The sequence below is a fragment of the Schistocerca piceifrons genome, chromosome 7 (genome assembly GCF_021461385.2).
Source record: "Schistocerca piceifrons isolate TAMUIC-IGC-003096 chromosome 7, iqSchPice1.1, whole genome shotgun sequence".
NCBI classification, from domain to species: domain Eukaryota; kingdom Metazoa; phylum Arthropoda; class Insecta; order Orthoptera; family Acrididae; genus Schistocerca; species Schistocerca piceifrons.
This window is the reverse complement of record NC_060144.1, coordinates 402,881,218-402,953,306: the sequence shown is the minus strand read 5'-3', so window position 1 is coordinate 402,953,306 and position 72,089 is coordinate 402,881,218. Positions and strand designations below refer to the sequence as shown.

The 72,089-nt window shown below is 41.4% G+C and overlaps 3 non-coding genes across 3 annotated transcripts; 2 read left to right on the top strand and 1 right to left on the bottom strand.

The window, feature by feature from the left end:
- Positions 1 to 39,271: 39,271 nt before the first annotated feature.
- Trnai-aau lies at positions 39,272 to 39,345 on the bottom strand. The gene has a single exon. It is a non-coding gene; the product is annotated as a tRNA-Ile (tRNA).
- Positions 39,346 to 39,789: 444 nt separating this feature from the next.
- Positions 39,790 to 39,864, top strand: Trnas-acu. The gene has a single exon. It is a non-coding gene; the product is annotated as a tRNA-Ser (tRNA).
- A 24,296-nt stretch (positions 39,865 to 64,160) lies between these two features.
- Positions 64,161 to 64,234, top strand: Trnai-aau. The gene has a single exon. It is a non-coding gene; the product is annotated as a tRNA-Ile (tRNA).
- Positions 64,235 to 72,089: the final 7,855 nt, after the last annotated feature.

Genomic DNA, 72,089 nt, shown 5'->3' with positions numbered 1-72,089 from the left:
GGTTTAAGCCTTCTATTCGGCTCCAAACCAGAGGACCGCGATCGGTTCAGGAACGATACTACAAATAGTTAGCTCAGATTCCACCCCGCGAGCGAGGCTTTCCGCCTTCACCAATTCCGCCAACCGCCTGTACGAACCGAGGATGACCTCTGAACCCAGACGGCAGGAGTCATTGGTGCCGACATGAGCAACAATTTGCACTCGGGTGCACCCAGTGCTCTCTATCGCCGCCGGCAGGGCCTCCTCCACATCTCGGGTGAGACCCCCCGGCAAGCAGACAGTGAACACTGGCCTTCTTCCCCGACCTTTCCGCTATTTCCCTAAGGGGCTCCATCACCCGCCTAACGTTGTAGCTCCCAATAACTAATAAACCCCTCCCCCCGTCTGCCTGCTCGGACCTTGCTGAAGGAGCGGCCACATGTCCACTCACAGGCAGAGCGCGCGATGCAACACGGCCAGCTTCCACATTGACCCTCCGCCTCGTGCGCCGGAACGCCGCTGAACCTGCCACTCCCCTTGGGGAGAGGGTGGCCCAACCGCGCCCGGTACCCGCGAAGATATCTCGACAGCAGGGACAGTGGGTGAAGCATGTAACACCTGGGGTGTACCATGCGACGCACCAGACTCCCCACCGCCGCTACACTCCGAGGCAGCAGGCTGAAGACGGCTGACCGCGGCCATCAACACGTTCAGCTGTTCGCGAACAGTGGCCAGCTCCTCCTGCGTCCGTACACAGCAGTCACACATCCTATCCATCCTAAGGAATCAATTTACTGTAGAGATTTAATCAACTTTTAACTAGACTGCTAAATCACTAAAGGCGGCTGATAGTTGACTAAACTGTGGTTGCTAGACACTTCTTGTAGAAAACAATCAAAATAGCACTACCTGTCTCTAGACTGTATTGAAAACAAACACTGGCACTACTGGCGCTATGGTTGACTAAGGGGACTCTCTGACTGTATTCAAAACAAACACGAAATGTATGGAAAACTATTACTAGCACTCGACAATTAAAGCTCCCTAAAAGCAAAAACACACGGAAGAAGAAGTGCAAAGTAAGAAAAATACAGTTAGTACTTAAATTAACGCAGCTCACTGCACAGCAGACGTGAAGCAGACGGCTCTTAGAAACACCTAAGTATAGTGGAACTGGTGATTTTGATTTGATCATACAGAATGAAAGAAAGTGTCTTGAATAATTCAAACAATGTCGAAAGGAAAGAGAATTTTAATTTTAGGATACAAAACACAAAAGGAATTTCATTCTATTCTGTGGCCACCCTTCTTCCTGACATATGTTAATGACATTCCACTTACCACCAATCAATCAGAAGTGGCAGTGTTTGCAGACAATACTAGTGCTGCAATAAGATACCGCTGGAGAGAAAGCAAGAGGGGTGACTGTTAACGACATTTTTGAAACTGCTGTAAATGGTTCTTGCTATGTAGGCTCTCCCTTAATTTTGAGAAATCACACTGTATTAAGTCCTGTACAGTAGATAGTCATACCAACAACTGATGTAGCACATGAACAGGAGTTGGTAAACAGAGGAGAATGCTACAAATTTTTGGATGTAAATGCTGATGAAAACTTGAATTGGAAGAAGCTTGTTACTGGCCTGCTCAAACAATTAAGTTTGGCCACTTTTGCTCTTCATTTAATTGCTAGCGTTGGAAACAAATGAATGAACCTTCTGACATGTTTTGCATACTTCCACTGACTAATATCTTATGAAATAATTTTCCGGGGTAACTCATCACTTATGAAAAAAAGTACTGTTAGCAGAAACGCGAGCAGTAAAAATAATATGTGATGTTTGCCTGCAGTCATCTTGTTGGTACCTCTTCAAGGAGGTAGACATTTTAACGGTTTCTTCACAGTATATGTACATATTCGCTAATGAGCTACACCGGTCATCGCCAGTTATTTTAGTGCCCAAATACCAAAACTCATCCACTGCTTTAAGTCTCTAATTTCCTGTTCTTATTACCTGGCACTGCCTAATTTAATTCGACTAAATTCTATTACCTTCGTTTTAGCTTTGTTATTCGTCTTGCTATAACGCCTTTTCAAGACATTATCCTCTCGATTTTACAGCTCTTGAAAGTCCGTTGCCACCTCCGATAGAATTATGCTCTACGATGTCATCATCAGAACTCAAAGTTGTACAGAAACCAGATGGCAGTTATAAGAGTCGAGGGGCATGAAAGGGAAGCAGTGGTTGGGAAGGAAGTGAGACAGGGTTGCAGCCTCTCCCCGATGTTATTCAATCTGTATATTGAACAAGCAGTAAAGGAAACAAAAGAAAAATTCGGAGTAGGTATTAAAATCCATGGAGAAGAAATAAAAACTTTGAGGTTCGCCGATGACATTGTAATTCTGTCAAAGACAGCAAAGGACTTGGAAGAGCAGTTGAACGGAATGGACAGTGTCTTGAAAGGAGGGTATAAGATGAACAAAAGCAAAACGAGGATAATGGAATGTAGTCGAATTAAGTCGGGTGATGCTGAGGGAATAAGATTAGGAAATGAGACACTTAAAGTAGTAAAGAAGTTTTGCTATTTAGTGAGCAAAATAACTGAGGATAGTCGAAATAGAGAGGATATAAAATGTAGACTGGCAATGGCAAGGAAAGCGTTTCTGAAGAACAGAAATTTAACATCGAGTATAGATTTAAGTGTCAGGAAGTCGTTTCTGAAAGTTTTTGTATGGAGTGTAGCCATGTATGAAAGTGAAACATGGACGATAAATAATTTGGACAAGAAGAGAATAGAAGCTTTCGAAATGTGGTGCTACAGAAGAATGCTGAAGATTGATGGGTAGATCACATAACTAATGAGGTATTGAATAGAATTTGGGAGAAGAGGAGTTTGTGGCACAACTTGACAAGAAGGGACCGGTTGGTAGGACATGTTCTGAGGCATCAACGGATCACAAATTTAGCATTGGAGGGCAGCGTGGAGGGTAAAAATCGTAGAGGGAGACCAAGAGAGGAACACACTAAGCAGATTTAGAAGGATGTAGGTTGCAGTAAGTACTGGGAGGTGCAGAAGCTTGCACAGGATAGAGTGGCATGGAGTGCTGCATCAAACCAGTCTCAGGACTGAAGACAACAACAACAACAACAACAACAACAACACTGAACATTAACTTCCTTCCAAATTTCTCCTCGGTTTCCTTTAGAGTCTGTGCGATGTACACAGAAAATGAATTGTGTGAGCCCAATATATAAGGGAAGTATATCGATGTCGTATTTATAGTTGGTCTTAAATCGATACAAATCATCGATATTTTTCTCACATCGATGTACCACGATTACTTGCATTTGTGCGATTCAATGCGCATTTTGTGCGGTGTTCGAATTTGGCGGTGGCAATTCGTACGTGTATGCTTATGTGGCTGAGTAGGTGTGTGTGTGTGTGTGTGTGTGTGTGTGTGTGTGTGTGTAGAGAGAGAGAGAGAGAGAGAGTGAGTGAGTGAGTGGTGGGGGTTGGCGGTGGGGGCGGGGGGGGGGGGGGGGGCGGCGCTGAGAGGTGGACGTGAATAGCGGGCGGCAGCGGCAGCGGTTGCGCCTGTGGTCGGGGCCACGTCCTCGCGCGCCTCCGCGGTGAAGGCTGGCCGCTAGTTCCGGCGGCCGCCGCTCTGCACGCAGCGCCACTTCAGTCCGCGAAGCGCTATTAATAGCACTGGGACGCGACGGGACGGGACGGGACTCCCTTCCGAGGGTCGAGCACCGACGCGCGTGCTATCGATCCCGCGTTTCTCGAGAACTACGCAGGGGCGCTCCCACGCATTGTACGAAGGGTTGGAATCAAAAGATTCCTCGCAAGTGAGATGTGCGAGTCGAATGCACTATTGACAGTCGGCGAGAGAGACCATTTTTTATACGCCGTTTTAAGAGGGGCACACCAACCGCAGAGTGGGAGCTCCGTACCCCGAGAGTTGAAAGCACACCCACACCCACATGCACCAAAGCGTCTTCCATTGGAACCAGTGCTTATTCTGCAAACATGATACCGTGTCTGGGCACACAGGCTCACGAGGGTTGTGCCCGCCATGGCAGTGAGAAGGGTTCAAAGGAACATGATAGTTAGATCGGTAGGGGCTTACAGAACATCACCAGGGGGAGCACTACTGCTCGTAATGGGACTTTGTCCCCTGGGCATCAAAATCAGAGAGCAGGCTGCGTGGTTCTGGATTAAGAAGGGGAATGCAACAAAAATAGAGGAGATCTTAGGCATTGGGGCAAGGGACAAGGGTGAGATTCGGCAAAGGGGAGAACTATGGCAAGAACTGTGGAACACGGATGAAACAGGGCGTATGACATATGAACTGATTCCAAGCATCAGGGAACGACTAAAAATGAAATACTTTGAACCCAGCAGAGGATTAATCCATTTTCTCACTGAACATGGGCCTTACCCGACATACTTATGTCGGTTCGGGAAAAGGGCCACACCCGCGTGTGAATGTGGTGAACCGGAGGGCACTCCCGATCATGTGATTTACGAGTGCCCCCTCTTCAATGACGTTGCTTCCACACTACGTGACCAACTACCCGACCATGACGCGTACCACCTCATAAGACAACGAGACACCTTCCAAACATTAAATAAACTTGCTGACGAGGTATCACGAAAAGTGCTAAGAGAATACATGAGGGAACTGAACTAAATAGCAGAGATTACAATATACACGCGCCCTACTCCCATACCGCCTGCGCGTGGACAGGCCGACCTTACAGTCTGGAATCCGCCACGTGCGGGATTAGGGGGAGTGGGGAATAAGAACAAGGACTGGACAATGCACCGGAATTGACTTAGGTTAGAACTAGTTAGTAGAAATTAGATAGGAATCTAGAATTAGGAACCTGCAGCGATTAACATCCTGGCCTGCCCGGTGTCAGGGGCACGCCCATCGGGATTAGCTCGATGGGCAAGGCAATAGAGTATGTTTATATATTTTTCTGACACATCTGTGACGCTGCAGGAAGTAGAAGTAGGGATAGTTAAAATCTTAGAAGTTAAAGAACTAATAAGTATATAGCTGCCCATTGTAATTAGAGTATAGCTGTAGCTCACGACCTAATACATTGTAATTAGCTGCTAATTGTAACTAACAGTTAGAAAGTAAGACCCACTAATCACATTAGGAAGTGGGTTATGATGTATAATTATTATTGATGGTAAATAAAGATTTAAAAAAAATGATACCGTAAAACTCCCGAAGCGTCCTTCACACGTAAGATCCGCACACAAATGGAAATTAAAACCCCATCAGATGAATTACCTGTTTCTACAGCTTCAAATATGCGACACTAACGATTTCGAAAGAAATGACCTTTTTATTAGGAAGATCAGTTTGGATTCCGTAGAAACACTGGAACACGTGAGGCAATACTGACCCTACGACTTATCTTAGAAAATAGATTAAGGAAAGGCAAAGCTACGTTTCTAGCATTTGTAGACTTAGAGAAAGCTTTTGACATTGTTGACTGGAATACTCTCTTTCAAATTCTAAAGGTGGCAGGGGTAAAATACAGGGAGCGAAAGGCTATTTACAATTTGTACAGAAACCAGATGGCAGTTATAAGAGTCGAGGGGCATGAATGGGAAGCAGTGGTTGGGAAGGGAGTAAGACAGGGTTGTAGCCTCTCCCCGATGTTGTTCAATCTGTATATTGAGCAAGCAGTAAAGGAAACAAAAGAAAAATTCGGGGTAGGTATTAAAATTCATGGAGAAGAAATAAAAACTTTGAGGTTCGCCGATGACATTGTAATTCTGTCAGAGACAGCAAAGGACTTGTAAGAGCAGTTGAATGGAATCACCAATTTAGTATTGGAGGGCAGCGTGGAGGGTAAAAATCGTAGAGGGAGACCAAGAGATGAATATTCTAAGCAGATTCAGAAGGATGTAGGTTGCAGTAGGTACTGGGAGATGAAAAAGCTTGCACAGGATAGAGTAGCATGGAGAGCTGCATCAAACCAGTCTCAGGACTGAAGACCACAACAACAACAACATTAGGTGTCTTACCAGGCTTGCGAACTGAGCTGAGCACATACAGAAGTCAGCACATTATCCTAGACGTGAATCCTCAGGGAGACACAGGAGTAATTCCGATGCACCCCTGAGAAGATCGTGGACATCTTCAGTGCGTCGTGAATAATTCCCCATATTGGAACAAGGTTCGACAAGTGATACCGCGCAAAAGGGCGAGTATTTAATTCTATATAAGAAAGCTTCCAAAATAGTTTTATTGCCCAGATCGCAGTTGATACAGTTAATGATTACTAGTTTCAGCAAAGTTATATTGCTATCTTCAGATCGTCGGATACGTGCATTATATACACACGTACATGTAGGGGCTTTGTAATATTATGTGATGATGGCAATATAACTTTCCTGAAGCTAGTAATCGTGATATGTATCAACTGGACGACAAAACTTCTCTTTTGCAAGCTTTTTTACACTGATGTGAAGATCGCTGTCTTTCTCACACTGTCAGCTACTTACATTTAATTTTATGTTTAATATTCGTATCTTATTAACTTCTGAAACACTAAATGAACATGGCATTTATAAAGGAACTACGTTGCTTTTTATGCCATTTTGGATCCATTCAAGACTTAGCAAAGGCCTAGAAATGTTGGCTGGCCTTCCACTGTGTTCATATTTATTTCCTTCTTCTGCTGTGGCCTTGTTTCGTCGCTTCAGACCAAATAGCTAGTCGCATAGCTATGGTATCAGTGTTTCTGTGGGTGGCAGCCTGGTAACAGGCGAAAAAACTGAGGAAGGCCGAACGAAAGGGGAAGAGGATGGACGAAGTAGGAGGGAGTAGAAAAAAAAGGCGAAGAATTTGAAGACACTAAAAACAAAAATAGCGGAGCCATATGAAATACTCGCATTCGGGAGGACGACGGTTCAGTTCCACGCCCGGCCATCCTGATTTAGGGTTTCCGTGATTTCCCTAAATCGCTTCAGGCAAATGCCAGGATGGTTCCTTTGAAAGGGCACTGCTGATTTCCTTCCCCATCCTTCCCTAATCCAATGAGACCCATGACCTCGCAGTTTGGTCTCCTCCCCCAAATGAACCCAAACCATGTGAAATGAAATCATGAGACGATCTGGCTGTTCCATGCCATTATGCTGAGTGTGCCAACGCAGTGAAATTGCGAAGAATATGTTTTGTGTTTGTTTAGTTTCGTTTCTTGTGGGTTTGCATTTGCATTACTTAGTAATGAAACAATGAAGAAGGAATCAGTTGTTGGTGCAAACAATACGACTGTGTTTTTTGCACGTCTCGAATCGGTATCAGACAATAAACAAATACTGCAACGCGTGCTCTTTACTTCATTGTAAAATCCCAAACAGGCTATGCAGCTACGAGGATACACAAGAAGTAGGGAGATGCCAGTGCGAGGAAGGGGGACGGCACAAAATGGAAGACTGTCCTGTGTTCCAGTTAACCTAGTTACGCCACTGAAAGTAGCTCCGGTCGTCGTCTTCCAAGTTTTCTCCTACTTGGTGTTGCTAGAGCGAAAAGTATCAATGTGCTGGTATCTTTATTTGCCACTTTATCTGGTTCCATTCACTTGATATTGTTGCAAGATTCTGCTTTATCAATTAGAATCAAGACTTTAATAAAAATGGCAAAGGTAATGTTAATTAGAACACTGGGAGGAATTGTGGCCTAAATAACAATAGATTTATTCATTCTTAACATCACAAGACAAAAAATGGCTAAAGAAACGTCACACAAACATTTTTATTTGACAAACGCTTCCACTAACATGCGGTCTGTGGTGAACAAAGTGATCAGCTGGGGATCAACACACGACAATAACCACAACTAATTGCGTTACCTGACTTCATTCACGTGAATCCGTGGTATGGCCCAAAAACTACACTACTATCAGGCATCTATACTCCATGCCGGCCGCGGTGGTCTAGCGGTTCTAGGCGCTCAGTCCGGAGCCGCGCGACTGCTACGGTCGCAGGTTCGAATCCTGCCTCGGGCATGGATGTGTGTGATGTCCTTAGGTTAGTTACGTTTAAGTAGTTCTAAGTTCTAGGGGACTGATGACCATAGATGTTAAGTCCCGTAGTGCTCAGAGCCATTTGAACCATCTATACACCATTATGCCATACAGAAAAATATGGTTCCAAAGAACAGAGTGCTGAGAAGTTTATATTGGAGCCCTACGCCTTAGCAGAGAATACTTTACCCCTCTGCAGGTCAGAGCGGCACACCACGATGCACTGGGCAGCTGCAGTCATGGACAGCAACAATCTGTTATTGACGTTGCACGCCCAAAAAAAAAAAAAATAATGCAAGTACGCGGTTTCGCGTTCGGCTGATTCAGAACGCAGATGCTTCCCTATGAGCATCTGAAACCCTAGTGGATTCCATGTGCAGGTGGACCTGTTTGTTCGGTCTGCCAAACCAATTTGACTCCATGACGTGACTATACGTGACGGAATATATCAAACTTTTAGATGGCTGACTCAAAGCAAATAAGTACACCCACACATGACTCGTTGTGTGCGTGATTAAAGAGGCAGTACCTCCGACGGTTCAAATGGTGACTGGCACAGGCTCTAAAAGTGCCACACTAGTAAAGAACACAAGTGTCACAGTTTAGGTAAAGACCTGTAGTTCTTTACTAGTGAAGCGCCAGTACAGGAGTGTCCTCCTTCTCCTTCTCTCAGCTTTTCTCGCCAGCTCTGTAGCATAGTCGATTTACATTCCTCGACTACTCCCACTTTAGCACAAGCCAATCACGAGCTGGAGCATCGCATTCGAAGCTGGGTGACTACCCCTTGCTCGGCGTACACAGATTTGACTAACCAGCGACTTTAAAAATTAATTGGGGAGAAAAAGGAAAAAAGATTCAGCTTCATGGCCTCTTTCCCGCACGTTTACGCTGTGTATTTTCCTAAAAGCATGAGCTGGATGGAACCACAACCCTCCAAAAAAAAAATCGTTATCTCCCCTCTTGCGTCCATTTCGAACTTTCCAAAGAACGGCCGTAAACTTGCTAAAAACCTCGTGCATTCACAAATATGTTTTATAGCAGAGTCTGGACGCTTGGGCGCCACTGACCTGTTCCACGCAAAATTTGCAGAAACCCACAGTCGTCTCAATGGCTTCCAGCCAACAGGGGCCCATCTTCTGCTTTATTGCCAGTCATCAAAGCTCTTCGCATAGCTGCAGCGACTCCTCAGCGTCAGTCAGCCTACCTGGATGCGGCCACTGACCGACCAGCGCCACCCAACATGTCTGCACAATGAGACCGAGGGACTGGGCAGTCCGCAAACGTCTTCACCCAGTTTCCGCAGAAAAAAATGCTCCCCTCGGCCCTCAGCTACCGAACGCTTTTACTGCAGTCAAAAATGGTTCAAATGGCTCTGAGCACTATGGGACTCAACTGCTGAGATCATAAGTCCCCTAGAACTTAGAACTACTTAAACCTAACTAACCTAAGGACATCACACACATCCATGCCCGACGCAGGATTCGAACCTGCGACCGTAGCAGTCCCACGGTTCCGGACTGCAGCGCCTAGAACCGTACTGCCACCGCGGCCGGCTACTGCAGTCATTTAAATCGGCACCCTCTTCCTTTACCGCAGGTAAAACTTGCCACTATTCTTTCACTAGAGCACACAACCAAGAACGTTAAGTACTCCCAACCATTTCATTATATCATTGAAGTCAGATGGTATCCAGGTATTGCAACCAAGTAATAAAGACCATCTTCCCTAAGAACATTAAGTGGCATGACACCGTATCAGAAGTGAGACTGCCAAGCAATCTCTCGCAGCCTTCCTGTTCTTCTCAAATTTATTCTTAGAGAGTGCCACACTTTAAATGGTTAGTGTGACATGGAACAGAATAAATTGACACTTTAGTTGGGTTATTATCAAAGAAATAAACATGAGTCAATCTTTGTTCACCATAAACCCCAGCACAGTTATACCCTGTCTTTACCACATTCAACCAGGGGTCATCCATACACTCTCTGCTGCATGCCTACAAAATTAAAGTGAGAAATAAAAATGTGATGGGTGTACCATCGGATCATATTCTTGTAAACTAATTACTAAAAGGTTACAGGGTCATGCAGACATTCATCTACTCTTTCATCCTCAAATTGGTTTCAGAGAAGGTTATTTCCCTAACCAGAGTATGATATTGTTGTCTTGAGGATTCTCTGCCCCTTGGAAAATTACTACCGCTGCTCACTTATACTCATGGCTGCATTCATTCCTTGACAGAACACCAATCACAAATATTCTCACATTCACCCAATGTAAAAGCTTCCTGTGTTCATCTCTCATGTGTCATCTGTTCAGTTTATTCCTTAAACATGTCGATCTGTTCCTTTAGTACAAAGATGTGTCAACAGGAAAAAACAACATATAAGTGACATAAAACAACAGAATATTTAAACAAGACAAAAAATAATACACGAGTTCATTAAGAAAAAATAAAACTTTGAAAGAAAACATAGAAAATAGATGTAATCTTGTAAAAACAAATTAAATCAGCAAGGCACATACAAAACAAATTAACTGAAAATAAGTACCTCCTACAGCTTTACAGCTTCCTTCTCAAAGGTCTTTAGGGAGTCCGATTTTTAAATATACAATTGTCACATGAATAAACACAGCATTACCCGTGTTATGTAACAGGTTAGATGTGGCAGCTATGCGCAATGAGTCTGCCGAGATGGGTTACCACGTTTACTCGACATACAGGGTGGTCCATTGATAGTGACCGGGCCAAATATCTCACGAAATAAGCATCAAACGAAAAAAACTACAAAGAACGAAACTCGTCTAGCTTGAAGGGGGAAACCAGATGGCGCTATGGTTGGCCCGCTAGATGGCGCTGCCATGGGTCAAAACTACATCAACTGCGTTTTTTAAAATAGGAACCCCCATTTTTATAACATATTCGTCTAGTACGTAAAAAAACATGAATGTTTTAGTTGGACCACTTTTTTCGATTTTTGATAATGGCACCATAATAGTCACAAACGTATAAGTACGTGATATCAAGTAACATTCCGCCAGTGCGGACGGTATTTGTTTCGTGATACATTACCCGTGTTAAAATGAACCGTTTACTAGTTGCGGAAAAGGTCGATATCGTGTTGAAGTATGGCTATTGTGATCAAAATGCCCAATGGGCGTGTGCTATGTATGCTACTCGGTATCCTGGACGACATCATCCAAGTGACCGGACCGTTCGCCGGATAGTTACGTTATTTAAGGAAACAGGAAGTGTTCAGCCACGTGTGAAACGTGAATAACGACGTGCATAAATGATGATGCCCAAGTAGGTGTTTTAACTGCTGTCGCGGCTACTCCGCACATCAGTAGCAGACAAATTGTGCGAGAATCGGGAATTTCAAAAACTTCGGTGTTGAGAATGCTACATCAACATCGATTGCACCCGTACCATATTTCTATGCATCAGGAATTGTATGGCGACGACTCTGAACGTCGTGTACAGTTCTGCCACTGGGAAGAAGAGAAATTACGGGACGATGACAGATTTTTTGCACGCGTTCTATTTAGCGACGAAGCGTCATTCACCAACAGCGCTAACGTAAACCGGCATAATATGCACTATTGGGCAACGGAAAATCCACGATGGCTGCGACAAGTGGAACATCAGCGACCTTGGCGGGTTAATGAATGGTGCGGCATTTTATAGATGGCAATCTAAATGGTGCAATGTATGCTGATTTCCTACGTAATGTTCTACCGATGTTACTACTAGATGTTTCACTGCATGACAGAATGGCGATGTACTTCCAACATAGAGGATGTCCGGCACATAGCTCCCGTGCGGCTGAAGCGGTATAGAATAGCATATTTCATGGCAGGTGGATTAGTCGTCGAAGCGCCATACCATGGCCCGCACGTTCACCGGATCTGACGTCCCCGGATTTGTTCCTGTGGGGAAAGTTGAAGGATATTTGCTATCGTGATCCGCCGACAACGCCTGAAAACATGCGTCATCGCATTGTCAATGCATGTGCGAACATTACGGATGGCGAACTACTCACTGTTGAGAGGAATGTCATTACACGTACTGCCAAATGCATTGAGGTTGACGGACATCATTTTGAGCATTTATTGCATTAATGTGGTATTTACAGGTAATCACGCTGTAACAGCATGCGTTCTCATAAATGATAAGTTCACAAAGGTACATGTATCACATTGGAACAACCGAAATAAAATGTTCAAACGTACCTACGGTCTGTGTTTTAATTAAAAAAAAAAACTACCTGTTACCAACTGTTCGTCTAAAATTGTGAGCCATATGTTTGTGATTATTACAGCGCCATCTATCACAAAGTGGAAAAAGTGGTGCAACTAAAACATTCATATTTCCTTACGTACTACACGAATATGTAATAAAAAATGGGGGTTCCTATTTTTTAAAAAACGCAGTTGATATCCGTTTGACCTACGGCAGCCCCATCTAGCGAGCCAACCATAGCGACATGTGGTTTCCCCCTTCAAGCTAGACAAGTTTCGTTTTCTGTAGTTTTTTCGTTTGATGCTTGTTTCGTGAGATATTTGGCCTGGTCTCGATCGATGGACCACCCTGTATACAGTATAGGCGGAACCCTTGGTGTGGCCGGACGTTGTCTGTGGCCAGCAATCAGTGGCGTCTCGATTACTGACCATCTTGGATGACGTGCTAGTCGGCAATACACTGCCGCTGTCGAAAACGTTAATGGGATGACCCAGCCATCATATGGACACAGGTTTGAGGTGAATCGCACCCCGCGATCGCTGTCTGCGTCGACGCATGTCTTCAGACACGTGAGTACCTCCATTCAGTGCTCCGCAGTCTCATCCTGGTGGTGCGCACTTGCCCTTTCATTCAGCGGTAGGTCCCTCCGGACCTCGGCAGCTGGAAGCAGCGGCGAAAGTGGTCGCGCGCCGCCAGGGCACCAGCTCTTTGTTGAAAGCTCGTGTCGTGAAGAGGCTCGTCTGCACCTGCCTCCATCCATGTAGCCCGATGAAGTCATGTTGACCAGCTGCCCTGCTGTCGCTATGTGGGTCACCGCCACCTGCTGCGGTTTTTATTCCTATTATTTCCTGTAGTAAACATAGAAATCCAAGAAAGATTCAGAAATTTTGTCTCCCTCAGTTTCAAGATACATAGAATCAAAATAATATATGAGATTGGTTACTTTTCTCGAAAAATAAGTCGTTAAATACTACAAAAAACTATCAGCAGTAACGCAATCGTTAAATAAATATGAAAATCCCGCAGCGTGGCGGTCTTGTTGCGGGAAAATTGTTACTGAAATTTACTTCTGTCTCGCGGGTACTTTCAATGTAGTACGGGAAGTGGGACAAATAGAGTTTAAAGTTTTATATACATATAAACCAATTACGATTCTTGTACTTGGGACGACATGTAGTGCCGACTATGATCTTCAAACTGTTAGAAGCTGAATTGCAGGAAAGATTCGAAATCCACATAATAAAAGAATAAAACGGTACAGGTTGTAAATAAACAAAATTTTGAGACAGAAGATAATAAGAAAAGTGTAGTTTTAATAGTCGTGAAGTTGCAGGTTCAGTGACTTCATTGGACGCTTCTCGTAGTGGTGTAGTTGTTTGCTTTGGTGGATACTAACAGGGACAGTTTTTTCTCGGCAGGGTGAACACATCAAGCGGCGTACGTCCCATCCAGATTCACAGAATGGCACGTGGCACACATCAACATGGCTGCAAACGAGACACTCCCTAGGTAAAAGTTCATCTTCAATCAGTCTAATTTCCATTAATGACTGTCATATTCAGTGACATCATATGTGTAGATATTGAATTATGCAATGCGATTAAACTGTTTCTAGTCTTTAGGCGTTCTGGTTTCCTTTTCACATTGGCTTGGATTTCAATTTCCACTATTAGGTTTCAGAATTTCTTCGATTTTTAACAGAATGTTTGCTATTGAGAATACATTCCCCAAAAACGTCTTAAGTTGAATTTATTATAGATTAAGGAATAACAACGGACAGTTTGCCAGCCGCTGTGCCATCAACTTTATGTTCACAGCAGCAGCATTTTATTCAACACGACAACTGTCACGATAGCACAATATAGTGATGTCTCGTTTATCTGATCCGTGTGTTCAATCGGAAACTCCCCAGTGAGTAACGAAAATGCTGCCCGGTATTCTGTTATGCCGTTAAGACATCCGAGTGGTGAATGTGGGCTTGCATTTCCAGGGACCAAACCAGACGCTAGTAATCGTGATGGACTCGCGGCCTTTGATGACACACCTCGGGCGCAGTGTTGCAAAACCGGCGGAACGGCAGCGGCGACGGCGGGGTATCCGGGCGGCGGCTCGGATTCCTGGGCGGTCGCTTACCGTTAGGCAACGTTAGGTTGGGTTAGGTTAAGCCAGAGCGCCCGCCGTGCGTGGGCGGCCGGGCTTGAGCCGAGAGTGAACGGCAAGCTGAAGCGAGACCGCGCCGGACCTCTCGTTAAGGCCTGCGGTGGCCCGCTGGTAACGGACTGGCAATGTGTGTCTGCAAGTATGTAGTCCAAGGGAGAAAACGAGAAGCGTTGAAATGCTACGTGAATATTAAAAGTTGGATGGACAGACAAAAGTAAAGTTCTCGAAAAGTTATACATCACCTGCGTATCTTCAAAAATGTGAGGACTGAAATGTAAAGGGACTAGGGAAGTATTAAACTGTAAGCTTACGTGTAAAAACTGCAGAAAAAGTAAGTATATGTATGCACTTCATATCACTCACGATGCCTTCAATAAATTGAGGCGGAACCTTTTTAATCTGACAAAGCAAACTTTAACTTCATTCAGTTCCATAAATCTTCCTAATATAACACTTGTTGTTGTTGTGGTCTTCAGTCCTGACACTGTTCTGATGTAGCTCTCCATGCTACTCTATCCTGTCCGAGCTTCATGTCCCAGTACCTACTGCAACCTACATCCTTCTGAATCTGCTTAGCGTATTCATCTCTTGGTCCCCCTCTGCAATTTTTCCCTCCACGCTGCCCTCCAATACTAAATTGGTGATCCCTTGATGCCTCAGAACATATCCTACCAACTGATCCCTTCTTCTAGTCAAGTTGTGCCACAAACACCTCCTCTCCCCAATTCTATTCAATACCTCCTCATTAGTTATGTGACCTGCCCATCTAATCTTCAGCATTCTTCTTAGCACCACATTTCGAAATCTTCTATTCTCTTCTTATCCAAACGATTTATCGTCCATGTTTCACTTCCATACATGGCTACAATCCATACAAATACTTTCAGAAACGACTTCCTGACACTTAAATCTATACTCGATGTTAACAGATTTCTCTTCTTCAAAAACTCTTTCCTTGCCATTGCTGGTCTACATTTATATCCTCTCTACTTCGACCATCATCAGTAATTTTTCTCCCCAAATAACAAAACTCCTTTACTACTTTAAGTGTCTCATTTCCTAATCTAATTCCTTCAGCATCATCCGACTTAATTCGACTACATTCCATTATCTTCGTTTCGCTATTGTTGATGTAAATCTTATATCCTCCTATCAAGACACTGTCCATTCCGTTCGGCTGCTCTTCCAGATTCTTTGCTGTCTCTGACAGAATTAAAAGTCATCGGCGAACCTCAAAGTTTTTACTTCTTCTCCATGGATTTTAATACCTACTCCGAACTTTTCTTTTGTTTCCTTTACTGCTTGTTCAATATACAGATGGAATAACGACGGAGAGAGGCTACAACCTGTCTCACTCCCTTCCCAACCACTGCTTCACTTTCATGCCCCTCGACTCTTATAACTGCCATCTGATTTCTGTAGAAATTGTAAATAGCCTTTCGCTCCCTGTATTTTACCCCACCTTCAGAATTTGAATGAGAGTATTCCAGTCAACATTGTCAAAAGCTTTCTCTAAGTCTACAAATGCTAGAAACGTAGGTTTGCCTTTCCTTAATCTACTTTCTAAGATAAGTCGTAGGGTCAATATAACACTATCGGCTCTTAATCCTCCTGCTACGCATAAAGACAAGTGTAACACTTCCACTTAATACTGCAAGAGCGAGTTGCCGATAATGTTACTACCGCGAAAGTAATTTAAGTTTACCGTGGTCGTGCGCAATGAAAAAGGTATCGAACTGTGCTACGTTAACCGAAGGTAAAGTTTTGACGGGGAGCAATAATTGAGCTAGTGGGAATCGAACCAGCTTTCTGGTAGTTCCAAAGTACGCTCTAGTTAAAGGAAAGAAAGACCGTCGCCAGCCTTATTAGGCAAAGCGGTGCCAACAGACTATACTCTTCATTAAGAAAGGTAATTATTGTGTATGACTTTGCTTGGTACTAAATTCTATTTTAGAAATATGACACGAAACAGCAGCAGAATCTAGCAATTCTTAGAACAGCAATTTGTCTTGCGCTACATAGTTGTAGACTCTGAACTTTTTTGCAGCAAAATGACTCTCCCTAGCACTTGCTGTCGATATTCAAAATAAGAAAGCTACTGTACATCACATAAAATGAATTACTGGAGGATGAGCAAAGCAAACAGGAACATCAGGAGCTTCAGCTGATTAAATATTGGAACATACTGACAGAGAAACGATCTGTAAGCTGTTACACTCACTGATCCCACTACTATATGTTTCCACAGGGAACATTCGCTTCTTTGCATTAAATAGAAATAAAATAAAATGCGGGGACCCTGAATCTGTTACGCTCTGAACAGCTATATCCAGTTAATCTTTAAATAACATAAAAGCAATTAAAATAATTGTTGAATTTCGCAAGGACTTTTACTCTAATAATGACTATAATACTGGCTCAATATTTAGCATGGGGACCCAGAAACTGTTATATTAATTCACTGAGATAAGAACTGAACATTTCCAGCAAGACACAATGTGGTGACACTTTTAAAGACAAGTAAATGAATAACAGTCCTTTTACAAACCTGTGGAGCTGGTATTCGTTATGCTGCCCTTGAACTCCAATAGCCACTTTTTATGATACACTTTTTGTTTAGCAGCTCTTAAAACTGAACTAAGTTTTTGTCAAGAATGAAATGCAAGCAAAGTAATTTCTTTTCTCTGTATTCAACCTGTTGCAAAACTTAATTACCTATGCAAGTTTACATGGAGTATTTCAGAAATAAAACTGCACTAAAGAGATTTACTTCTTCACAAAAGATAATGCCACTATAAAAGCAACAGATGTTCTGCAGTTCAATAAAATATGAAACTTTAATTACTGCATCACTACGATAAAAATCCTATCTAGGCAGACTAACTAAGGAGAAACCCAAGGTTTTCAACACCAAGTTTAACTAAAAACCATTATTTGCAGATCAGAACAAATGACTGGTCTATGCAAGTAAATATAATTCTAAACTGTTACTTGAGATGCTGGTGGAAGTAGTGACGATATTCTGCGGCTACTAAAGGCGGCAAACATGCTCATGGCTCTGGAAGTATAAAAGTTCTGAAATTATCTTCTTGGTGCCGGATTTTTGTGGTTCATAGCCAACCAATAAATACCATGAATAATTAGCCGATTATCTTTCACATCCGAGGCACTATTAAATCAGTCTTGCTATTTGCTAGGCTAAGTCAGCGCACAAGGTGAGAACAGTTTGGATGTGGTCCACCGACTGACTGTGCTACAAAGACTCCTTGCGGTTCTACGGCCAAATCTACCTGTTCTATTCCCTCCATTCGAGTTTCGTAGCGACGGACTTCCCTCCAGATTTTACATAAGCACAAACCTATGTGCCCTGAGCATGAATCAGTTCTAAAAATACTATTTTAACATAACAGAATTTAAAGACAAGGCAGATCTGGAAACTGCTTACTCAGGTTAATTACAGTGAGTTAAACTGACAAGAAATGTGAATAAAAGCTTACATAGATGCTTAACCAAAGAACATAGTGACACAAATGTTACATTAAGCGTAAGAAGACAAAGAAATTACCTTATATGGGCATAGCTGATACTGCACAAAAGTGTTACACTAATCTAAAAATCATTAGTATAATAAAAATTGTTTTATTATGAAATAAAAACAAGACTGAGATCAAAGAAAGGAAGATAGTAATAATTCTAGGATCCAAATTCCATATCAAAAAGCTGTTCCACATCAGAAATGAAATCCTTTACTAAGTCACTGAAAAAAGCCTCAGACACAATGAGGACGAGAAGAACTGATCTTCGTGGACACATCATTAGAATGAACCCAACAGACTAACCGAACCAAATTTTTCAATGCTTCCGTAACAAAGGAGTCAAACCTAAATGGTTTTCAGAAACGGCGGACGGCTTAAAAGAGATCCGATTCACAGAACACGTGCTTACAGGGAAAAAAGCATAAGGAGTGGTGGAGGCTGGTCTCATGTCAAAATCAGGGCCAAGGGAATGATCTGTTGAGAAAAAATAAAAGCAGGATCAGAAAGAATAAAACAATTTTTTTTATTCATCAGCCTTGTGATTGATTTGATGCGACCCGCCACGAATTCGTCTCCTGTGCCAGCGTCTTCATCTCAGAGTAGCATTTGCAGCCAACGTCCTCTATTACTTGCTGGATATATTCCAATCTCTGTTTTCCTCTACAGTTCTTGCCCTCTCCAACTTCCTCTAGTACCACAAAAGTCATTTACTCATTTCTTAACAAATGTCCTATCATCCTTCCCCCTCTCCTTGCCAGTGTTTTCCATGTATTGCTTTCCTGTCCTATTTTGCGCACAACATCCTCATTCGTTACCTTATCAGTCCACCTAATTTTCAACATTCGCCTGTAGCGTGACATCTCAAAGTTCAAGAGTAGAATTAAAATTCAAGGTGAAAGAACATCAATGATATGACGTTCCGTCCTGAGTGAAAGTGACGAAGAATTACATGAGGCGCTGAATGTGTAAAAAATATGGATTGAGAGTAAGTCGAAAAAAGACAAAAGTAATGAGAAGTAGCAGAAATGAGATCATCGAGAACCTTAGTATCAGGATTGATGGTCACGCAGTGGATGAAGTTAGGGAATTCTACTGCCTAGGCAGCAAAATAACCAATGACGGACGGAGCAAGTAGGACATCAAAAGCAAACTAGCAATGGCAAAAGGGTCATTCCTGACCGTGAGATATTTACTAGTACCAAACATAGGCCTTAATTTGAGGAAGAAATTTCTGTGAATGTACTTTTGGAGCACAGCATTGATGGTAGTGAAACATGGACTGTGGGAAAACAATACTGTGCTAAAAGAAAGACAGAACATTAAAGAGTCGGAAAAACGAAAAAAAGAAGAAGCAGAAGGAGGAGGAGAAGAAGAAGAAGAAGAAGAAGAAGAAGAAGAAGAAGAAGAAGGGGGGAGGAGGAGGAGAAAGTAATATCCAAAATAAGTAGAACTTGTTCAAAAGCGCACATCTTTCACCTCCGTAAAATGGAAATCTCCAGGTGGGAAGCATTCAGTACAATGTTGCCCCATCCCATTCGCTGCGACATTCTTTGGTCCTCCTTGGCATACTGTACACAAGGTACTCGAGACGTAGCTGCGCAGAATTGTTCCATTCTATTCAGCGACGCTCCTCGTGTCGTCCAGTGCGTGAGCAGGGTTCCTGCTTCAAGGCACTGCAACTTTGAAGTGTTTAAAGGCTCCAAGAAAATGGATAGGATAAAAATTGTAAACTTACCGAGAGATTTGAATATTTTCGAAATGTAATACAGAATCAAGGAAAATAAAGATAGGTCTAACACCTGGACCAAATGTAAAAAGGAGGAATCCCAAAACAGAGAGCAAGTAGTAAAAGAGACGCTGGGAGATCAGAAAACGTCGATAACAATTTCCTCATCGACTGGAAAGGCGAATTACGGGCGAAGGAGGATGAACGAAAGTATGGAAACACTGCTAACACATTACCATGCCTAGCTCCTTGGATTTCCGAACAGCTTCCAGTCGTCTCGGAATGGATTTGGATAAATACATGTCATGCATGTTTTTCAAGGGACTCTTATACGATTCTTCCTGCAAAATAGTGGCAGTTCAGGTAACGATGATGGCGAATAGCGATCACGCACCATTCTCTCATTTTGCGTCACAATCCTCCTCAGTGACCGTCTTTCACGACACTTAACTGACACCTTTCGTCCGCGTTGTGACTTAGCGGATGATGTTTCTCGAGTTTCCGTGTATGCGGTGTAAATCTTCAACACGGTGACTCTTGAAATATCAAACGCTTCGGCTTTCCACCATACGAAATGGTTCAAATGGCTATGAGCACTATGGGACTTAACATCGGAGGTCATCAGTCTCCTAGAACTTAGAACTACTTAAACCTAACTAACCTAAGGACATCACACACATCCATGTCCGAGCAGGATTCGAACCTGCGACCGTAGCAGTCGCGCGGTTCCGGACTGAAGCGCTTAGAACCGCTCGGCCACCGCGGCCGGCCCGCTATACGACTACCAAATATTTGTCCACGTTCACATACACGTAGCTCTGGCAGAATGTACTCACGTCTACACAGAACGCTGTGCCGTTCGTCGTCAAAATAGCGCAATCTGCAGTCTTGGCTAGTATCTGCATTTATGTTCAATGGGGCGTTTCTCGCGGTGTTTCCATATTTTTGTTCTACACCTGCGCCTACTCCATGGAAGGAAAAACGACAAGAGGAGGAGGAGGAGGAGGAGGAGGAGGAGGAGGAGGTGAAGGAGGGGGAGAAGGAGGAGGGTAGGGGGAGGAGGGGGAGGGGTAGGGGGAGAAAAGAGGATAATCAGGATCTGAACCGGCGGGATGGGCAGAGACCCTTCACATCTGCATGCATTACCGATTACAGAAACAGAGAAGTAGTTTCATGTTTCAATATACCGTTAATAACATCATTTAGTGAAGCACAAGCTTGCTGGTACAAAGCTGAGGAAGGAAACAGGACGCGACCTTTTCAAAGCAACCATCCAGACATCAGCGTAACCGATTTAGGTTACCCATGGAAGACCAAAATCTGGATATCAGGGCGGGATTTGAACCATAACGTCCTAGAAAGTGAGTTAACAGCTTTGAACCTCGCGACATTCGCTCGGCGATACTTGGTTGGGAGGACACGAAGTCAACAATTCAGAAAGGGTGAAGGTTGGTTCTCCTAGTCCCTGTGCCCGAACGCCACAAGTTGCCCTTTAGGCAGAAAATCGCGTACCTGGGCAGGCAAATCCTTCGCACTTTGGAGAACAAATGCCTCTTGAGACTTGTCATTCTTGTTTTAACTCTGTTTGATTCGACTCACCGTAATGCATACATTTTTTAATAAAAGCACATACATTAAGACTCAGCGAAAAGTGTCGGCTCTGGTTCCATACCACAAGCTGACAAAATATAGGAAAGACAAGTATTCATTAACAAGAAAACTGTTCAATGCCAAAATTATCACATAGCACTTATTCAAGTCCGTACAAATCTAAAATGTCATCGTTGGTTTACAAATATCTTCTGAATAACAGTACTTAGAATTGAAGCTTATTACTATGTATTTTCTATTACTGAACACCTTTCTCGTCATTCATTGTCAGGTACTGCACTGAAATAATTATTTCTCTCTTTCAGATTTGCTAATAAAAACGTAATGGTACACTTTGGCTTAATATTTGAAGAAATAATAGAGGGGTTGATGATGAGATCAACCTTCTGTACGATCAGAGCTATATACGACAAAAAGTATATATCTGCAGACACAGAGGTCAGACACCGGGAGAGAGGACAAGTTACTGTCTCACACACTCTCACCAATTTTTCGCATACGTAAAATTACTAAAGATTTCATGTCGTGTGGGAGGGAGATTTAGCGCCTCTAGAGCCCTGTGATTGGCTCAAGACGGGGTGAGGTGCGAAGCACTCGGGTGGTGGACTTCGGTCTGGTAAGCCCTTCTGGTCGAAGCTCTGGCATGTGTGGTTGGTACTTGGGACCTGTCCTGAGACTGACATCACTTGCGAGCAGTTTAGACTGGGGAGCCTGTGGCGAAGTTCTTACTGTACGTGACGTCAAGCGTCTCGGACTACTCGTTTGCCGAGGGCACACTTATTCGTTTTTGGTTTACCAGTCTTGACCGTTTGGTATCCTTGTGCGCTCTGACGTATAAGTGAGCCAAATTAGCTCTTGGTACGACCAGCGAACGGGTGTGCCACACACTGAAATCTATTGGGATTTCAGGGCTCTGGTAGAGAGTAAATTGCGATCCATCTGTCTGATCGCCAGACCGTGAGATTTTTGCATTTCTTTCGTGGCCGCAGTCGATTCACAGGTGCCGCCTGCACATCTCACTTCCACTGCAAACATCTCGCCAGCTGCAAGTTACATCACCGCACGAGTCAACAGGGTAGCGTACTGCCGCTCTGGCATTATCAGGGCGTCCACATCTCAATCGCCACTTGCCTCTCAACTGCACCTTTGTAGAGAAAATTCAGTAGATTTCATCAATCAAAGTCTGCTCAGCGTCAGATCAATTCAGCTTGCGTTATCCACATTTTTAGGGCCAGAGTACTTGACTCTGACACCCATGATCGTTTTCCTGTGTAGTCGTAAAGCACCTGTTAGTTGTTTACGGTATTCAATCAATAACTTGTTTAGCATAATTTATGTCTATTTTTGGGAAAATAAATGTTCTTAGTACATTAATTTTGCCTACATTCTCAATCCATTTAAAATAGTCCCACTAGGGTTGCCTTTCAACCACAAGGTAACTTTGAGAAATGCGGTACTATACGTGGCTGAGATGATAACACTACGAAAAAAATGGTGCAGAATAACTAGAAAATGAAGAGAGAAAATTATGAGCCAAATACAAAAAGGTGATGAGAAATGGATATGAAGAACTGGGGATTAACTGGACCAGAGTATGAGGACAATATCAGGATAAATCAGGCTGAAAAGGGGAGATTTGCGCCACCTGTGATCAGGACGAATATAGATAGAATAACTACAGCTGTGTGAGACACAACATGAAGACAAAAGAAAGTCAGAAACAAAGTGTTTGTATGTTCATCCTTTTGGCAGGAGGTCGTTGGCACGGCGGCCGTGTACTTCAAATTGCTCTGAGCACTATGGGACCTTACCATCTGAAGTCATCAGTCTCCTAGAACTTAGAAACTACTTAAACCTAATTAACCTAAGGACATCACACATATCCATGCCCGAGGCAGGATTCGCGTTTTATTTTCGCACAATAGAAACCAAGTGGGCTTTTGGTCACGGAATGGATCGGCGGGAACTGGAGATAAAGATGGAAGGGAAGGAAAGTCGAAGAAGCAAGTTCGCCCCGACCAACACCTTGAAATACGTACATATTTGAGTGGTGCCTGTCCTGTTGGACTCTACTCAAATATAAACACTTCTGTAAGTGCGTGACAGCTCCTTCGTGTTGGTTTCAGTGCAGATGCACTGATATCTTCCAAACTTCTCCGGGAATGAAGAATTTGCGAGTAGGGGGTTGATGGTCACTGCCTTGCAGCGTGCGGTAAGTTGGAAATTTCAGTCGGCCGGGGATCGTGTCCGAGAGGCCGAAGCAAAATGAGATAGAGAAAAGCGGTTAAGGCGACTGCTTATGAGAAGCGGTAGATCCAGGTTCGAGTCCCGGTCTGGCACAAATTTTCGGCATTTGACATTGCATTACCACAGTGCCGTGTGGGCCTGGAAGCCACGACTCCCACCCATCCCTTCTCTTCTTTCGGCCTTCCCCTGTTCTGTATAAACGCTTGAGGCAGTCGACGGAGAAGGGAAATAGAAAAAGAGAGGAGAATCATCAATGGACCTGACAAAAGAGGATCTCGGAAGAAGAACAGAAGACAAGAAGAGAGAGAATGAAGAGGTTCTGAGAGGAGGAGAAGAAAATGCAACCCATGAAGGGGCTATCTGCGTTCCTGTAGAGGCAGTAATGGAAGGCGAAGAAGAATAAGAAGGTGGTGCACTGCTGCAATAAGTTTTACTGTCTTCTTACAGGGAATGAGCAAGCCGTAATCACATGCCGGCAACTAGTTGTGGATTTCAGGTACTGGTTGGAAAAAAATAAACGGCTGTCCCCCTCCCACCCCCCCCCCCCCCCAAAAAAAAACAGAATCCATTCCACGTACGCAGTCTTTCATCGGCTTTGGTGTGCATGAATGATACATTCCAGCTGATTCTGTTGCGGTTGGAAGATTTTACGAGTAATCTAAGATACTTAAAACAGTACCACAAACATGGAACTACGTTTTTTGTGCGACACTTGAGTCAGAAGGTAAAGTGGTTACAAAAGACCCCTCTTATTATACTCCCGCTTTTATTTTTACTCGTCGGTAACCAGGTTACGTCAGCGCCTCGCGCAACATTGTTTCGGTTAGAAGGCTTCACGCTTCATCGGTAGACTGCGACGTTTGTCTCTTGCGGTGTCAAGTCGCTTGTTCGTGGCGGAGGTACTGGAATAATCTAGGAATAGCTACGATCCACGTCCTTGGCAACTTCTATCAAGCATACACAGTGATTTAAGTAAATGTCCTGTAATTAGGGCCTCCCGTCGGGTAGACAGTTCGTTGGGTGCAAGTCTTTCGATTTGATGCCACTTCGGCGACTTGGGCGTCGATGGGGATGAAATGATGATGATTAGGACAACACCCAGTCCCTGAGCGGAGGAAATATCCGACCCGGCTGGGAATCGAACCCGGGCTGTTAGGATTGCCATTCTGTCGCGCTGACCACTCAGCTACCGGGGGCTGACTGAGATTTAAGTGACGTTTATGAAATACCTATATTACACATATCTGACATCTCTTACTCTTTAACCTCCTCTACTGTTGTTATAAGCACCTCCTCCTTCCTTATTATATGTCCTATCCAGATTATTCTGCTTCTTTTTATTACACTCAGCAGTAGTCTCTGCTCTCCCACTTTTCTCAGTACCTCTTCATTCCCACTCCATCCATTCAACTCATTCTTCGCATCTTCTGCTCCATCCACGTATCAAAACTCTCCAGCTTTGCTCTGTCGTTACTTTTCATTATCCACGCTTCAGCACCATACAGGAGGGAACCCCATATAGAGCACTTCATCAGCTTTTTCCTCAAAACTTTGTCCATATTGTTGCACAAAACTCTCTACTTTTCTTACCAACTGCCTGTTTCGCCATGTCTACCGCCTTTTTAATTTCTGTACTGTATCTGCGTTAGCTTTCTATTCTGGTTACTGGGTATTTAAAGCTTTGCACGGGTTCTAACGTATCTTCACTCGGCATTATCTTTACCTTTTTTAATTCCGCTAAGAGCCGTTACGATCGTTTTCTTTGTACTGCTTTTCATTACGTAACTTCTTGCTTTAGCTTCAATGACCTCCACTATTTCCTCCAATTCTTTTTCATCCGTTGCTAGAGAGACCATTTCCTCTACAAACCTCAAAGACCACATGCTGCTTCTCTAAGTCCATCTTTGTACAAGATAGTTGAGGGACGTCCGCTGTTCAGTATGAACTGTAAAGTAAAATTCACCTCCGGCAGTCTATATTTTGAATGTAATTTATTTATGCGACCAGTTTCGGCCTTTCACTCCTCACTTTCAGGCCCCTGTGTGAAGACGACGACTACAATGACAGTGTAAACTACATAACGGGTACCGTAAAATTTTAGAAATCAGTTGTATATTTTGGTAATATGCAGTAAACATTTAAGAAAAACTTAACTGTGTAAAGTGCGACATCGAAGTCAGTGATAAATTAAGGAATATAACGAGAACACTAATAAAACCGACAAACTGCAGGGACGGATTCCTGACTGGAAATGGAGAAAAAGTCCTATGAACCTGTGTCGTGAGTGTATCGTTCCCACGGTAGACGGCACTGGCGAATGAAAGTTCATCTGACCACGTGTCGTGTGTTCGTTGTGTGTAGCAGGCTATGAGATGGACACAGCGTATTGTAAGCAGGAGAATGGTCCGTTATTCACGTCGGGAACAAGCCGAGATGGTGTTTGTGTACGACCAAGCACATGGAAACGGTCGACAGGCATCACGACTGTACCAAAACAATTACCATCACAGATACCAACAAAATCATACAACATTTCAAGCCCTTTTCGGGCGTTTGTGAGATAATGAGTTCTCTCACGCAGATGAACGTGCAGGGAGGAGGCGGATTCTGTGTGCACCAGGTCTGGAGTACCAGTATTTTGAGATGAATGTTAGTACAAGCTCCAGCCAAGTGGCCTGCGAACACAGTGTAAGCCAATGTGCAATTATTTGTATCCTGCATGAAAGCCGCTGCGATCCGAGTCACCTGCAACGAGTGCAAGGATTATAAGCAGTGGATTTCCCTCTACGGGAAAGATGTTGCCGATGCATTTTGCACCAGACCATCACAATTACGGGACTTCAGTCATCAGTCCTCCTTACCGAGGAACCAAGCTTTACCAGAACTGACATCAAAAATGCATAATCGTCATTTGTGGACATCAGACATGGCACGTGGTTAGAGGAAGTGTCAATTGTCAGCACCATCTACTTTACAACGATGCATTTCCGTACAAATGTTCATAGGACCTTTCTTCCTACGTTTACAGTCAGGAATCCGTCCCAGCGGTTTGTCGGTTTTATCGATGTTCACCATGTATGTTTGCTGTATAATAGTTACGTCAACCTACTAATCGAAGGTCAAAAATGTGGCGTCATAGTTATCTATGAATGACGTATAATTTTTGACCTCCGATTAGTAGGTTATCTAGTTATATTCATACAGTGTGGAACTGTTTCCTCGTTTTATTCCTTAATTTATCATTGACTTTGATGTACAGTTTGGTTTTGTCAAATGTTTACTACGTATTACAATTGTATATACTCATATCTTAAAATTTACACTGTCCATAATTATGTATTTTACAGCCATTATTGTCGTCTTTACACGGGGGCCTGAAGATAACGAAGAGTATCGCCAAAACTGCTCGCATAAATATCGTTCATAATATAGTTGGCTGAAGGTGTTTCTAATTTTACATTTTACGTTATTCTTTCTCTTGCATTCATCCCCATGTGAGCATTGTTCGATCATATTCTTCGAGTACATATCAAAACAGTGAGAGACGGACGACAGGCTTGACTTAACCCCATTCCCCAATTCAGTGTAGTTTTCCCATTTCATTCTTACTTGTGCTTTACGATCTAAATCTAATGCTTTTAGTAGCCACCTGATTTTACAGACCGCTTTTATTCATATTATTGTATTTGCCTGACATTCTATTAGATTTCGTCCTTCACAAATAAGTTTCACAATCATGTCGATTGAACAAAATGATAAACTGAGATTTCAATTTGAATCATAATATTTCCATAGTTTCCTCACTAACACTGCTCAGTATTATCAGCCTAACTCTAACACAGCTTAACTTCAACTGCACTCTCTACCAAAGATAAACATTGTCTACTCCCACAGTGCCCTCGCGCAGCTCAAAGATGTTAGCTTAACTTCTGTGATACAGATTACAACATCGCAGCTCGCTCACAATCGATTCGGATACCAAAATTGTACATGACACCTGTCAGGTGTAATACTTATCGAAAAAAGAAAAAGTTAAAGTAACATGAGTCCTGAAAGTTGAACATCCTATAATATGAACACTTCGTCATTCGAGGGTTAAAAGACGTCCGGCTGCAGATACTGGCATGGACGTTTTAATTGGGACTCCGTCAAAAATTTGGTTTGAGGTTATTTTGTATCACAAAACCTTCAGTAATCTTTTACGCCTGTCTTCCTAGCGTGCCCATCTCTATGGGACCAAGCCGTATCAGCACCTTAACAGCGTGATTTTTATGCAGAAACAACCGACTCAGGAACTTACTCTTAACACGACTCCCTTCTAAGAAAAGGGGAGGAATATAATTAGGTAGCCTAGAGCCTCGAACGATACTGTTCATCAGAAACGTAAGTTTATTTTTATAATTTGGCGCAGGTGAACCACAGCATCAAGGTGTCAAAGTAAAAGACTACCGGAAGAATTACATTAAATGGGGTCTTAGATTAGCGTATGACCGTAGATCCGACGGCGCTGACAGAACTATTGAATCAAGAATGGCAATCATTTGATTGTCGCAGCTTCAAGCAGCGATTTATAAACCAGAAAGTACACAAAATTACTGGAAATAAAGTGAGCATAATTTTATATCAGTTTCCTCTGTAAAATAAACAGTTGACCACTGAATTGAAAACATAATACATTCATGAAATATTATTACAGTCACTGTACCCTATAGAATTAACTTTACAAACAGTTTGAGCAATAATCAGTCCTAAATGTGACAGCCCTGGTCTGTCGCAGCCATAAACACGGCAGACTAGAATGGATACAATTGCCGACCGGGGTGGCCGAGCGGTTCTAGGCGCTACAGTCTGGAACCGCGCGACCGCTACGGTCGCAGGTTCGAATCCTGCCTAGGGCACGGATGTGTGTGATGTCTTTAGGTTAGTTAGGTTTAAATAGTTCTAAGTTCTAGGGGACTGATGACCTCAGAAGTTAAGTCCCATAGCGCTCAGAGCCATTTGAACCTTTTTTTATACAATTCAGAGACTGACAATTCCATTGCCATTAGTCTTAGTTCTTAAGAATATAAGGACACGTTGGGGATGCAGTCGTTTGTTTGTAAACCTTTACTCTCCGCCTCGGCCACGTCCGATATTCCAATTCCCCAGAATGTGATTCTGAGTGGTGACTAGGATGTTATGGCAGTGGTAGCATATAGCAGATTTATACAGGCATAGTAATAAAACAAGTTTTTTCAATGTGTCGCCCTTCTCCCCTCATTCAGTAACTGTTTAATATTCATTACATTCACTTTGGCAGAGTAAATCGACATTTTAAGGTGAAATAAAAAACTGTTTATGACTTGACGGTTACATCTTACATTATGATTCATTAAATCAAACTCTAAATTCGATTTAAGACTGAATTAGCGACATACAAAACAGCAATTGAATTAAAGTTACGTCCTCATTACCATGTGAAACTGGTCTGACGCTCCAAGAACGACGTAGCAAGGTTGGTTAAAAGGATAGGAGTCAATCACACGCTGAAAAATATGCAGCTTACATGTGAAGTGAGGAGGAGTCGTTGTGCTTATGTGAGACTGATATTAACTCGTAGATAACACTGATATCAGTGATATTTAATTTCGATAACTATGTCAGTGCTATAGTCTGCGTATGCTTGGACCACAGATACATATAGACAGAGCACGACCCTATCTCCGCCGGTTTGTAGTTTGAAACCAACTTAAGCGAAGTGGAGCCGATATTCACTGTTTTTGTCATTTAAACCTGATATCAAGCACCGATTTTTACAAGTGAACTACTTATTACGTTTCTATTACACATGTAGTAATACATTTCACTTAATTAAACCGAAATTCCCTATATTAATGCAGTGCTTATTATTTATACATTTGGCCAGGTCAAAGGGTAACAAACAGCTGTAACACTGTATTGACAGCTCTGTCTTTTGACAGAGAACAGAATTACATTTAATCAGTGAATTCCTGTGTTTGTTGCACTGTGAGTCATCTAGTTCACTGACTTCCACGTGAGAAGACAAATTTCAGTTTGGTAAGAAGCATTTAGATTCCTGGCCATTTCTCAAAAAAACGTGTGAAATGTTTTATTACGCTTTTATAAGTAATTAGCTTAGCGCCCGTCGCTCACTGTATGGTCAGCATAGGTTTTTTCTTTAACCGAATTACGTTCTTCACAAACTGCAACACCATTTAAACTTTTCGCGCTAATTAAGGCCATAAAAGCATGGTTCTTTTCCAATTTATTCCTGACCAAAAAGAGGTTCTGGTAGTTGGAGTCCAATGTTTTTGATAGTCGTGCCGTTTGCGTTCTTATGTAAACACCCTATGTGATAAAAAGTATCCGGACACCCACAAAAACCTACGTTTTTCATATTAGGCGCATTGTGCTGCCACCTACTGCCAGGTACTCCATACCCACCACCTCAGTAGTCATTAGACATCGTGCGAGTGCAGAACGGGGCGCTCCGCAGAACTCACTGACTTTGAATCTGGTCATGTGATTGTGTGTCACTTATCATACGTCTGCACGTGAGACTTCCACACTCCTAAATATCCCTAGATCCACTGTTTCCGATGTGATAGTGAAGTAGAAACGTGATGCGACACATACATCACAAAATTGTACAGGCCGACCTCGTCTGTTGACTGACAAGAGACCGCTGACAGTTGAAGAGGGTCGTAATGTGTGATAGGCAGACATCTATCCAGACCATCACGCAGGAATTCCAAACTGCAACAGGATGCACTGCAACTACTATGACATTTACTCAGGAGGTGAGGAAACTTGGATTTCATGGTCGAGCAGCTGCTCGTAAGCCACACATCACGCCGGTAAATGACAAACGACGCCTCACTTGGTGCAAGGAGCGTAAACATTGGACGACTGAACAGTGGGAAAACGTTGTGTGGAGTGACGAATCACGGTACACAATGTGGCGATGCAATGGCAGGTAGTGGGTATGGCGAATGCCCCGTGAACGTCATCTGCCAGCGTGTGTAGCGCCAACAGTAAAATTCGGAGCAGTGGTGTTATGTTGTGGTCGCGTTTTTCATGGAAGGGGCTTGCACTCCTTGTTGTTTTGCATGGCACTATCACAGCACAGGCCTACAGTGATGTCTGGAGCACCTTCTTGCTTCCCACTGTTGAAGAGCAATTCAGGGATGGCGATTGCATCTTTCAACACGATCGAGCACCTGTTCGTAAAGCACGGCCGGTGGCGAAGCGGTTACACGACAATAACATCCCTGTAATGGACTGGCCTGCTCAGAGCCCTGACCTGAATTCTTTAGAACTTTTCGGATGTTTGGAAGGCGGACTTCGTGCCAGGTCACACCGACCGACATCAATACCTGCCCTCAGTGCAGCACAGCGTGAAGGATGGGCTGCCATACCCCAAGAAACCTTCCAGCGCCTGATTTAACGTATGCCTGTGAGAGTGGAAGCTGTCATCAAGGTTACGGGTGGGCGAACACCATATTGAATTCCAGCATTATCGATGGAGGGCGCCACGAGCTTGATAGTAATTTTCAGCCACGTGTCCAGATACTTTTGTTCACATAGTGTATTTCCATAGAAACTTTCATCCTTTCACACACATTTCTTTATATCTAACCGAGAACTGAAATACTAGTTTTAATAGATTTACATTTAAAATTTTGTAACGAAATATTTTCATAAAATTAGGGGTTGAATTTCCAAAAATTATTTTTTAATTTCTAGTTGAGAATTCAAATACCAGTTTTCATAAATACAGCTTTAAAAATGGTTTAGTAGTTCTTTAATTATAATTTATTTTCAAAAAGCTTTCATCTGCTATTTTATCTACTTAGTAGTTGAACTTCCAAAAATGCTAAACACGTATTTTTTTAATTTCTGGCTGAGAAACCAAGTATCAGATTATCTTAGTGCTAGCTTCAGAACTCCCTTAATAGCGACATACTTTCAAAAAGACTTTCATTCCGTATTTCATCCCCCTAATAGAGGAATTTCGAACAATCCTTCCTTAAACTATGCCCACAATATAAGGTCCAAACCCTCTTAAAATTTCAAGTTTCTATCCTTAGTGATTTTAAGTGGGCGATAATAAGCCAGTGAATCAGTCTGGCCCTGTTTCACTTCCTTAGAGACTGAATTTCCAAAAAAAAAAAAAAAAAAAAAAAAAAAAAAAAAAAGTGAAACACGTATTCCTTCATTTCTAACCGAGAAGCCGAACACAAGTTTTCATAAATTTAGCTTTAAAAATTTTTTCGTAATGAATTTTTTCATAAAACGTTTCATCCGCTATTTCCCCTCCTTATTGCTTGAATTTCCTAAAAGAATGACATGCATACTTTTTATTTCGAACAGAGGAGTCAAATGCACCCTTTTTTCACCCCTGTAGTGGTTGAATTTTTAAAAACACTGAAAAAGGTTTTTTCTTTTACCAATACCAATGTTGAAAGATGTAGCTTTAAAAATAATTTAGTAGTGCTTTAATAACGATATGTTTTCAGAGAAAAACTTCCACCCACTACTTCATCCCCTGTAGGGGCTAAATTTCCAAAAATTCTGAAATACGTGTTTCTTTATTTCTGACCGAGAAACTAAACACTTACTTTTATAGGCCTAGTTACAAAATTGCTTTAATAGCGACATGTTTCTGAAGACGGTGATGAGTCTGAGTGAGTGAGCGAGTGAGTGAGGCCGTTGGGACTTTGCCTTTATATGCAGAGATTACACCCGTTTCTATCCATAGTGTCCGGCTTTTAGACAAAATAAACGTTTGTGTTTCATGATTTTGTCTTAATCCATTACAGATACCGAAAGATTATCAAGATAAGAAGCATAATACATTAGAAAACATTAATTATGAACAGGATCCGCCCGGATGGCCGTGTGGGCTAAACCACCGCCTCCGGGATGGAGAGGTGCGCCAGGATCGAATCTTCCCCGGCGAATTAAGCCTGGGGTCACTGTGCCAACCAGCCAGAATGTGGTTTTTAGGCAGTTTCCCACATCCCACATGGCGAACACCGGGCTGGTAGCGAAGTCCAGCCTCGGTTACACGATTCGCAAAAATTTAGGAACCTTTCGACTACTGCCACTTGAATGACAGTTGGGGTGCACACATTCCGTTCTAGGGGGCAGGGGTGATGATAGGAAAGCACCAGGCCACCCCTTAGATTAAAATGCCAACCTTCTTACTAATAATGCCGATATTAGACGTGGGACAAAGGCACAAGAGGAAAAATAACTTGATTATGAAGAAAACTCTTGTAATGAGTTAGATATTAACACTCTGCCGTATCATTATTCATAGAGTTGTGGATCTGAGGACCAACATATTGTTAAGACAGATGTATAATGACACTTGTCACTCAGTTCGTAATTTGTAGACACTAATAAATACTGTCAAATAGAAGACCATCCTCATCTGCTCGGTAACGATATCACATCTTAGCTTCAGCCTGTAAATTCAATGACTTACTCTCGAAAAATGTGTACGCAGATTTTATAAAGCCTTTACTTATGGAACGAAATATCACCTTTTGATTAATCCAAATGCTGCTGTCGTCATGTGCGGTCTACATCGTCTACGGTCTAATTGTTTATTCATGGAAATATATGAAATTTACAGACGTATTACCCAATGCTTTTCATTTCATGTATTCATTGACATAATGAGAATGAAGCAACATCAAAAGCTGAAGGGAATTCTAGGACCTAATCTTGCGAGGGGACAACGAGCTTAAAGATTTAAAGAAAAGAAAAGATTTTTCCGTGAAATTCGTCTATTGTCGATCTACGCATTTCCATTATGAGAGCTCAAAGTTCTTGCCAGTTAACTCTAGAAAGAACGAAGGGGCAGGCAAATTTAATTCCTCCCTCTCTTTTTGGTTGGCAGCACTGGCGTAGATCACACATGCTTGAATATCAAGCTCGTGAAGGTAAGTGTTTAATTCTATAAAAACTGTCATAACGACGTTAGACTGTGTTTTATATTACCTATTGAAAGTTTCACTCGTTTCAAAGTATTTGTCGAAGAAGAAGAAAAAAAAAACCTCACAGCCAGTTTCCGCGTACTTTAGATGTACGTTTACATACAAATGTAAGAGATTTATTTAAGCATTAAGTGAACAATTTAGGTCGTTTTCATTACACATATATTTATTAGTGCCGTATCTACTCGGGGAATTAAAGGTCTTAAGTTCTATCTTTTATTTCCTTTCAAAACGCGTAAAGTACGTATCGCGCATACGCGGTCTTAGGCTTAATTTTTCGGGTATACAAGTTTTGATTTTTAACGTTAGTTTAACTGTATTACGTTACTATATTAATAGTACACACTTATATTAGTGTTCCACATAATTTAGTGACTCTCGTGATCTGTAATCGATGGAATATTACTGTTATTGCTTAGAATAATATTTTGTAAAAATATTGTAAACAACCACAAGCGAGAAGTGTTTGAGCTACCGTAGGAAAGTCGTTTCTGGAGTTCTGTGCAGCTGTTGTGGCAGATGGTTACAGTGGGGTTTATGTAGTGGCATGGGAAACGGGGACATAAATGGGTCTCTTCCATGGTATTAGAGATTATTTTCAAGGGATAGGAAAACAGCGGAACAGGAAAGGAAGATAAGAGCCCTTCAGGCTGAACTGGATAGTGATAGGGAGGAACTGATGAGGTTAAGGGGGGAGAAGGGTGAAGACAGGTGGAAAGTGGTAGCAAGGAACAGGGGCCACAGAAATAGAACAGTGTCTGACAGTTGCATCATTGCCACAAACAACAGAATAGCCTTGCTACCTCATTCAACTAAGGAAGAGGCTCAAGTAGATGTAGGTGTAGTCAGCATTCAACAGACTTTCGCTAGGAAACCAACTATTGCAAAAAAATAGAAAGTAGGGGAAAAGTTCTGTTGTTATGTAGTGGCTATGGAAGAGGCGTGGGCCAGATCTTGCAGGCAAAATTAGGTGACAGGTAGCAGATCACAAGTATTTTCAAGCCCAGTGCATGTCTTAGCCAAGTGATAGAGGTTGTAGGATCATTGTGCAAGTGTTTTACAAAGCGGGATCATTGTGGTAGTGGGTGGAGAGGAAAACAGTGTTGCTAGGGATCAGGGCTACAATATTGAGTGTGACCTGGTAAAAATAGCATCTGCAACGAACCATATAAATGTTGGCTTGCTTCCTGCTTGCGTGCAGTATGATCAACCCCAATTGAACAGTTCTGTCAGGAGAGACAACATGGAGGTGCTTCAGTTGGCTACTTTGTCAGGCATAGGTTTGGCTCCTGTTGATGGTATTGGTTGGTGGCACTTCACAAGACATGTCCTGCGTATCAATAGGAAAGGGTAGGGTAAACTGGCCGGGATGAGGGAGGGGCACTGAAACTCATGGGAGTACTTTTTAGGCTAAGATCAGTGTCCAATCACCCTAGATTGATTGGAATTAAGCTTAATGAGAAGTTCAGGCAGGCAGGTCCTATAGAAGTTTAAATATCACAAGATTCTCATAACAATACAGTGAAAAATGTTAGTATGTCACAAGACTCACATACAAGCACAGTGAAAAATGTTAGTATATTGCTTCAGACTATAACAGGATTAAAAAACAAAGTAGATGACTTCTTGTTTGTTTAGAAGATTTAGAAACTGAGGGTGAAATACATGTATTGTGCCTGTCTGTATATCGTATAGTCACAGGATGGAAATGGTAAATGTGGGTGGATATAAGCTTTCATCACAAACAAGTAGAGACACTACGGAGAGAGGAGGCGTTGCCATATATGTTAAAATCTGTCATAGCGTGAAAAATTTTGAAACTAAAAATTTTGCATAGAGCAACATATAGAAACATGTGCGTGTAAGCTTAAACTAAATAATGGCACTTTTATAATTACAGCCATGTATAGGTCCCAATTGGGAAATATTGAACTATTTTTGAAAAACTTCGATTCTTTGTTGTGCTATCTGTCAGACAGAGGAAAGCAAATTATTGTTGGTGTGGATTTCAATGTCGATTTTCTGTAAGAGTCCGATAGGAAGCTTGACCTTGAACTATTACTTGGTTCTTTCAATTTGATGTTAGTTATTGATTTTCCTACGTGGATGGTACAGGAAAGCAGCACACTGATAGATAATGTTTTCATAGCTCAAGATAAATGTGATCAAATAAAAACTTTTCCTGTTAAGAATGGTCTTTCTGATCATGATGCACAACTAGTCACAGTATATGATATAGCTCCATACAGTAATGCAAAACAGTCTTCCAAAGTACTGCATTCAATTAATGATTTAACAATTCAAAGTTTTACGGAAAATTTGCAACAGTTAGACTGGGACGAGGTGTACGGGGGAAATGATGCTAATTCAAAATTTGACCTATTTCATGATACCTTTGTGAGTTTATTTGAAAACAGTTTCCCTAAGAAAACAGTGAAATATAATTTTAAGAAACCATGTAAAAGGCCATGGCTCACTAAAGGGATAAAAATATCTTGTAAACGGAAAAGGGAAAATTTATCCTATAGCTATGAGGAGTAATGATCCCGAAGCAACGAAACATTATAAAAACTACTGCACTGTATTAAGAAAAGTTATTAAAAAGTCCAGAAGTATGTGCATTATCTCTGAGATTAGCACATCTGATAGTAAAATTAAAACAATTTGTAATATTGGGGAAAGGGAAACAGGGCAAGCGAGAGCACAGGAAGACTGTATTTCTATCAAAAGTTTGTTAACAAGAAGTCAGAAGTAGAAAACAAAGTTTGGACAGGAAGAGAATAGAAGCTTTCGAAATGTGGTGCTACAGAAGAATGCTGAAGATTAGATGGGTAGATCACATAACTAATGAGGAGGTATTGAATAGAATTGGGGAGAAGAGGAGTTTGTGGCACAACTTGACGAGAAGAAGGGATAGGTTGGTAGGACATGTTCTGAGGCATCAAGGGATCACCGATTTAGTATTGGAGGGCAGCGTGGAAGGTAATAATCGTAGAGGGAGACCTAGAGATGAATACACCAAGCAGATTCAGAAGGATGTAGGTTGCAGTAGGTACTGGGAGATGAAGAAACTTGCACAGGATAGGGTAGCATGGAGAGCTGCATAAAACCAGTCTCAGGACTGAAGACCACAACAACAACATATGGAAGAGGCAGTACTATACGATTTGAGAAAATTGAAATTCAACCCAACTCTCCTACTGAAACTAGGAAAATAATAAATTCACTCAAAAGTAAAAGCTCACATGCAACTGATGGCATTTCCAACAGAGTACTAAAAGCTTGTTCCCAAAAAATAAATAGAATTCTCAGCCACATGTGTAGTAGCTCACTGAAACAGGGCAGTTTTCTAGATAGACTGAAATACGCTATTGTTAAAGCATTGCCTAAAAAAGTGTTCGTTGCTGACCACTACCGCCCAATCTCACTTCTGACAGCTTTCTCCAAAATTCTTGAAAAAAAGTAATGTATTCAAGAGTGGCGTCATATATTTGTAAAAATGAAGTACTAACAAAATGTCGGTTTGGTTTTCAGAAAGGCTTTTCAGCAGAAAATGCTATATATGCTTCCACTGATCAAATATTAAATGCAATAAATAACTGAACATCGCCCATCACCTCTCAAAGGCTTCTGATTGTGTGAATTATGAAATTCTGCTAGATAAGCTTAAGGATTGCATGGAGAGCTGCATCAAACCAGTCTCAGGACTGAAGACCACAACAACAACAAGCTTAAGGATTGTGGTATGAGTGGGACAGTGCACAAATGGTTTAATTCATACTTAAGTGGAAGATTGCAGAAGGTTGAAATTAACAGTACAGATAGTCTGCAAAAATCAGCAGAGTCCTTGACCTGGGGAAGCATCAAGAATGGTGTCCCACAGGCTTCATCTTGGGTCCCTTATTCTTCTTCATATATATTAAAGATTTGGCACTCTACATTCATGAAGATGCAAAGCTAGTTCTTTTTGCCGATGATACAAGTATAGTAATCACACCCAACAAGCAAGAATCAGCTAAGGAAATTGTAAATAATGTTTTTCAAAAAATTATTAAGTGGTTCTCTGCAAATGGACTCTCATTAAATTTTGAGAAAACACAGTTTATACCATTCTGTACAGTAAATGGCATAACACCATTGTTAAATATAGACTATGAACAGAAGCCTGTTGCTAAGGCAGAATACTCAAAATTTCTGGATGTGTGCATTGATGAGAAATTGAATTGGAAGATACACATTGATGATCTGCTGAAAGGGTTAGCTTCAGGTACTTATGCTGTTAGGGTTATTGCAAATTTTGATGATAAACATATTAGTAAATTAGCCTATTATGCCTATTTTCATTCACTGTTTTCATATGGCGGCATATTTTGGGGCAATTTGTCATTAATAGAGAAAGTATTCATTGCACAAAAGGGTGTAATCAGAATAATAGCTGGAGCCCACGCAAGATCATCTTACAGACATTTGTTTAAGGAACTTGGGATATTCACAGTACCTTCGCAATACACACATTCTCTTACGAAATTTGTGATTAATAACCCATCCCAATTCAAAAATAACAGCGAAGTGCATAGCTACAACACTGTAAGAAAGGATGATCTTAACTACTCTGGATCAAATCTCACTTTGGCACAGAAAGGGGTGAATTATGCTGCCACAAAAATCTTCAGTCATTTGCCAAATAGTATTAAAAGTCTGACAGATAGCCAAAAACATTTAAAAGCAAATTAAAAGAAGTTTGTGAATGACAGCTCCTTCTACTGAATAGATGAATTCTTAGATATGAAGTAGTAACTGTACAAAAAATAATTAAGTAATTAATTTTTGTAAAGAAAACGTACGTTAAAGTGACACGTTCTACATCCTTACGAAATGTCGTATTCATGATCTATGGAACAAGAATTAACGTATGTATGTATGTGTATGTATGTATGTATGTATGTATCTCTTACTGCATGTTCGCTTCAATTTTTGAAATTTAATTCAGCTGAGTTTCGAGGGTGACCAAGGTAAAGCACAGCCTGTAAAGATTAGCCGCAGATCCTCAATTCGCACTGCTGCTGAGGTTAAGTGCTGCTTGCCCAATCTGAGGAACTGTAGTGGCCCATCGCCATCTTCATGTTTCAAACCACCGACGTCTTTGCATCGCCACCAGCTTGGGTAGCCACCCATAGCACCATATCAACCAGCCTAATTGAACCAATCTCTTTTATTTATTGAGTTGTACCTCTTCCATCAGTGATATTGACTTAGTTTGGAACATTCAGGACCATAAACTACGCATCACTTCGGTTGCCTTCTCTTAAATTTCACTCCACTCATTTAAACACATTTTGGTCCAAACTATGTATGCGACCTACTTAATTTTTAGATGTGATACGTCAGGAAGTTTTGACACTCTTAACACATATATATTGTTTGTTAACATCGTTATTTTCATCATCTGTCGTAGATCAATATAAAGAGATAACTTCACTTCCACAGAATACTTGCGTATCGTCAGGCAGTTGACTTTTTTGATCCGTATTTTACTATCGAGTTGCCCTCAAGGAATCCCATCAGAGTTCATATTATCAGCTCCTGTTTCTGTTCTTTCATCACGCTGTTTAGCGCCCGTAAACCTCAAACACACACACCTGTTCTTTCATATCTCTGTTCGTTTTGCCTAGTTAGACAGGAATACTCTAGGCAAAAATAACTGGCCCGTGGGGGGATCGAACCCACGACCTTCGCGTTATTAGCACGACGCTCTAACCAACTGAGCTAACGGGCCTCGCGGCTGGTTGGTAATCCAACAAGGTATATTAACATCCTGTAAAATTATAACACATCGTTGCGTCTGATAACGAAATACACGTCGGTCGAATGATTTGCTTTGTAGATTCCAAAGTTAGATACGGTAACTAGTCTTCTAAAAATATAGTCTAATAATTTTGTAATTACAAGAGCAAAAGAAAAACAGGAATCATAAAGCAACACTCAGCTTCAGCGCAATCATTTCTTCCGATAAGATGGACTACAGTCCAGCGCGGTGCATCAGGTAGAAGTAGGTCAAGATATAAAGAAGCGCTAGATGGGGTTGCATACCATTTAGGGGTCTACAAGTACGCGCGAAACTAAAATTAATCCGCTTCTCATTTGGCTGTCGTCATTTCGTCCTTTAGTTAGGAATTTAGCGACGGTGAAAATTTTTTCGTAACTCTGTAACTTTCGCATCGGCCCGTTAGCTCAGTTGGTTAGAGCGTCGTGCTACTAACGCGAAGGTCGTGGGTTCGATCTCCCCCACGGGCCAATGTTTTTTCCTTACTGGTATTTTCAGCACCTAGGAATGCGTAACCGTTCTTTGGTATGGAATTTCAGTAACAGCTGCAACTGTCATCTAGATTACACCAACTAGTTGCATTATAAAATTGGTGACATGCTCTTGAAGCTGCTAAATACTGTGCACATCAAAGTGAAACATTTTGCCAAAGATAAATCTGTATCACTTTTTCTGAAAACAAAACGCACATGTTTCCTTGCGATATGTGGACGCTAATCCCAAGATTTCTTGAGTTTCGACTGACAAAATTGTAACGGAGGCTAGTTACTGCCAAATAACCCTTGGTCGACTCCAGCGACGTGAAGCAATGTGTCCTTTCTGACTCGTCCTCAGTTCAAGTAGATCTGTCTCCCGCCTCGTCAAGTACCTATTCTTCTGACGCACAGAAAGCCCATATCTAAGACGAAAAGCTTACATGACTGAGTAGTTCAGCAAATGTTCTTGAATGTCTCAGCAGATGTACAAACGAAAGGGTCGACGACATTAGCTGGGAACAGAGTGTGCACGTACTGAATCGATAAGAACCATTACACATGTACTGCAACTTCAGTAAATACTTAACCGTTCTTTGGCATGGAATTTCTGTAACCGTTAGGTCATTGGAAAAATTTCAAAGAACAATTAGACAGCCCTTAAAACGCGCATCATTTGTTTGTATCGCCTCAACTTATTATCGATCTATATGTGGTAGAAGAATGAAATTAAGTTGCTTATATACTTTTGTTATATTTTTGTGTTAAAATATTGTAGATATGTGACATCTGATGGTCGAGAAAAGCTGTGTCCTGTCAAGTCTGCTGAATTGCGGCGTGTGGCAAAGATAACTACTACTATGCGTCTGGCCACTACGAACGCTTGCCGGCGACTGCAAAGAAGAAGCACTTATTGTTAAAGAGAGAATTAGCATGATATGTTTGTTCGCAGCGAATGGTTCTCGGCTTGTCCCTTTAGAATATCAGTAGTAGTATCGGAGTATTGTTAGAGTAGCGCCTCGAGAGAGATTATCTCGAGTGTGATAAGATCGGCTCTCACGTACGATACGTGAATTAGTCTACAATGGGGATAGAACTCAAATGTTTAAAGCAGTTCTAAGTTGTTTAGAAAGTTATTTTTAAAAGATGATCGGCCTGTGTAGAAAACGATCACGTCGCCGATTTTGGTAGAGTGTAGACTCTCCTGGTATAGGCAAAGCTCCGATTTATTTAAATGTGAGATGAATTTCTCCTAGTTGTGATTAATAATGCATTGTGCTGCTTCATAGCCACGCGATGGTGGGTGAACCGTATTTCACTATTTTTGTGAGGTTTTCCTTTGGATGGTATATGTGAAGAGACGTGTTCACGCGATGTCGTTTAGTTATTTTGTGGTTGGGGATTAAAGCACGTACTGGGGAATAGTAGCATTACATTGTATTATTGTGGTTGTATAGGTGTATGCAAGCATTAAGGAGTAGTGAGTTACTGACATTTGGTTAGGATTTATCGTGTGGCTTCGGCGTGATCGCCGCAATGTAGTAAATTCCGGAAATATGATTGGATGCACTGAATGTGTAGTCTCTATTAAAAAGAGTGGTCGTCCTACGTAATACGTAGTTATTTGTTGAGAAACAATCGGAAGTTTATCGAGAATGTGATAGCTTTTCCCTTTGGCCCTAAACGACAAATCAAGAACCATTTAAAAGAGAACACGCTAATGCTGTCTGAAAGAGATCGTCGAGTGCTGTGTTTCTGATTTTAAAAATTAGTTGATCGCGGAAGTCAAACGCCTGAAGTGGTTGGACTTTGATTATTTGAAGACCATATAGCTGGAAAAGAGCTGTGATAGGTTTTTATTTTGTTATTTTGAATATATAACCAGCACTCGTAAAACAAAACACTGGCTTATACTTGTAGTTGATTTAACTGCAAGAAATAGAGAAAACGGTTTTAAACTGAAAGTCAGTGCCGACTTGCCCTTTACCCCCAAACTATTACAAAAAAATAATCAAAGGCTTATTTCAAAGCAGACTAATATCTTGAATACATCTTTTCGGAATAAAGTAAATAAAAGAATGGAATACTGGCAAAAGCAAAGTTCAAAGAAATTAAAGAGAAGGAATAATATTTTTCGGTGAACGACTTGCAACGAAAAGAAAGGTAATTAATCTTTCGACAGGGAAAGAAACTGGCGTGTTATTGAAAAGTGATTAATTACAAATGAAAAGTTATTCCATTTAATTCCGAAAGGTTGAGATTAACGAAATAGTTTATTGTGATAGAATTTCAAACGAGTCAAGCATATTGTTGCACCAAAGCGCCACTTACAGAGGTTATCGTTGATTGACAAGGAGACATAGAGGGTATAAAATTATAACTGACTTGTGAACGTATTCTCCGATTTACATAAAAATTTGTAACGTTCACAGTGAGTGAGTGTATATACGATTATTCGTTGTAGCTTTAAAAGAGGAGCAAGTATTAGAGGCACATGACAAGGAAATATGACGTATCCATCAGTTATATACGAAATCTATCGTTTCTGGTACCTAGGTCGTTCAGAAAGTTTAGTTGTGTTGTGTCCGCAGCTCGTGGTCGTGCTGTAGCGTTCTCGCTTCCCGCGCCCGGGTTCCCGGGTTCGATTCCCGGCGGGGTCAGGGATTTTCTCTGCCTCGTGATGACTGGGTGTCGTGTGCTGTCCTTAGGTTAGTTAGGTTTAAGTAGTTCTAAGGTCTAGGGGACTGATGACCATAGCTGTTAAGTCCCATAGTGCTCAGACCCATCTAGTTGTGTTGTCAGGATACACAGAGCAAGCTTCACTGTAGTTGGCTGTTATTAGTGAAGTAAATACATCATTCCTATTCCACGTAGACTCTCACATTTAGAATTTTTCTAGTGATTGATATTAACTTTGGTGGTAGTTTAATTTTCGAACCTAGTGAACCTGATAGTCAGATGCGTTGATGTAATTGATTGGCGACTCCATGGAGTAATTAATATCCATATAGTTATCACAGACCCCTTTACATCACGAAAAGTGGTATTGTGTCCATCCTTTCGTACATAGTGGTGTCGTAGAGAGCTGTAGTGTGTTTTATAGCGAAAGCAGCAGAATATCAAATCTTCCGTGACGTCGTTGTTAGTACAGACGATTACTTCAAGTCACAGATTAAAATCCTTGAGTGTAGGTAAGATCTTGTCAGGACAAGTTATTGTAGTATTACAAGAGTGAGCTACGTTGGCCGACTTTGCTTTCCATCTACATATTGCCGTGCTGTTAGAGCCTGTTCATACAGTATATCTCCTACGAGTTAGTGGTATCTAAAGGGAAAGGCAGTACAAAGTTGGCGTTAGTGGTATCTAAAGTGTGGCGCAGTACAACAGCGTATGACTCAGCAAGGTAAATAGGCTTGCAGTGGCATTGTATTTAGAAGAAGTAACTCATCCATTAAATTTAAAAGAAATAAAGAACACAGAAAAGATGGTGGCTGTGGCTAAAGTCTGTAGCTGCCTTTTTATTTTATTCGTTATGAAATGCTTGTTGAAAGCCTACGACTGCAAAAACCACGGGTTTATTTCTTATTAAATGACATTTGTTGACAAAAGTAACGATTTTTTTCCACACAACGCGTTTCGGGAAATGATTCCAATTATCAAATGTGTTTTTCTTGTACTATTACATTTTTAGTGATAAAGTTGTGTGAGTAGCTGCATTATTTTGGTGCCTTTACAGTAATGTAAATGGGTGGAATCTTGTAATTGCTGGTGTATCTTTCTTGTTACATACTGCAGAAATTGGAAATAAAGTTTAGTTATTGATTAATTAGTGTACTTCTATGTGGAAACTCAAGTATATTGTCCATTAGTTCTACATCACACGTTAACAAACAGAAACATGCATAAAAAACAGTCACAAATACATGTTACATATTATTAACACATTTATTATGATACCGGCAGTCCGAATTTTATAATACTATTTTTTATTGCAGAGTTCATTTCGGTATATAACCTAAAACCGTTATTCATTTATATATTAATTACAAGGTACTCATATCTATCCATCGCTGTTTTATTTTTCTTATTTAAGAATGTCATTAAACCATCTGAACAATTTCACTGAGTCACTGTCTAGTTTCCCATAAGTTATCTTCATATTTTTTGTAGGATGTGAATGTATTTCCATTTCTTGCAACAGATGCATTTGATGACTTTTATTTAGTCGGTAGAGTAACAATTTCGTTCTAGGTTTCAAATGGGGTATCCTGTATTGTGTACGTGTGTGGTTTTTTGGTGCAGTTTGTCTATAGTGTATTTAGGCATTGTTGTGCTGTCTATACCTGACGTGGAAACATCTACTCTTTGTCCTAAGCTCAATACGGAGCTTTCCTTACATGTTTTTATGTATTGTAGTGGCCGAATGTTAGTTGTGATTAAACTTTGTTGCATTTGATGGTCTTGTAACTTTAAAGATGTGTACAACTTTTTGTGATGTGTTGTTGATGTTTGGGATGATAGATAGACATTTGTTTTAATCTTTTTGCTGTGTAGCACAGTTTGTATTCATTTCTTTCATTACGTTGCCCAGTACTGAACTACTATTGAAGCAGTAAAAATGTTTATAACTATGATTTGTTTCGCTATATTTATTTCATATTGCGTTGTTTCTTGGTTCAATGGTATTTTATTTAGGCTGCGAAGATTTACTTGTGCTGCTTTTTTATGAATTTTTGGATGATGTAGTTGCGAAGATTGTAGTGTTGGTCATTGTATCTTTCCTACAAATTTTGAATGTGTTTGTAGTGTTGCATCTTGAAATATGTGCATATGGGTAGTTGATATTTCTCCACTGTAATTGTAATTTCATGGTGTACACTATTAAATCAGTCTGGAAACTTTTTTATGTCTTTGTAATCCCATTTGAATATCAGTAATCTGTCATCTATATCTTTCCTACAAAATGCAATATTATTTATTCGACGGGTTTGGCTATAAAACGTTTTGGTTCCAAATTATTAGTGTACATGTCAGCTGTGGTACCAGGTATACATGATTCCATTGCTAGGACATCTGGCTGCTTATAATTGTTAAGATTAAACGTAAAATAGTTATAATCTTTGGTATGTGATGGTTTAGGTTAGGCTCTGAGTTGACTGTCCTTTTTGGGGTACTAGAGGAGTTCTATGAGTTTTTGCTGTGTGTAAGTTTCTTATTTTCTTCAATTTCTTCTGGCTGTTGCAACAGCTTCTTATGTAAGTATGTTCTAGTAACAGCTGGAAATATCTAGTGATAAAAACTGAGTACCTTGATGGACGAAGTGGCTTTTAGTTCTTCAGCAAATGCCATACTGTTTTTATGCAGTACATTGTATCATACCGATTTGTGCAATTTTTTACCAGTATTTTATTTAGTTTCTGGGACGCTTCGTACGCTAAGCTATTTATAGAGTTGACTACTGGTGGGGTTGGGTGTCCCACTTTTAATGTGAACAGTTTTGGTTTGGTGCTACTATGACTGTTACTGATATTAAATGAAACTACTAATTTACTGTTGCACAGTCACTGGAGACACACCTGAATTTATATTGGTCTACACAACCAAAGATCACAACATTGTTTTGAGACTTGCTCCGAAATCGTGTTTTGTGTAACTGTAAGCCCTTTGCACTTCTTATATTATAGGAAACATGTTTGTTCCTTCAGGGTTTCCAAATTGTGTTGGTGTATGTGATGTAACACGATTGGAAAAGGATCCTGAGAGCACTGGAGACTTTTACAATTTTGTTTCACTTTAGCATTTGTATTTTCGTGCATCCTTTCGGTCAAAGACCTCCACAAAACTATGAGCCATGTACTGAAATATTGTTTGATTTTCTCTACTAAACACTATCACAGAGTACTCCAAAGTTGTAACACAACACATACACGCCATATTAATCCACATAAATCCACCAGACTGTGTAAATCCTCGAAATTCACTGTAAGAGTAAAATTGTTGCTTCATCCAAATGGATCTCCTACCTTGTGTAATGTTGGCTGTGCTCTTAAATATGGAGCTTTAGGTTAGCATATATGAATTACAGTCAACAAAAAATGAGTGTTTTTTAATAGCTCCTTAATTTTAAGTTGTAATTGTTTTGTTAAGTCTTAACATTAAAGAATTCAGGTGTTTTCTCTCTTTATTTCATTATAACTAGTTTGCTGTCTTTGTTTGCCTTTGACTATGGACTGATTGGGTTAAAATGGCTCTAAGCACTATGGGACTTAACTGCTGTGGTCATCAGTCCCCTAGAACTTAGAACTACTTAAACCTAACTAACCTAAGGATATCGCACACATCGATGCCCGAGGCAGGATTCGAACCTGCGACCGTAGCGGTCGCGCGGTTCCAGACTGTAGCGCCTAGAACCGCTCGGCCACTCCGGCCGGCGACTGATTGGGTTTCAGTTTATTATTTATAAGTTTACTGCATGTTTAGATGTAAAGTTTTCTTTCTGAATTGTTTTTCAAGAAGTATACTCACTTTCTGAACTAGTGTTGCATTTGTATTTACTGAATTTTGCAGCATCAGCTGCATTCTTTGTTGTAAATGTGATATGCTTTGGTATATGGCTGTTTCCCTTTAATTGAATTTTGTATCTGTATTGTTCACTGCTCTGCTATAAATTTTGTGTGCTTTTTTGTCAGTAATTGCAAGGTTAGAATTATTTTCATCTCTACATCTGCAGGCTCCTCTCATACGTATTTCATGTTCACGTGGTCCTTATCCAACATGTTTCGTTTTCTGAACTAAGCTGTGCAGCAAATAATTAAAGAAAAATCATGACTTGAACCAGCAAATGTTATTTAATAACAAACAAAACCATCTGTCATCTGTAATTTCCTCTTAAGCACTTGAAAATCTTTTCGAGTAAAAAGGCTCAGAGCAACAATTAGCTGTGTTTGCAGAATTATTCATTTATTTGTCTAAATCCAATGGAATAATCTACAACCCTACCTCCAGCACGTCTGATTTTAATTCACTCATATCATAACAGTGAAAGTGTAACATATGTGGAGAAACATATATCTGTATGTTATATTCATATGAGTCACATAAAGTGGACATTGATAAAGGCTCTTAAACAGATTGTAATTTTAGAAGCAGATTTTCCATAAACTATAGCACGGTAAATATCCCAAAATTATGATGTACGGTTAATGCGCTGAACTTTTCTATCAGTCGACTTGTAGTAAAGCAACTATTCTTGTCATGTTCTTACGTACTTTTCAGCTGAACTTGAGAACCCACGTAAAGAGGAATACATTGATATACAACCTAAAAGCTGCTCCAATTTATGTATGCAGTGGCATTTGTTTGGGAAGTGTGTTACAAATGAAGACCATGGCTACCTGTGAAAGAAGTCATTCCGCATATCTCTCTCTCTCTCTCTCTCTCTCTCTCTCTCTCTCTCTTTCTCTAGTGTGTGCTTGGCAGCTGAGATGAATCTGTGAAGTACTAGCAGCCTCTGTTTCACGTTTAATCTTATTTGCCCGCAAATTTCTTTATACTAAGAGATTCAAACTTCAACAGGTACTACCATTATATGACTCTATTTAAGAACTACCGAAATTAATTATGAGATACTCACTCAGTAATGAGACATCAAGAGTACACTGCTTTTAGGCAAGCAATAGCCTCAGCTATATGCTGTCAAAAAAATAATACTGTACGGGAATTTACGTGAAAGAATAATAAACCAAACATAATACACATCATGTAGTTCATCCGTGTGAATAAAATTGAAATTGTCCTGACCGAGGGGTTTTAGAGCAGTGTACGCATTGACTCATTAATGATCCTGGAGTATATGTTCACTATTTTACTGATATCAAAGATTATTTCTGTACAGATGACATTTCCCTAACTCAGTGCAGTAATTATATGTAGCTATCAAAATCACTTTCCTCGACTGTTAGCGTTAATTTCAACCAAAGTGGTTATTCAGAGATTCAATGATGAATCCAAGGAATTTTTTTTTAAAAAGGAGACTGATTTTACTTTGAGTAAAATTAATTATGTTGTAACAACTGTCTGAATGAAACTGTAATCTTGCCACTGAAAGATAATTAAACCTTAAGCCAATCTGTTGTTTGCCTGCCCACATTTCCCATCTCGAACATTGACACATTGCGAATTATATATATTCAGCTCCATCATTAAATTGGTTTTTAATGTAATAACATTGCCTCATCGAACTGGCGTGGGCCCCTACGAAATTCCACAATGAACTAAAATTTCTTAAATAACTCTTCAGATTATATTTAAAGCATGAAGTACACCACACTGTCATGTATTATCCCAGGAGAATGGCTTCATAGCTCTGATAAAGCATATTGCATTTTTTTTTACTTGCGGGAAAATCCTGTTAAGACTGTTTATCAGCAGACTTTGCTGAATTTTCTGCTTACTTACGTGTCGAGATAAGCAATACGCTTTACGTCAGCATTGCAGTCTTCTAATGAGCACCTTTTTTACTATTCGTTCCTCTGCCACTCCATCATTGTCACGCCATTTCAAAATTAAACGTCTTTGACAGATTATTACGCTAGTGATCATTACGTAAAATTTTCTTCTGATGTCGCAGGAACTATAAATGAGGAATTCAAGAAAAGGACGATAAACCTTCTCCGTTTACAGTGAGATAGTAGTGACATTAGCGCGGCGAATCAATGTCTCCGATCCCAAAGGAGAATGCCTTCAGTTCTACACAAAGATTATTATTATTATTATTATTATTATTATTATTCATTCTTCCTAATTACAGCCCATTATCGGGATAGCTAAAATAGATGATACTGCTTACTACATGCTAACAACGCAAAAATGTAAAAAAAAGGAAGATTGTAAACTACTTCAATGATGAAACTGGTATTGGCCTTTTAACCAAATAACCAGCCACTACTCTGCAACTATGATTACTACAAATTCACTTCTCTCATCTCTTCATTTATTAGGGTAACCATATTCTTGCATAACTACTACATCTAAACAACAACATGTTCTTTTCCTTAAAGCGGATTCGCCTTGACACTATCCCTGTCAACAGCCATACCAACCAGTAATTAAATCTAGGCAACATTAAAAATTCTAAGAAATCTGGACGACGACTCTTCGCAGACGACCATTGAAATTTCACCTAATCACAAATAAAATCTGAAATGTTTGTTTTGTTAATCCTCTTTGATCGAATGTATGCGCTATTCAAGCTTGTTATATTACATAGTAGCAGAATTTAAAGTTCTGAATTTCGAAAACTGCCCAAAGAAAGGCTTAAAGGAAGGAAGCTTATGATGTAACATGTCGTCGACAATGCGGTCATTAGCGATTACATGATATATATACTGCAATGACTACATACAAAAAAAGTTCATCTATTGAGTAGGAGGAGTTGTCATTCAGAAATTCTTATAAATTGTTTTTAAATGTCGACTGGGCAGAATCTCGGATTGTGTCAAGGGCCTCCAGAGGAACCATCCCGGCATTTACCTGGAGCGATTTAGGGAGATCACGGAAAACCTAAATCTGGATGGTCGGACGTGGACTTGAACCGTCGTTCTCCCGAATAAGAGTCCAGTGTACAAGCCATGGCACCAACTCGCTCGGTAAGTAAACGTCTCCGGAGAGGATAACGCCTCTGAGCAAACAAAGTGTACTAAATCATTTATCATACCTTGCCTAAAAGTACATATGGTATCTAAAATTATTATTGATAATTACTTAGAGATATAGGTTCTAAATGAAGAGCAACAACTGAATATAAACTGATATTTTAAAAACCTTTTTTTTTTTTGTTACTGGATTTGATTTGTACGTTACCAGCTACTTTGGTTTTTTTGTCTGACCGTAATAAGGAACAGAAATAGGATATGAAGTGCCAGCTAGAATTTAAATCCAGGAAAGCACTTGCAGGAAGTAAGGAAAACAGGGTACATCAAAAGTGATTTAGTGAGGTCATAGAAAACGTTAAGTCAAAAACTTCTCCAGTTAATAACAAGGTTTCTTTTGCCAATGAGTTTATTCTCCGCCTTCGTGTAGCTGCTGTTCATGACTTCAAGTTCCTGCTAATTTTTGTATCCTTTTCAGGCTTCTAACCTCTCTTCCCCTATTTTGGCATTCCACTGGCTACTAAAATCTGCGACTCTTCCTCAACCTAAGACGACAGCGATACTAGCAAACGCTGCTAAGGCTCTGTGGAAGGAGTGTGTACGGCTTTAAGGTAGGAAGGTTTCGCCACACAGACCAAAGCTATCTGCCGGTGTATTGATCGAAGTGCAGCGCACAGAATGTGAGATTGATCGTGATCCAGTGAAGGCGTGTACATGCCCTACTTCCGCCTGTTACCGCCCATTCTGTATGGGGGCTGTTCCAGGAGGAATAATAAATGCTTTAGGAGGTAGTAGTATAGACTAATTTCAATAAAACATTCTACGTAACATTCATCAATTTTGTATTGGTCACTGGGATACATGTAATTCTGCAGACTTTCGTGGCCGTTGTCATTGAAGTTAAAATCTTATGGGTTTTTAGGCCGCGTCATACTTCTACTAAAATGATCGACGTTTCGACCCCTCTGCTGGGATCTTCCTCAGGAAGCCCCTTCTTCAGCATCAGAGCTGGATTATTAGCCTACGACTATGGCCCACCAATGGTAGCCATATGAATTTTAACCAATACTATCATTTCTCCAGCACGAACGCGAGAAACCTCCACTTTATAAGAGGGCGCGACATTCGTCTCTGACAGTGGTCTAGCTGTAGTGGACACTATAAAATTCTGAGGAAGATCCCAGCAGAGGGGTCGAAACGTCGATCATTTTAGTAGAGATAAGACATGGCCTAATAACTCAAAAGGTTTTAACTACTGGCATACAGTTGTTAGAATGCAACGCAAACAAATACTGACGGAAGACATTAAGCAAAGCAAAATATTTAAGTTCGGATCTGATTTTTTATAAATTCTACCTGCGACTCAATGCACTTCAGAGTCTCTTGACTACACCACGCGTAGCTTCTCTGAGGTCGCGTTGGCATTCTGTTGAGGGCAGACCCGCTCATAATCCAATCAATCAACTTGTCTCTTATGTTTAGGTTTTCTTTGTATAATGCGCCTTTCGCTCGCTCTAACAGAAAAAACGTAATTACGTAAACTCAGGTACAGCTTCACAACTTGAAATTCAAAACGAGGCCCAGCAAGCGAAATGAAAATTCCTCTGTAAATAACAACTGGACACATGTTGTACGGAATTATTTACTGGAATTAGTCCATACTACCGCCATATAACTCCAACACGATTACGCTGAGGTTCACAGATCTGCCAAGAAAAAATCATGGCTTCAAGACAAAGGAATTCCACTTCTCGGCTGGCGATCGAGAACTCCGGATTTAAATGCCATGAAGAATGTGTGGGGATCATCACACGATGTGTTTACCACAGTGGACGACAATTAGAGACTGTGGCCCAGCTGAAAACTGCATTTCGAATGGAGTGGATCGCCATCTCGGAAGAAGCGATCACTTCCCTTACACAACCACTGCGTAAGAGGATATTGGCAGTTATTATGAACAATGGAGGTTCGACTAAATACTAGTCTATAGTTGTGATTTATTTAGTGTATAGTTAGGTAATACCGACAACAATTCACAAGTGCCTTTGTATCAACTTCCACCCCTAAGGTTGTCTGGTTTCCTTAACCCTTATGATTTTTTATTTCAAGCTCTAAAAATTACGACGCTTAATTTATAGTGCCTACATTGCGAAAAAAGCATCGAAAAAAATTTAAATTAACGAAGCATTATTGTTGACAATGGCTGCAAACACAAAAACAGACCTATTTCAAATCTATCGTAAAGACAATCGAATTAACTGTCTACACCGTATCTACTTAAGTTTTCAAAATAAAAAAAAGTAATTTTCAAACCCACAAATCAGTGCACAAACTCCAAAAAACGTCTCTACTTTCCGCCAAAACACACGCGTGGCACTACATCCACACAACTGATTGTCGAACTGGTTCAGCTCATCCTGCCATTTACGATCGCTATGCGGAATTAGTGAAGTTCGGTGGCAGGAGGAACAAGACTTCTGGTCAGGTTAATACGGGGTTATAAATACAAAATCAAATAGTGGTAATGCAGGAGTAGGTTTAATAATGAATAAAAATAAAATAGGAGTGCGGGTAAGCTACTACAAACAACATAGTGAACGTATTATAGTGGCCAAGATAGACACGAAGCCCACGCCTACTACAGTACTACAAGTTTATATGCCAACTAGCTCTGCAGATGATGAAGAAATTGATGAAATGTATGACGAGATAAAAGAAATTATTCAGGTAGTGAAGGGAGACAAAAATTTAATAGTCATGGGTGACTGGAATTCGTCAGTAAGAAAAGGGAGAGAAGGAAACATAGTAGGTGAATATGGATTGGGGCTAAGAAATGAAAAAGGAAGCCGTCTGTTAGAATTTTGCACAAAGCATAACTTAATCATAGCTAACACTTGGTTCAAGAATCATAAAAGAAGGTTGTATACATGGAAGAATCCTGGAGATACTAAAAGGTATCAGATAGATCACATAATGGTAAGACAGAGATTTAGGAACCAGGTTTTAAATTGTAGGACATTTCCAGGGGCAGATGTGGACTCCGACCACAATCTATTGGTTATGAACTGTAGATTAAAACTGAAGAAATTGCAGAAAGGTGGGAATTTAAGGAGATGGGACCTGGATAAACTGAAAGAACCGGAGGTTGTACAGAGTTTCAGGGAGAGCATAAGGGAACAATTGACAGGAATGGGGGAAAGAAATACAGTAGATGACGAATGGGTAGCTCTGAGGGATGAAGTAGTGAAGGCAGCAGAGGATCAAGTAGGTAAAAAGACGAGGGCTAGTAGAAATCCTTGGGTAACAGAAGAAATATTGAACTTAATTGATGAAAGGAGAAAATATAAAAATGCAGTAAATGAAGCAGGCAAAAAGGAATACATAAATCTCAAAAATGAGATCGACAGGAAGTGCAAAATGGCTAAGCAGGCATGGCTAGAGGACAAATGTAAGGATGTAGAGGCTTATCTCACTAGGGGTAAGATAGATACTGCCTACAGGAAAATTAAAGAGACCTTTGGAGAAAAGAAAGCCACTTGTATGAATATCAAGAGGTCAGATGGAAACCCAGTTCTAAGAAAAGAGGGGAAAGCAGAAAGGTGGAAGGAGTATATAGAAGGTCTATACAAGGGCGATGTACTTGAGGACAATATTATGGAAATGGAAGAGGATGTAGATGAAGATGAAATGGGAGATACGATACTGCGTGAAGAGTTTGACAGAGCACTGAAAGACCTGAGTCGAAACAAGGCCCCGAGAGTAGACAACATTCCCCTAGAACTACTGACAGCCTTGGGAGAGCCAGTCCTGACAAAACTCTACCATCAGGTGAGCAAGATGTGCGAGACAGGCGAAATACCCTCAGACTTCAAGAAGAATATAATAATTCCAATCCCAAAGAAAGCAGGTATTGACAGATGTGGAAACTACCGAACTATCCGTTTAATAAGTCACAGCTGCAAAATACTAACACGAATTATTTACAGACGAATGGAAAAACTGGTAGAAGCTGACCTCGGGGAAGATCAGTTTGGATTCCGTAGAAATATTGGAACACGTGAGGCAATACTGACCTTACGACTTATCTTTGAAGAAAGATTAAGGAAAGGCAAACCTACGTTTCTAGCATTTGTAGACTTAGAGAAAGCTTTTGACAATGTTGACTGGAATACTCTCTTTCAAATTCTAAAGGTGGAAGGGGTAAAATACAGGGAGTGAACGGCTATTTACAGTTTTTACAGAGACCAGATGGCAGTTATAAGAGTCGAGGGTCATGAAAGGGAAGCAGTGGTTGGGAAGGGAGTAAGACAGGGTTGTAGCCTCTCCCCGATGTTGTTCAATCTGTGTATTGAACAAGCAGTAAAGGAAACAAAAGAAAAATTCGGAGTAGGTATTAAAATCCATGGAGAAGAAATAAAAGCTTTGAGGTTCGCCGATGACATTGTAATTCTGTCAGAGACCGCAAAGGACTTGGAAGAACAGTTGAATGGAATGGACAGTGTCTTGAAAGGAGGATATAAGATGAACATCAACAAAAGCAAAACAAGGATAATGGAATGTAGCCTAATTAAGTCGGGTGAAGCTGAAGGAATTAGATTAGGAAATGAGGCACTTAAAGTAGTAAAGGAGTTTTGCTATTTAGGGAGTAAAATAACTGTTGATGGTCGAAGTAGAGAGGATATAAAATGTAGGCTGGCAATGGCAAGGAAAGCGTTTCTGAAGAAGAGAAATTTGTTAACATCTAGTATAGATTTAAGTGTCAGGAAGTCGTTTCTGAAAGTATTTGTATGGAGTGTAGCCATGTATGGAAGTGAAACATGGACAATAAATAGTTTGGACAAGAAGAGACTAGAAGCTCTCGAAATGTGGTGCTAGAGAAGAATGTTGAAGATAAGTTGGGTAGATCACATAACTAATGAGGAGGTATTGAATAGGATTGGGGAGAAGAGAGTTTGTGGCACAACTTGACTAGAAGAAGGGATCGGTTGGTAGGACATGTCCTGAGGCATCAACGGATCACAAATTTAGCATTGGAGCGCAGCGTGGAGGGTAAAAATCGTAGAGGGAGACCAAGAGATGGATACACTAAGCAGATTCAGAAAGATGTAGGTTGCAGTAAGTACTCGGAGATGAAGGAGCTTGCACAGGATAGAGTAGCATGGAGAGCTGCATCAAACCAGTCTCAGGACTGAAGACCACAACAACAAACAACATTCAGAACTACTAGCAGTTAGCAGCTGCAGTAGAGTGTTTACACTTACACTGCTGGCCATTAAAACTGCTACACCATGAAGATGACGTGCTACAGACACGAAATTTACCCAACAGGAAGAAGATGCTGAGATATGCAAATGATTAGCTTTTCAGAGCATTCACACAAGGTTGGCGCCGGTGGTGACACCTACAACGTGCTGACATGAGGAAAGTTTTCAACCGATTTCTCATACACAAACAGCGTTGCCTGGTGAAACGTTGTTGTGATGCCTCGCGTAAGGGGGAGAAATGCGTACCATCAACTTTCCAACTTTGATAAAGGTCGGATTGTAGCCTATAGCAATTGCGGCTTATCGTATCGCGACATTGCTGCTCACGTTGATCGAGATCCAATGACTGTTACCAGAAAATGGAATCGGTGGTTCCAAGAGGGTAATACGCAACGCTGTGCTGGATCCCGACGGCCTCGTATCACTAGCAGTCGAGATGACAGGCATCTTATCAGCATGGTTGTAACGGATCGTGCAGCCACGTCTCGATCCATGAGTCAACAGATGGGGACGTTTGCAAGACAACAACCACCTGCACGAACAGTTCGACGACGTTTGCAGCAGCATGGACTATCAGCTCGGAGACCATGGCTGCGGTTACCCTTGACGCTGCATCACAGACAGGAGCGCCTGCGATGGTGTACTCAACGACGAACCTGGGTGCACGAATGGCAAATCGTGATTTTTTTTCGGATGAATCCAGGTTCTGTTTACAGCATTATGATGGTCGCATCCGTGTTTGGTGACATCGTGGTGGACGCACATTGGAAGCGCGTATTCGTCATCGCCATACTGGCGTATCACCCGACGTGATGATATGGGGTGCCATTGGTTACACGTTTCGGTCACGTCTTGTTCGCATTGACGGCACTCTGAACAGTGGACGTTACATTTCAGATGTGTTACGACCCGTGGCTCTACCCTTCATCCGATCCCTGCGAAACCCTACATTTCAGCAAGATAATGCACGACCGCATGTTGCAGGTCCTGTACGGGCCTTTCAGGATACAGAAAATGTTCGACTGCTGCCCTGGCCAGTACATTCTCCAGATCTCTGGCTCGTCACAATACGCCAGTCACTACTCTTGATGAACTGTGGTGTCGTGTTGAAGCTGCATGGGCAGCTGTACCTGTACAAGCCATCAAAAATGGCTCTGAGCACTATGGGACTTAACATCGATGGTCATCAGTCCCCTAGAACTTAGAACTACTTAAACCTAACTAACCTAAGGACAGCACACAACACCCAGCCATCACGAGGCAGAGAAAATTCCTGACCCCGCCGGGAATCGAACCCGGGAACCCGGGCGTGGGAAGCGAGAACGCTACCGCACGACCACGAGATGCGGGCTACAAGCCATCCAAGCTCTGTTTTACTCAATGCCCAGGCGTATCAAGGGCGTTATTACGGCCAGAGGTGGTTGTTCTGGGTACTGATTTCTCAGGATCTATGCACCCAAATTGCGTGAAAATGTAATCACATGTCAGTTCTAGTATAATATACACTCCTGGAAATGGAAAAAAGAACACATTGACACCGGTGTGTCAGACCCACCATACTTGCTCAGGACACTGCGAGAGGGCTGTACAAGCAATGATCACACGCACGGCACAGCGGACACACCAGGAACCGCGGTGTTGGCCGTCGAATGGCGCTAGCTGCGCAGCATTTGTGCACCGCCGCCGTCAGTGTCAGCCAGTTTGCCGTGGCATACGGAGCTCCATCGTAGTCTTTAACACTGGTAGCATGCCGCGACAGCGTGGACGTGAACCGTATGTGCAGTTGACGGACTTTGAGCGAGGGCGTATAGTGGGCATGCGGGAGGCCGGGTGGACGTACCGCCGAATTGCTCAACACGTGGGGCGTGAGGTCTCCACAGTACATCGATGTTGTCGCCAGTGGTCGGCGGAAGGTGCACGTGCCCGTCGACCTGGGACCGGACCGCAGCGACGCACGGATGCACGCCAAGACCGTAGGATCCTACACAGTGCCGTAGGGGACCGCACCGCCACTTCCCAGCAAATTAGGGACACTGTTGCTCCTGGGGTATCGGCGAGGACCATTCGCAACCGTCTCCATGAAGCTGGGCTACGGTCCCGCACACCGTTAGGCCGTCTTCCGCTCACGCCCCAACATCGTGCAGCCCGCCTCCAGTGGTGTCGCGACAGGCGTGAATGGAGGGACGAATGGAGACGTGTCGTCTTCAGCGATGAGAGTCGCTTCTGCCTTGGTGCCAATGATGGTCGTATGCGTGTTTGGCGCCGTGCAGGTGAGCGCCACAATCAGGACTGCATACGACCGAGGCACACAGGGCCAACACCCGGCATCATGGTGTGGGGAGCGATCTCCTACACTGGCCGTACACCACTGGTGATCGTCGAGGGGACACTGAATAGTGCACGGTACATCCAAACCGTCATCGAACCCATCGTTCTACCATTCCTAGACCGGCAAGGGAACTTGCTGTTCCAACAGGACAATGCACGTTCGCATGTATCCCGTGCCACCCAACGTGCTCTAGAAGGTGTAAGTCAACTACCCTGGCCAGCAAGATCTCCGGATCTGTCCCCCATTGAGCATGTTTGGGACTGGATGAAGCGTCGTCTCACGCGGTCTGCACGTCCAGCACGAACGCTGGTCCAACTGAGACGTCAGGTGGAAATGGCATGGCAAGCCGTTCCACAGGACTACATCCAGCATCTCTACGATCGTCTCCATGGGAGAATAGCAGCCTGCATTGCTGCGAAAGGTGGATATACACTGTACTAGTGCCGACATTGTGCATGCTCTGTTGCCTGTGTCTATGTGGCTGTGGTTCTGTCAGTGTGATCATGTGATGTATCTGACCCCAGGAATGTGTCAATAAAGTTTCCCCTTCCTGGGACAATGAATTCACGGTGTTCTTATTTCAATTTCCAGGAATGTATTTGTCCCATGAATACCCGTCTACCATCTGCATTTCTTCTTGTTGCAGCAATTTTAACGGCCAGTAGTGTAACTACATAACTAATTTGCTACAAAATGTTGCTCAGTGTAGGAAGAAATGAAGTCTGTAGCTGATCAGCTACACTATACAACGCTTAATGGCAAAATGTGATTGTGTTTTGTTTTGCTTTGTTATAAACTGTACAGGTGAAATGCGTGCAATATCGAATACGTAAACCAATTTTCCCAGCCGGCCGAAGTGGCCGCGTGGTTCTGGCGCTGCAGTCTGGAACCGCGAGACCGCTACGGTCGCAGGTTCGAATCCTGCCTCGGGCATGGATGTGTGTGATGACCTTAGGTTAGTTAGGTTTAACTAGTTCTAAGTTCTAGGGGACTAATGACCTCAGCAGTTGAGTCCCATAGTGCTCAGAGCCATTTGAACCAATTTTCCCACAAATAAATTCGTGCCTTTATGCTAATTTTCACCAGTGTAACAGTGGTGCAAGGCACCTTGCGGCGGCGTGCAGAGCGTGTGTGTACGTGCAGATGCCTGTGTGGTGCCGTGAATGCTCATTCCGGCTCCAAAGCGCCCCGCCTCCTCAGGAGTCCCTCCTGGCAGCGGCTACAGCTGTTGCGCTGGCCTGTTGCCAGGCGGTTACGTGGATTTACGTAACAGGTAGGGGAGGCACCTGTTACCGTGGGAAGCTTCCGTATGCACGCCGTCATTCAAACGACCCTCTGGTTGCAGCTCCCACGGTGTTCCTGTGTAGGCGCTTCTCTCATCCCGCCACACTATATTTTTCAATCCTGTCGCAAATGGTTATTTCTCTTATCCATTTCCGTTCTTAGAGGTAATCTTTCGTACGTTCATGTAGGGAATCTTTCAGGCACATTCTCAACAGCCTGAGAAGACAAACAAGATCAATATGCACGGGCCCGCATCTCGTGGTCGTGCGGTAGCGTTCTCGCTTCCCACGCCCGGGTTCCCGGGTTCGATTCCCGGCGGGGTCAGGGATTTTCTCTGCCTCGTGATGGCTGGGTGTTGTGTGCTGTCCTTAGGTTAGTTAGGTTTAAGTAGTTCTAAGTTCTAGGGGACTGATGACCATAGATGTTAAGTCCCATAGTGCTCAGAGCCATTTTAATATGCACGGCCTGACGGAAAAGTCAGTCACCCAACGGATGTAGTCGGATGCCAGAATAACTCCGGAGACGTACACGCATAATCGGCATTTATGTAAGATGCAATTCTGTGTGAAAGGTAGAACCGTCGCCAGAGTGCATTACTGTTGTTCGTGTTTTGTGTTGTTACCACCTTGTTGATTACGTTGCCTAGCAACACTGTAAAGCAGCTTAATTAATTCATTAGAACGATTTGCGACGTAGTAAGGCCCATTACACACACAAATATGTTACACGAAGTTTGCTGACCGCATGACAATATGACAGTGTTTTTCTTTCCATAAATGCCAATAAACCGGCAGTTTCAAAAGTTAATAATTTAACTGTTGTGTAACTTCATTGATTGGCCTACACCACTACGGAACTTGTATCGTGTCTCTTCACAAGAGATCTCAAGAAGCCGGGATAAACAACAAGAAGAAAAAGACTAAAGACGAGGCATCGGTATACTATCACGAGGGTTGATGGCCATGTTGTGCATCACCTCTTCACGTCTACACCTGACATCGTAGGGCAATTAATGGATTCCCTACAATATTCCGTGTCATCCCGCAGCGTTGGTCGGAGACTAACAACAGCTGGACTAGCGAATTACCGTACCATCCGTAGAGTTAACACCATCCGTAGAGTTAACACCACAACATAAACAGCTGTCTTTCGACTGGGGCCGCGTCCGGGAAGCATGGAATGCTGATGAATGGAGTCGAAATGTATTCAGTGATGAATCGTGGTTCTCGCGGTACTCCGGGTAACCACTATCGGCGTTTGTTGTGGCGACCAGGGTGTGAGGTCCCATTCTTCCAGTTATTGGAGAGACACAACGATGGTACGTCTATGGTCATCGTGTGGGAGCCATTGAGTATGACTTCAAACCATGGCTGGTAGTGATGAGGACTCTCTTATGGTACTCCACAGACATCCTGTGAACTACCATGCGACAGTATCCGGGTGCCGTTTTCCAACAGAGCTCTGTTTGCCCGCACATGGCACATACCTCTATGAACTGTCTGTATAATTTTGAGGTCATCCTGTGGCCATCAACATCCCCAATTCTGTCCCTCATAGGACATCAGTTCTATCTCAGTGCCAGCTCAGAGATCATGCCACACGACTAAATACCATAGATGCATTTAACACCATCTCTGGAGTCGTATGGCTTAAAATAGTGCAGAATCAGACGATTTCAGACAATTGCCAGCGACAGTACTTTTCCTCGAAACGACAGGCAGTTACAGAAGCGAAGAAATAAAACAGATTATCGACGACACCATTGATTGCAAGCTGTGTATGGACGTTTGGCAAGGATATTTGACAGGTCATGTTATAGCTTAAGAACAAAAACAACATTTTTACATACAGATATTTACATACATACAGTCTAGTTTCACAACGATGTGACGGGCTAGTCGGCTCTAGCCTTATAGTGGGAACCATCCCAGCATCTGCTTGAAGTAAATTAGGGGGAGCATGGCAAACAGGATGGCCAGATAGTGATTAGAGCTTCCATACTCCCGAATACAAGACTAGTCCATTAAAAACGGAACGACGTAGTTCGGTTTATCCCCAGTATAGAAAACTGTTTTGTTTAAGCATTGTTACAAATAAGTTATTTTCTTGATGTAAGAAGCTAGTGGATACACGTTTCATTCATTTCTCAACACCAGTCACCGCACACACTGCACATGTAGTATTTCCTAAGATAAAAAGCTAATGCTACCCTGTTCCTTAATTTTTCAACACCACTCAATGCACTCAGCACACATACTGTCAACTGACATCAGGGCCATGACAAAGATGTTGGATTTCTCTATTGAATTTTGCAACTTCCCATTTGCTTGCTGTAAAATTGAGTCAGCATCTCTCCATTATTATGAGATGTTGAACTCAGAAAGATTATTAGATGTTAGTATTATCAACTGCAATCGATGGTTTCTCACGAAAAAAAAGCCACTCTGTCACTCAATACATTGTTTCATGGTCATGAAGAGAGCAATTTTTGCATTAATTATCAAAGTTTCTCTTTTGACCGGCATAACCATTTGACAGATGTACTTTCATGCTGTTGTTAAAATTCCCAGTGTTTTTGAACAATTAGCTGAAGTACTATTTTTGTTTCTTGTTTTGCGGGCCTTATAGGTAGTTTGAAAATTATGTTTGCATTAGAAAGAAACTCCAACGATAAGAATTGAGTATATGTATGACTCATATGTAAATAAAACACTAGCTCTCACACACTGATGACTGGACTCTTAAGATCATAACATGCTGGTGACACTCTGTGTGCAAATGTCTTTGTATTTTCACACCACTTCAGCTGACAATCAATATTCATACCTAAAAATTTTGTATTTGTTACGCAGTCTGTAGAGGTACCACCTACATTTAAAGCATTTTCCCCTTCAAACTGAAATCACGGTACTGTTTTCTTTATGTTAAAAAGTAACGTTATTGGATGCTAACTACGTTGGAAATTTCATTTGTTTCTCTTTCAAGGCGTTCCCTTGTTGTTTCAGTGACTACAGTGTTGCTGCTCTCAGTTCCTAAAACTGTCGGCAGAGACACTGATGTATGTCAGGAATAATGTCGGTCCTAATATGCTGCTCTAAGGAAATCTTGTATTAATGTATTTTGGTTCCGATAAGTGTATCACTGAAATATGAGCCTTATTTTACGTTTGTGCTATGCTGTTATTTGTACTCTACCTGTTAAGTATGATTGGAAACATTCATTAGCTACGACTCTTGTTCCTAATGATTCCATCTTATTTGGTAGAGCTCTACTGTCAATAGCATCGAAAGACTTAGAACGAACCAAGGACACGCCTTTGACACGCTCACCCTTGTCTTGAGCATCAAGTACCACTTTTGTAATAGCATATACTTAATCACCATCGTTTGCGTACAACGATCCCTCTTGAAAAAATATACTTCAACGGAAAATAGAAGTACTTCATCAAGCAATTCTGGAAGTAAACTAAAACTTCAGTTGTAATAAGAGTAAAATAATATACAAAATTGTGAAGTTTAAAAAGACAGTCATAATACTTGTTGAGGGGTTTTTGTATTTGCGTTAACTGAAGACGACTATTGTGTGAGCAGGACATGTAAACCATATATAGTACTCAGAACAGAGATTTTCACGTGCATGAGACGGAAACTTTACAATCAGCATGAGACATAAATCGATTTTTTCCTCTTACTAATGTATAAATCCAGTGGAATAGGAGTTCTAGATGGAATGCCTAAATTGCTTACGTTTCGTAACAGTTTCTATTTTCTGTAAGCGATTTTGTATACAAAACTCGTTCGACCCGCATTCCCAAACTCTTTTGGCACTGGTCGCTATCATTGCATCTGAATATTCTGGAAACATCTGGAAAACAAAATTACTTTCTCTTGATTTCAAAGACAGGAATCTCCACTGAACTGCAAGATTTTTTGTTGATTGTGGGAGGCGACGAATTCTCATATTCCAAAAAAGGAGAAAGAAATTCACCCCAAAATTACAGACCCATTGCAATAGTACCTATAATATCAAAAATTATTGAAACATTAATGAAAGACCAATTAAATGATTTTTTTAGTCTTACAACCTCCTAAATTGGGTCCAATGTGGATTCTGAAGTGGGCTATCAACAATAAAACAGTTCAGGAAGTTGTATTATCAATATTACATGGTTTTGAAAGTACGGAACGCACCTGTTCAACTTTTGCAGATTTAACCAAGACATTTGACACTGTCCCATATAGCATTTTAATTAAAAAGATTGAAAAATATGGGCTAATTGATGTAGAACTGTTATTGCTGAAAACATATTTGACAAACAGAAACCAAATGGTAGTTCTAATTCAAATAACAAATCTGACCACCTCAAGGTGAAATATGGAGTCCCACAATGATCTGAACTGGCAACTTTCTTATTTATTGTGTATGTGAACGACCTGCCCAACTTATTACCATATAAATCTGCAATGTATGCCACCGACACAACTTTTTATCACGTCACATAGTGAAGTGAATGTTGTCAAACAAATGAACAATTCAATGATGGAAAAGGCAGCTCAGTGGTTCCATGAAAGTATACAGTCATTAAATAAAAACAAAACTGAACACGTCCTCTTTTCACTTAGAGATGTTAATAATGGAGCAAATGAACTCAGACATTCAGTAAAATTGTCAGACATATATCTAGATACTAAATTATGCTGTAATACCCACGCAGAAGAACTGTACAGTAAGTTGGCAAGAGTTTTATATCTCCTTCGGAAACATAAGGATTGTGTCACTAAGGAGTGCAGGCTTATTGCATATTATGCCTTTTTCCATACACATTTGCAATATAGAATACTTCTTTGGGGAAACTTTGCTGGGGCAAAAGATGTCTTTCTCTGGCAGATGTATTTTTGGTTTTAGCAAATTAACTTCTGGCAGACAGTACTTTATTGAGCACAAAATACTTAGTCCCTAGTCTAAACACACCCAAAGCACTTATGCAAGCCGAAAGGAATGCCCACATGTATGGAACCAGGTCAGATGTGTACTCGTATGAAACCAGAAGCAGGAACTTAGTAGATATCCCTTGGACTCGTTTGAGTAAAATCCAAAATAATTATGTACATGCTGGAAAAACATTTTTACCACTATATCACATGGCACAAGGGAATTGCATGAAAATAAATTTAAAATGGTGGTAAGGACATGGCTGAAAAAGAGAGCATTCTATAGTACAAGTGAATTCATACATAATGAAAAATAAGATACTCTTTTACATAACGAAAAATGTTGCTATTTTATTATAAACGTGTTTGTGAAGTAACAAAATTGTAATTTATGACACAACAAAATTTGTCTGTGCAACTGGTGTAACAAAACTAATTATGGATGACTAAAATATATATTAATTTTCTTGTATTATCGTTTGTATAACCATTTGTAGAATTATGTACCTACCTTTCGTATAATTTCTATAACCAACTGCATAATTATGAAACAATTGACAATGCCTTACACAACGCAACATTTGTCTACAGGCAAATAATTGAAATTCAACAGCGGGTTGCCTACAACTCAGGGATCGAAGAATACGTGCGACCAAGCCTATCGTCTTTAGCTAACTTTCACAAGCGAATCTGTGGACGCCAACGACAAACTTTCGCTGGTCTTGCGTACATAGCCTCATTCTGGTTACCATCAACTGTTATTTTTGTCTTGGAGCACAAAGCATTCAAAAACTTAACTACGTTATTTTGCTTAACTTCATTCATTGCTGTCGTGTGGCCCGTTAGCTCAGTTGGTTAGAGCGTCGTGCTAATAACGCGAAGGTCGTGGGTTCGATCCCCCCACGGGCCAATGTTTTTCTTCAGGTTATAGTGATAATCTTACACACAGAAAGACATTCAGCTCAAAATAACTATTATGAGAATTCCGCTGCCTTTCCAGTTTGGTGAATACCTTCACACTACCTTGCTAATGTGTTGTATCCAAGGGCTTCCTTTTCATCTCTTGGAATCGTGTGTTAAGCGGTCTTGTCTTCTAACGGTATTCCAGCACTTCTGGTTTGTCACTAATTTCCTGTAGGATCGCATGATTATGGTCCCTCTCTTAATGATGTACTCACCGTCCCCTACAGTATTTTCAACATCTTCATTCGGCTTTTCTGTCTCTCTTGGCGCTACATCTGTACCCAGTCCACAATATTTCTCAGTGTCACTATTTTATTATTAGAGGTACATTATAACGAATAACATAAGTAGGGAAACTGCCTTCCACTAAAGGCAAGTTGGCGGCAGCGCTACGCGTCGGTAACATCGCTCTTTTCGTGAAATCATGTCCGTACCGCGGTTCACCCTCCATACATTACGTACTCGCACCACAGTCGGAGAAGGTTCTTAGTGGGCCCAGATCAACTCCCTGTAGTTACATACTACTGAAACACCAGAATGGTCATTAAGATTACAGCACCGTGAAGAAGACATGCAACAAATGTCACATTGGCTCGTAGTGTTCTACACGCTTAGTTATGCAATGACTAGCAATTCAGCGTGACTGCACAAAGGAAACAGCCGCCATCTAATTCTTTAACGCAGTTAAAACAAGCAAAATCCGGATCGAATAACAACTCCTTTGTCATGCCTGTCGCTGGCGACTGGAAAGAGGAGCGTTACACGTCTTCCCTTCACAAGAGAAAGGAAAAAGTATTCGTTAACTGTCGCCGGCTTCGCGAACATTCACCAACAACGAGAGGAAAAACACAACGCTACAAATTTTGAAAATTTTGTGGCGGGATGCCCTTTCAGCCTGTATGAATAGACGAAGGCGCGCGACTTGAGACTTGAAGCAGTGCCTTTTTGGCCACGCTCTTGAGGGCCACAAAACGAGCATTGTCAGGGGCCGAGGGCGGCCTGAGGGTGCTTCAGTTCTGGCTCGCCTGCTTCCCGGATCTGCCGCCTGCGTCACGACCGTCCCACCATCCGCCCACGCGGTGCTCTTCCGCTGCGCTACATTAGGGGAAAGTCAATTCTTTGGCAGGCGTTGGTGATTCTGTCACTAGTCACAGAATTAAAAATCATTTAAAATAAATAGTGAAACTTTCTCATGATTTCAGCTCTTCAAACCAACCGCTCGCATATTCGATAGTGTGCTAAACGATCGAGTGTACCAAGCCGTCATGTCATCAGCTCCCCAAGAAAATTGAAGAACGATCTGCCACAAGGATCAGTCCCTGCTCCACTTCTCTTGAGGCTGTACACTGCGGACATACCGAAACCAAAATCAAATAAGTTTGGCTACGATGATAAAAGGGTGCTTGCGACAAAGTGTAGCTCAATTGAACGATCACAAATAATCGCAACTGACGGATTAGAAGCTGTGGGAAAGTACTTTCGAAATGGGTACTACAACCAACCAACCAACCAAAACAAAGGTTTTCCCATTCCCCCTAAATAGTAAACTCGTCGGAAGAAAATGCTACATACTCGTACAGCTTGAAAACATTACACTTGCAATAAAGCAGCGAAGAACCTGGGGTACCCCTCGATAGTACTCAATCTTTCAGAAAGCATCCAACAAAAACACACGAACAACTGAAAACAAGAATCATTATCCAAAACCATTGCGGCAGAACCTGGGGAGCATGACCATCCATACTACGTCCTTCTGTTCATAGTCTTGTCTTCTCAGTCTCTGAATATTGTTCCCCACTCTGGCTAAACTGCCTATATGTACAAAAAGTAGACGTTCAGCTAAATACCACCACGAGGATGGTTGTTCGTGGTATCAAATCGACCCCTACGGAATGGCTAGCAGTATTAAACCACATTCTATACTCTCATCTGATGATGATGAAGTCCCATACTTCTTGACTGACCATAGGGGACGATGCGGAAGACCCACACCACCGTACTAGGCAAAGTCCTAGCGAAGGTGGTTTGCCATTGCCTTCCTCGACCGTAATGATGATAATGACAATGACGACGACGATGACCTCGAGGCAGATGAATATCCCTGACCCCGCCGTGCATCGAACCCCATGCTCGGGAAGCGAGAACGCTAACGTGAGACCACATTCCATACCATCATCTACGAAATACAAAAGCTCTTAAGAATGTGTTCATAAAGATCACGGATACTAAAAATCAACCAGTCCGTCAAGATGTCGATGATGAAAACCATGACCGATTCCGCTCTGGACGACCACCAACAATAACAGCGAAGGTCGCTGCCTTTCCAGCTTGGTGAATACCTTCATACTATCTTGCTAATGTGTTGTATCCAAGGGCTTCCTTTTCATCTCTTGGAATCGTGTTTTAAGCGGTCTTGTCTTCTAACGGTATTCCAGCACTTCTGGTGTGTCACTAATTTCCTGTAGGATTGCATGTTTATGGTCCCTCTGTTGATGTTGTACTCACCGTCCTTCTACAGTATTTTCAACCCCTTCATTCGGTTTTCTGTCTCTCTTGGCGCTATATCTGTACCCAGTCCAGAGTATTTGATTTCTCAGTGTCACTGTTGTATGTTCAGGCTTATTAATGCATGCACTCAAGAAATGATAGGACAACAAAATAATGATGTCGCATCTACAATCCAAATACAATTGGCCACGTAGAACATTGTTACTGCTGAACAGAATTATAACCAAACATGGGAGATCAGCATATTTTTTTCACACACACCATTCCCTCTTTGTGACTGCGAGTAACCGCAGACGACAGGCACATCACGTGAGAATGACCCACGAGATCACGTGAAGGTAGACCAAGGGACTTCCTGCTCGCGACTCCAAAATTGATAGATTATGTATATATCATAGGTGTTTGCTTGTAAAAGTTCGAAATGTATGTATTATGCTTTTCATTCTACGTATTTCTGCGGTGTGTCAAAAATCCCTACGGTAAATAAATAAATAAGCTGTCCAGAAATGTAACAGTGTAGCAGCTGAAACGTCAAGTTTGCAGAGGCGTGCAAAGCCTAATGAAGTGAATGAAGTAATGTGTGACTAGTACTAACAGTATTTCTACACGTTCGTGGATCACTATTACGAGGCCAAGGGCACATTTAATCGTATTACAACTTAAGAACAACAAAAGTAACATAATCCATTTATACAGACATTTACAATCTTACAGGTCTAGTTTGATGAGAATAGGACAGATAGTCGGCCGTGGCCTTCCAGTAGAAACCATCTCAGCATTTGCCTGGAATAATGTAGGGACACCACGACAAACTTAAATCAGGATGGCTGGATGAAATCTGGAGCCTCAATGCTTCCGGATCCAATCTCTGTTTAAGGTAGCGCTACGTGATCCGGTTCATCCGTACTGTACACAACTGTTCTGGAAAGAAGTTATTAAATAAAGTAGAAGTCTAGCACTACTCTGTTCATTCGTTCCTCGCTACAGGTCACTACACAAACTACGCACCTTATTTCACACTTTAAAACCACACACACTATCAGCTGACGTGAGGACCACAGCAACGACGTTGTTTCCTATTTACAATCCGTAACCTTCCCCTTGCTTGTCTATAAACTAAATTGAGTCAGCATCCCTTTATAATGAGTTCATAGCGGCGCGGACACAAGCCAAGGTCTTATGTCGAAACGCGGGCACATTCCGACATCCGCAAGCCCAGCACTTAAACCGTATCAGGGGCTCTGCCACTGCGACCTGGACACCACGGCAAAAATCGGTGTTTAGAGCCATTCCGATGAAGTTTGGCAGGCTGCATATGTGACCTCAACCACAACAATACCTGCCTTGCCCTGAATTAATAGCTAGCCGTCCAGCCAAGCTGTGGAAGTCGTCTCGGTCGGGTTCTGAACTAGCGTCCGCTGCAGCCTGGCTTCACCCGTAACGTCACCAAAGTCTGTCCGCCATTTCCTTGGGACCTCCTGCTGGAGTTCAGTAGCGGTCTAGGTGGGCCGCAGATCGAATTTATGTCCTCTCAACTACGGCCATCAGAATCTGTCAGCTTCTGTCATCATCTCCAAGTCACCTGTCCCATGACTGATGACCTCAGCAGTTAAGTCCCATAGTGCTCAGAGCCATTTGAACCATCACCTGTCCCATGTCCGGCGGTGGGCCACCGCCGTCCATCGCTGGGGCTGCACATCAGCCCATTTCATCTGCAGTTGCGAGAGCAGAAGCGTGTCTCCTGGTACTGCAAGGGCACAGCTAGCAAGGTCACCACCATGCCTCATAGATGAAGGGGCTGACACCGGCGTCTCCTCGCCTGTCCTGTCAGCCTGGGTCGCTGACCTCCACCACGGACCTCCTGTGGACACTGTGTCCTCGCCTGTCAAAATTGTTTGTCACCAATACCTGCCTACATCTTCTGTGGGAAACCCACCAGAGAACCACTCGCCCACACCCAATACACCATTGCAAGTGAGTTCAGAAAGAGGATAAGACGTTAGCGCTCACAGTGTTGTTGGGTGTACACCATTCCAAAAAAATAATTCAAAACACTCATGTTACAGTTTTTCCAAAATTCCTACTCTTTGTTATCTAAGTATCACTGTATGGAATATGGTGCTCAGCAGGTATTTTTTATCTTTTAAACAATCTTGTTAAACAAGTTGGGCAAGTTATTTAACAGTTTTAGTCTTTGGTAGGAAATAATGTTTTCAGTTTTGTTTATTCTTTCTTGTTTAATGTAGATCTAGAACTGAGGACATGAAGAGAGTCGTTGGTGCAGTAATTGTTAATGTTACTTTTAATGTTCAAAACTGATTAGTAAATACACTTACAAGATGTTAAAATCACAAGTGTTTTGAACAGATTTTCAAGTGTTTTGAACAGATTTTCACTATGAGCTCGATTAGTATTTCTGGTTATTATTGTTATAGCCTTTTTCTGTAATTTGAGAATTCTTATATTTTATGAATTTCTTCCACGAAAATAATTCCGTGACTATGAACTAAGTGTATGTATGGATAATACGTAACTACAAGACACAGACTATTACACACTGATGACGGGACTAAGGGGATAGCATGCTGATTATCTTTTCTTTTCAAGTATATTTGTGTGTTCACACCATGTAAACACTCTCGCATTTCTGTCGGTGTGCCAGTGTTAGGGAAATATTTTAGTAGTTGTTTCTTTCGTAATAAAATTTAAATTGGCATTATTTGTAATATTTATGTAAAAATTTTAAGTAAAAGAAAGTAAAATGACTAAGAACATCGAGTTATAAGAGAACAAAGCTGTAACAAAAGTAGTTTGCTTTTGCCTGCATATGCACGTAACCATCATCGTTAGCTCATCACTATTCTGTGATTGCTGTTATTATTGTTGTTTCGATTGCTAATATTGTGTGTTGTGTATAGGACTGAAAATATACCACGTTATTTTAAAAATTGTGCTGATCATTTTACAAAAGTATTACCTGCGCCAAGTCGTCGTAATTTTCATCATCCAAAGATACAGTTCAAGAGACTTGAATTTATTTAAAGAGAGAAGAAGATATGTTCGTTATTGAATAGAACTGAAGTTTTGTGGTATTTGACGTTAAATGGAATTACCAAGTGAAAAGTAAAAGGTGAAATTAACTGCATTTTAGTGTGGATATTTGTAAAAGTTAACAGAATCTAGCTACCTGGAACATTTTGGTAACTTACTAATAAATATTTATTGGTCTATCTAAAGAACAAAAATAGTAGAAACTATAAAATTTACGAACCTATTATTAAACATCAGAATCAATAACGCAGGCCAGATAATAACGTCGACGCAGCCCGTTCTGTTGCCGGTGTAATAAACAGTTCACTAAAGTCGCACGCAGGGACTATAAACTGGCTAGATTAAATTTAAATGAGCTGTGTCTTCTTGAAGCAAGGTGTTGGTTCTTAATCTGTTTGCTTATAAATGACCAGAGTATAATAACGGAATCGAAGCTTCGTAGCCGTCTTATTAAAATAAAATAAGAGCTACCACTCTCCGGCAACAGTGTGTACGATTTACGTCGAGATCTGTACGTACGATGGCGCCACAGCCCAAGACAACCACATATTACAATATCTACATTCAAGAAAAGACCACGACAACCCAGCATCAGGTTTAACCACTACAATGAGAATCAGTATCCATTACTAGAAATTTTGTGATCATTACGCTGTCTAAAGCGGTACTATTTATATTTAATTTAACAGTGTCTTTTCACTCTTAAAACTGAAATTCATGGTATTTACTTGCTTTATTTTCAGTGTCACATTATTGCACATTAACTAATTGTAAACGTCCTTGAGATTTTCATTTGCATTCTCTGGAAGCAGTTCTTTTGTTCTGACTGTAATACTGCTGTCGTCAGCAAAGAGAAGTTTTTCCCTATGGCTAACATTATCGGGAAATTCACTGGTACAGCATTGGACCCAATATTATGATACACATGATGACATGGTATTACAAAGCCAAAATGAAAAGACAAGTAACGGTATAGTGAGAGAACACTGATTTGTCATGTAATTAAGAAATAAAAGCAAGGATAGATTTAGTAAAAGAAATGTTTTACAGAAGGTGGCATATTTTCTGTGGTCCATTATATAATGATTACAGAAACGATTAGTGGGATGTTTTGTGTAGTGAGTTGCCTGTGTGGTGCAAAGACATGGACGCTACAAACGAGAGAGGAGAAATGCTTGGAGGCTTTTGAGATGTGGAGGTGCAGAAGAAGTACCGTTGTGAAATAGACACATAAAATAAGGAATGAGGTTTTGTTACAAAGGGTGAACGACAATAGAGAAATACTGCAAAAGTTAAGAGGAGGTAAATAAACTGATTAGGACTCTGTATAAGAAAAGACTGCGTCATAAAACGACCACTAGAAGGAATGGTCACTGGGGAGAGGACCAGAGCTAGAAGACGATATCAGTTAATCGACATGTCAGCATGAATGTGTTAGACGTAGTCACGGAAAAGGTGGAAAACAGGGAGGAGTGTAGAATGCCAGAGTTGCATATTAATTTCATCATAACTGACCCCTGACTTTGAGCTCATATTCTGGCCACATAGCATTACGAACATCGATACGTTATACCTTGGCGAAATCGTGGAAATGTCTGCTTTTATTTAGCGTGTGAATATTACATCTTATCTGAAATGGAGGCAACATACTCAGTAATATTTAAGACAGACCGTGCTTTTTCTAGCTTTTTTCAACGATGGACACATTTAAGGACGCATCAAAATTAGACCATAATTGGGAGAAGAATTTCCTTTTCATATTTTAAAGATACAACATTGTCCTATTTACAGGCATATTTTCTTTATTTTCTGATTACTCGTTTCATCGCTATAATGTCAAACGCAATACGCTGCGATTGGGTGTACATTTGTTGCTATTGCGACGGAGAGGGCACTGGCATTAAGCTTGAACTTCTGTTAGTTAAGATGAATACTCCTGGTGTTTTTTAGTTAGGAGTTGTAAAGCAATTGTGTTAGTAGCGGCAATATATGCGAGGCTGTGATGGAGCGTGGTTATCACATCAACGCGCCTCCACTGTTGTAACGCGCCATAAGCGCCTGTTCATCAGCGAAGAACGGCAGCTTCGTAACCACATTACAGGACAGCATTGCTGCGTTCAGTTTTTATTGCGAATAGAGGGAAGTAACATGGGATAATGTAAATAAATGGTTGATAAGCAGACCCCATCATCATCAGAAATGGAAATACGAAATTCAAGTAGCTGTTTTATGTGAATCTTTGA